The sequence below is a fragment of the Clupea harengus genome, chromosome 24, assembly GCF_900700415.2.
Source record: "Clupea harengus chromosome 24, Ch_v2.0.2, whole genome shotgun sequence".
In the NCBI taxonomy this organism is placed as follows: domain Eukaryota; kingdom Metazoa; phylum Chordata; class Actinopteri; order Clupeiformes; family Clupeidae; genus Clupea; species Clupea harengus.
In genome coordinates this window covers 12,435,038-12,497,537 of record NC_045175.1, presented here as the reverse complement: position 1 = coordinate 12,497,537, position 62,500 = coordinate 12,435,038, and the positions used below count along the sequence as shown (strand labels likewise).

The window sequence follows — 62,500 nt, the reverse complement described above, 5'->3', positions numbered from 1 at the left end:
ACAGGTTGTCCACTCTGACCAGTCTTACTGCATACCTAACCGTTCAATTTTTGATAATATAACCTTAGTAAGAGATTTGCTGGCAGTCTTTGGAAATCTGGGTACCAATGCTGGGCTGATTTCACTAGACCAGCAAAAGGCCTTTGATCGTGTGGAACATCCATATCTGTGGTACACATTGGAGTCCTTAGGATTTAGTGTGGGTTTTATATCTATGATCAGAACCATGTACTGTAACATTGAAAGTATTGTGAAGGTGAATGGTGGCCTGAGTGCTCCTTTTAAGGTACAAAGAGGGGTCAGGCAGGGATGTCCCATGTCGGGTATGTTATATTCTATTGCGATAGAACCTTTTTTGCACAAGTTACGCGCCAACTTGAAAGGTCTTTCGGTGCCATGCTGTAATGACCGTTTCTTTTTGTCTGCCTATGCAGATGATGTTATTGTTTTCATAAATGATGATGATGATATAAATGTACTTAAGAATGTTGTGCAAGAATTTAATCTGCTTTCCTCTGCAAGGGTGAACTGGGGGAAAAGCGAAGCTCTCATAATAGGGGAGTGGATTGGACAACGCCCAGGTTTACCAGGGGGCTTGTCTTGGAAGAAGGGGGGGTTGAAATATCTCGGCGTCTTTTTAGGTGATGACACTGTGACTAACAAGAACTGGGAAGGGGTTTTGGACAAGGTCAGAGGACGCTTAGATAAGTGGAGATGGCTGCTCCCCCAATTGTCGTACAGGGGACGCGCAATCATCATCAATAACTTGGTGGCCTCTGCACTATGGCACAAATTTGCTTGTGTTGAACCTCCTGTTGGGCTCATTGAAAGCATTCAGAAGGAGATGGTGAATTTTTTCTGGGACAAGTTGCATTGGGTCCCCCAAGCAGTTCTTTTTCTTTCAAAAGAGGACGGGGGACAAGGACTTATACACCTGGCCAGCAGAAGAGACACTTACAGGTTACAGTTTATTCAGAAACTGTTTACTGGACCGAGTGATCTGGCGTGGAGACCGCTAGCTTACAGCATTCTGCGTGGAGTTGGTGGTATGGGTCTAGACATTGCGCTTTTCCAAATGGAGTATAAGCAACTTGGCTATAGTGGATTACCAGCTTTCTACACAAGCCTGTTTAAGGTCTGGGGATTGTTTACCCATCGGTGGTGTGATGCTTTATCCTCCCTGCATTGGCTGTTTGAGGAGCCCATTGTGTTTGGGGCTCGGCTGGACGTGTCTGGTGTGGACATGCCTGGTCTCACGGGTTTGCTCTGCACAAAAAAAGCCGTACAACTGCGTCACATTGTCTACAAGGCGGGTGGTGATTTACAAAATGCAAAGGCAGTAGCCTCTTTCCTAGGGATAAAATCCACAAGGTATGTGGAAAGATTTCTTTGCAAACTTGCTGGGGTTCTCAATCTTCAAGAGAGAGGTCTTCTGGAGGATTATGCCAATGGCAGTGCCTTCTGCAATAACAATGATGTAATTCCAAACATCGAAATCACACCAGCTTTGCTTGAGACAGGTCACGTAAATCCCTTGCTAGAGGTTGGGGAACTTGAACAATGTGATTTTTTTTCTGTTACAGGGAAGGTTCTATATAAAAACCTAGTCAAAGTGATAAATAAGAATTCCTTGAAGGGGAGAATGGACACTGTTTGGAGAGTGAAACTTGGCATTGGATTACAAACTAAGCCAGTGTGGAGAACGATCTATAAAACTCCACTGAATAAAAGAACTGGGGACCTGCAATGGCGAATCCTACATGGGGCCATTGCAGTCAATGCTTTAACCTCGGCAATGAACCCCACAGTATGTGACAGGTGTCCATTCTGCCTGGAAAGAGAGACAATTTATCACTGTTTCATGGAATGTTTCAGACTTGGTCCTTTATTTAGCATGTTAAGTGTTATGTTTCTTTCTTTGGGGACAGTGTTCACCAAACAGGGTTTTATCTTTGGATTCACGTATAATAGGATGCAGAGGTCAAAGTGTCAGCTCATTAATTTTATTATTGGGCAAGCTAAACTTGCGGTCTACCTGAGCAGGAAAAACATGGTGCAACGGAAACCAGGGGAAATTATTCCGGTTTTCAAGAACTTAATAAAGTCTAGGATTCTTATTGATTTTCATTTTTATAAATTAATGAGTGCAATTGAGGTCTTTGAGGATCTGTGGTGTTATCATGGTGCTCTGTGTTCTGTGTTAAATGATGATTTATTTTTCGCTCCTTTGTTGGAATAATTGATTCTTGTTTTTCTTTTTTTGTTATATAATGTATAGTGTATGAGGGGTTTGATACCCCAAAACCCATTAAAAGTTTTTTATAAAATCAAAATCTCCCTCTCTCTCTCTCTCTCTCTCTCCCTCTCCCTCCCTCTCTCTCTCTCTCTCTCCCTCCCTCTCCCTCTCTCTCTCCCTCTCCCTCCCTCTCCCTCTCTCTCAATTTTTTTTTTTTCAATTTTCAATGGCTTTATTGGCATGAATGTATGGTACACTGTTGCCAAAGCACTTAAACAATAAGAACAATAATAATAACAACAATAATAACAACAATGGTAATACAGGAACAGATAAGTTAATTAAATAATAAAAAAATAAATAAAAATACATAAAATAAAAATGCTTAAATAAAAAACATTACAATTATAATAATTACGTAAAGAAAAAACATAGACAGATAAGAATAGATACAAAAAAAAAAAAAAACAAAAAAAAAAAAAACACTATGAGTTCAGGCCTATGTTTATTGGTGGTATGGCCTGCTCTCGGAGGATGTGGCAGGACTGCACATATTCGGAGGCTAAAATGTTACATGTCTCTATTACCCCCAGGAGGAATGGTAGTTTTTGTTGGTTCGTTAGGTTTATGAAACCTGGGTGGATGTATTCAAATTGTTTGTAATATGCACTTCTTATATTGTGGTATTTTGTACATTCCGTCAGAAAATGAGGCTCATTTTCGACAGCGTTAATATTGCAGTGGACGCATAGTCTCCCTTCGGGAGCCACCCAGCATTGTCTCTCTCTCTCTCTCCCTCCCTCTCCCTCTCTCTCTCTCTCTCTCTCTCCCTCTCCCTCCCTCTCCCTCTCTCTCTCTCTCTCCCTCCCTCTCGCTCTCGCTCTCTCTCTCTCTCTCTCTCTCTCTCTCTCTCTCGCTCTCTCTCTCTCTCTCTGAGAGTGGGCCCGTGCCTCTCTCTGGCCTGCCAGGATGTGGGTGAGCCCCACAAGCTTGTTGTTGTTGTTCAATACATTTACTTATATGCAACTCCAGAGTCCTGAGGTAACTTGAGTGAATTAATCACCTAACAGTAGCCCTTTATAAACAAGAACAGTCTGTCAGACAGCCTTATGTAATATATTTGCTGATAATATCAGCACACTACTAGCTTTCGCTTTTGGCAAACAATATTTGCGTGTGATGAGTTGGGTGCGCAAACTTGTGCACAAAAACAAATGTTTTGCATGTGATGTGAGATATACACGGAAGAACCTTCTGATATTCAAACTCTTGGTACAGTTGTGCACATACTATATGTACATTATTATTATTATTATTATTATCATTATTACTAATCAATGAATAACTAATAATTAATATAAACATTGTTATTATTATCACTTTATTTAGACCACCTAAACAGTTTAAAGTAAACTTTAGTACTTCAGTGGGATATGTGTGTGTGTGTGTCTGTGTGTGAACATGCAGAGTGTCATTCCCCACTTTGAACAATGGGGCCTTTTCGAGCCCCACCTGTCCCTCATCGCTACAATAAAATGGTAGGCCAAGCTTAACATTGTCAAATGTATTGAAATAACGATACGTTCTAAATCTTAATCAATGACAAATAACATCAGTTCAAAAATAGAGAAAATCAATAACAAATAATATCAGTTCAGAAATCGAGAAAATAAAAGTGCAATGGTGTCAATCCTTGCCTCAAATGTGCTGAGTTCCAAAAATAAAGAAAAAGGGCCTACTATGCAATCGTGTTATCAATGGTAGGCCAATCTAAATATTTACATTTACATTTACATTTAGTCATTTAGCAGACGCTTTTGTCCAAACCGACGTACAAGGGAGAGAACAGTCAAGCTACGAGCAATAGAACCTGGTGTAACAATAAATACTACTTTACATAAGAAATATAAAAAACTAAATAGAAAAGAAAAAGAAGTGCAGGAATGTAACTGCTGTAATTGCAAGTTAAGCACTAGTCGAAGTGCCAGTTAGGACGGGAGGTGCTCCCTGAAGAATTGGGTCTTCAAAAGCTTCTTAAAGGTAGAGAGGGACGCCCCTGCTCTGGTAGTGCTAGGCAGTTCATTCCACCAACGTGGAACTACAAATGAGAATAGTCTGGACTGCCGTACTTGCACAGACGGCAGCGCAACGACGCTCACTAGAAGAGCGCAGCATCTCCCATGTACGTCGCTTTGGTGAAAGCGTCTAATAAAAGACTGAATTTAATTCCAAAGACTCTTCTAATTTTCACCCTGAGCAGTACTGTGTGCACCTGGACAAACTGGCAGCGGAGTTCAGTCGACTTTTTGGTGAGTTAGACATCATGGAGGATATTGCTGCATTTGTTTCAAACCCATTTCTGCCTATTGATACAGAGGAGGTTGCAGCCAAATTCCAGAAAGCATTTGCTTTGCCAGGTGGAGTGGACATGGAGATGCTTGATTTGCAAAATGACATTGAGCTGAGCGCCAGGTCAAGGGACAGTGACTTTTGGGGACTTGTCAGCCGAGAGAAGTTTCCTCTCCTCAGTGCATATGCACTAAAAGTGAATGCCTGCTTTGGATCAACCTACCTCTGTGAAATGGCATTTTCACAGATGAAAATCACCAAATCCAAGTACAGGAGCCGGCTTACTGACAGACACCTCACAGACTCAGACTGACTGTCTCTACTTACAGTATGAGCCAAACTACAAGGCACTCACAGACAGTGTTCAGTCACAGCCATCACACTGACTTGTCACATGAGAAATTTGTCAGTGTTGTGTTGTAACTTCAGTTGATAAATAAAACTGTTCATATCCAGCCTGCTCATTGCAAATGTGTTTTTTCTTGTTCATATTGTTCACAAAGTGTTTGATTTCATTAAATTACACTAAGGCCAAATATAAAGTTAAGTTGTAAGTACAGTCTGGAGTCCGGACAGTCTTTTTCTCTCAACGCCTCAATAGGTAGATCTTCAGGTCACCAAAGCAGAGGTCGGTGATCTTGGGCCTAAAAAGGTTGGTGACCACTGTGCTAGGGGAATTGGCCATTAACCCCAGCTGGGGGCTAATTCACCCTGCATACAAGCACACGCCCAAGAAAGTCCACATAAGCTTATGGCTTCTTCTCTTCAGCTTGTCCCACTCGGACTATGCTAGTGTGAGCAAGCTGTATGAGTCCCTTCACCAATACAGGCCCCCAGGAAGTATTGGTTTAGTCCAGCTGTGTTAGTCCTGTGTTAGTCCAGTGCTGCCGAGTGTTCCGAGTCGGGCCACCCCAAGGTGCTCTCTCTTGCACCCAAGTTCAGGGTGTCTTTTATCACGTTTCACCAGGAACAATCACACACCCCCAACAGGTCACAGGTGTCGCACCCATCTGGAAACTGCTACAATCAATTCATTGGCGGGGGTGTAGCTGGCGCAGCCAGTAATCAGAGTTTTATCGTCTGGTACGTTTATTAATCCATTCGAACGGTCCCCCTTTGAGCTAAGGTTCTGTTAAAAGGGAGTTTGTCTTTGCCCCAGTCACCTTAGGGCTCTAAGAGGTCCTTCTATTAAACAATTGAATCATTCTTGGGTTCCTGAACCACAAATTTAATCAAAGTAGGATTAACTACTATTCATATAAAAAGGAATTACTAAATGTACAAGTAGCAGTTACAGTATGAATATAAACCAAACCGATTTCTTTCTCACAGGTAGTTTTTTTTTTAAACTAATTATACAAGATATACAATTTACAAACAAAACGTTTTTTTTCTTTAAATGTATGTTTACCCATAACGATCACGATCCTTCTGGCTTTTCGGTTTTAAGCAGGAGGTGTCAGAAAAGTTACAACTGGCATGTGGCGGCCAAGCGTTCATAGTGACGCCGCTTTTTGATCCATGATATCCGACATTTGGTTTGTGCGCTTCGCTGAGGAGCCACTGTTGTGAAGCTACCATCTGTGGGATCATGACTGAACGCCTCTAAAGCTGCTTTTATACTCGGTTTTTACACAGAAACGTAAGCACGTAAAATACATAAGCGCAGTTGTTTTGATTTTTAGTTCCTTGCTGTCTTATGGCGGCAGGTATTACCCATAACTCTCTGCGCCATTCCCTAACCAGAGAACATTTTTTAAAAAGATGGCGGATGAAATCGTCGAAGTTCCACAAAAGTATTCACCGATGTACGTTTCTTTGCTTTTTTTGGTAATTTTTTGTAAAAGTTACCGAGAAATAAACAGTGTACTATGTACTTATGTCATGCTTGATTAACAAAAATAGTCTGTTTCATTAGCGATGTATCCATTAGCCAGGTCGCTAACAGTAGCTGCTAGCTAGTGTGAGACTCCTGAAAGGATGAGCAGACCAATCACAGTCTTGCGGGCTGCAAACGGCTGGCTGTTGGATAGTTACAAATTTTAACGGACGCACTTACGTGTTATGTAAACTGCGCAAGGGGCTTACAACTGCGCTTATGTATCTTACGTGCTTACGTATCTACGTTAAAACCGAGTATAAAAGCCCCTTAAGTCAGAATCCCACTCGTAGATAGGGTTGGGTACCGAGAACCGGTACCAATATGCAACCGGTTCCAATACAACCGGTACCTACCCGGACCGAAATGCAACGCAGATTTTGGTGCTTCATTTCGGTGCCTGAGCCAATTGAACACGATCGCTAGGCAGATTCCGTGGGGCACATGTAAAACTGCCCCAGCTCCCAATGTAAACTTTGTCCTGTGTCGCTCACGCTCATTGGTGTTTTCATAGCAACAGTCTTATGACAGTGAAGAGCAGGCAAGCACAAACAAAACTAGCCATCAACCTTTTAACAGAGAAAATGCCGAAAGGTAAACGGTCAAAAGTGTGGCTGTATTTCGCACAAAAGATTCAAACATCGCGACGTGCAGCAAATGCAACAAAATAATTGTGTGAAAAAAGGGGAGAGAAGGCAAAGAGTCAACGGCAGTTCAGCAACCGAAGACTGAAAAATAAACGGAGATGACAGCTAAACTACCAACGGTAGTCTCTTAAAGGGGCAATACACATTTTCTCGTACTCAGTGTGTTCAAGTAACAAGATTAACTATAAACAAGATAGAAAAGATAGGTATAAACAAATCATAAAATGGTGAAATTTCATGAAATAAATGCAAACAAAATAATACATTTTTGACTCCAAAGGCAAATATGCTCATATTTTTGCAAAAGAAGTTTGAAGCTGTTTTTTGTATTTATTTATATTTATTTAAGTATACTATAAACTGTTGTTTACAGTTAATATAATGTTCATAGTTTGAAGTTAAAAAGTTTGAAGCTGTAGTTGGAAGCCAAGTGTTTTGTATGTATTTATATTTATAATATACTTTAAACAGTTAATATATTGTTCAATTTGAAGAAAAAAAGCCTTTCTTTAATGTCGTCAATCGTCCCTTTGTGCTTTAAAAAAAAAAGTATCGGTTCAGGCACCGTTTAGGCACCGATATCGTTTTAAAAGTATCGGTTTACCACCAGTATCGAAAAAAAAAAAACGATACCCATCCCTAATTGTCTGTACTTTCAGATACATATCTGTGTGTACAGGCCTCATCGACACCATCGAAGAGGGTTTTCTCCTGTGCAGGTCATGCGATTAGTCAGGAAAGGTGTCGCATTTTGCCGGAGAAGGCAAATATGCTGATATTTCTACAAAAGAATTGCTGAAGTATTGAAGCTGTAGTGTGTGTACAGAGTGTGTGTGTGTGTTTTGTATTTATTTAAGTATAGTCTAAACTTTTGTTAACAGTTCATATATTATTTAAGTTTTAAGTTAAAAAGTGTTTTGTATTTATTTATATATATAATCTACTTTAAACAGTTCATATATTTGGCAATAAAAAAAAGCCTTTCCTAAATGTCGTCAATCGTAATTTTTGTAATTTTTTTTGTAATTTTTTTTATAAAAGTATCGGTTCCGGCACCGTTTAGGCTCCGGTATCGTTTTAAAAGTATTGGTTATGTACCGGTATCGGATAAAAACCATACGATACCCATCCCTACTCGTAGACGACCTGATGTGGCCCATTAACCCTAAAACTGGCCGCTTCACTCCATAGAGCAACTACAAGAAAATACAGGAGTCTGGTTCCGAGCGAATAGGTCTTCCCGGAGCAGTCTATTAGTCTGTCGACTTGGTCAATCTCCGGTTAACTGTCAGTGTCAAATTCTGGTTTGTTTAGCCAACAAACCTTTTGAACACCAACTACAGCACACACAACGGGCACGGAGTCCTTGCGAGAAAGTTTTCGCCTCTCGTGTTCGCCGTCACTCACCCGCAGGTCTCTCTTTCTTTCCCCGTCCATCTCCTAATCCCCCATACACAAGCATTACACTATATGTTTGCCAACATCTCTGAAACCAGTTGGACAGGGTCCCATTGGGTGACTTGAACTTAGACATGAGCAAAAACAAACAAACTAAGAGCCAAGACAACAAGGAGTCCTTCTCATTTTCATGGCATTAGTGATCACATTTTGCCTAGATCCATACAATCCTTAATGGAATTTTGCAAGCAGACTTCAAACAGCTAAGTGACAACCTGAAATAAACTTGTTTTTCTTCAAAGTAAAAAATCCAGTAATGTCAAAATCAGTAAGAAGGGTTTTGACAAAGTGTCCAAAATGAATGTACCTAACACAGAGGAACAAGCAGTTATCATATTTGATTAAATCTTGATTTTCCCATTGACATGAATGGAATAACCTTCTCTAGTCTGCATAAAGGGGGATTCAATCTGAGAGGAAGTGGATTGTCATGAAGTACACTTATGTAAATATTTGCTGATAACATCGACACACTAATAGCTCTCGCCTCCTCGTCTCTGGCAGTAAAAACAATGTGTGCGTGTGATGTGAGCCTTCAGCTAGACCCCTTCCTGCATTACCTTAATCAACTTATGTCATCACGGAGTTACTGACTGAACATACGGCCAAACCCTGACTAAACCGCGTGCCGACAGTGCCACAGAGTATTTAACAGCACGTTCTGAGATGAAGTATGGTATATGACACATGGGCTCCCCCTACTGGTCTGAGAGTGTCATCCTGAAGTCTCCTCAGAGGTCCTCATCATGCCTGGTACAGAGGTGTCCTGCTATTGGCTCATTCCCAGAGAGGCTGAACCCATGAACCTGGCTTGGGTTGGGTTAATAGTATCTCTCTGTGTGTGTGTGTGTGTGTGTGTGTGTGTGTGTGTGTGTGTGTGTGTGTGTCTTACCCATGCACCTGGCTTGGCGTTGGATAATGGTATCTGTGTGTGTGTGTGTGTGTGCGTGCGTGCGTGCGTGCGTGCGTGCGTGCGTGCGTGCGTGCGTGCGTCTTAACCATGAACCCGGCTTGGGTTGGGTTAATGGTATCTCTGTGTGTATGTGTGTGTGTCCTACCCATGAACCTGGCTTGGGTTGGGTTAATGGTATCTGTGTGTGTGTGTGTGTGGGGGGGGGGGGTGCGTGTGTGCGTGCGTGCGTGCGTGCGTCTTAACCATGAACCTGGCTTGGGTTGGATAATGGTATCTGTGTGTGTGTGAAGGCATTTGAAGTACTTGATTGGCGGAAAATGGCTTTCAGTGGAATATTGGAACAATAATTGGCAAGACAATTGTTTAAGTCTAAAATAAACAATTTCGTCTCTGTCTGTGTGTGTGTGTGTGTGTGTGTGTGTGTGTGTGTGTGTGTGTGTGTGTGTGTGTGTGTGTGTGTGTGTGTGTCTTACACATGAAGCTTGGGTTGGTTAATGGTGCACAGACACACAACATACGGCAGCTGATAAAGGAACACAAGTGAATGAGCTCCTCATTAGTGAGAGAGATAGAGAGAGAGAGAGAGAGAGGGAGAGAGAGAGGGAGAGATATTGAGTATATTCTCTCAAGCCTCTAAATTAATCTCCTATTAATGGTAATAGACTAATAGACTTACAGATCAATCAAAAGAGCTCACTGTGGTTAGCATAGGGCTGATGATGTGGACATGTCCACTGGCCTAAAGCATAGGGCTGATGATGGGGACATGTCCACTGTGGTCTATAGCATAGGGCTGATGATGTGGACATGTCCACTGGCCTAAAGCATAGGGCTGATGATGGGGACATGTCCACTGTGGTCTATAGCATAGGGCTGATGATGTGTTCTATAGCATAGGGCTGATGATGGGGACATGTCCACTGTGGTCTATAGCATAGGGTAATGTCATACTACCGAAAACTACTCAAATTCAGCGTAAATACAACCCTGATTATATTAGATTTGGTTTTGTGAATGGAGGTGACGTCGTCGTTGAGCCCAGGGCGCAGTGTGTCGAGTGCGTTTTAAAGCTGTCTAATGAGGCGCTCAAACCTTCAAATCTGAATTGACATTTGGAGACGCGACATCCAGCCCTCACATACAGAACTGGAAAGGATGAAAGGTAGCCCGTTCTTTTTAAAACAAGTTAGACGAGTCGACGGACGTCAGTAAAGCTGCATTAGTGCTGTTTTTTGTGCGTTATCACTGAAGTGGTATTCTTAAAGAGGACATGCTTTTCTGCGCAGAGCTACCAACTCGAACTACTGCCCAGGAATGCTCGGTTCTATTTATGTTGATAATAGATTGCAGCCACAGATTTAAATCATTATTTCAATTATTTGAATCATTATATTGACCTATTTGAACCTATTTATTTGAACATTATTTTAACCTATTTGTTTGCATGTCTGAAGCATCACCTATTTTAATTAGGCCTAGCTGAGTGGTCTTGTTTGCATGTTTCATCACTTGTTTTGAGTGCATGCTATCTTTTGAGTCTATTCTGGTTTTATTTCCTTGCTTGTTTGCTGTGCACAAATAGACCTAGGCCTACTGCAATTAAGTTTCTTTATTTCAAAACTCTTTTGGATAATAAATCCCTTTTGACTGAAAATGCTCTGTCCGGTTTTATGTTGTTTTCTGGTGCACAATACAATTTTGATTGCAATATCTAGAGGAAGATTTTCTTGTATTAATTACTAGGCTCCCACCTGTAGCAGGTGCTGATGTTGCTCTTTGTGACGCATAACAATCGCTTATTAATAAGAATGGAATATAGATTAGCTAAAATAAGCGGGGTGTCTGTTGGGCCCCACCCTGTTACAAATACGAAAAGGTGGGCCTCCCTAGGGAGTAGAAAAGGTTGGGAACCCCTGGTCTATAGCATAGGGCTGATGATGTGGACATGTCCACTGTGATTAGCATAGGGCTGATGATGGTTGGGTTAATGGTATCTCTGTGTGTGTGTGTGTGTGTGTGTGTGTGTGTGTGTGTGTGTGTGTGTGTGTGTGTGGTCATGTCCACTGAGGTCTATGCACCACATCCACACATCACTGACAGTAACAGTAACACTGGAGGCTTAATACCCCCACAGAAAACAGATGTGAAGGATGGCAATCAGTAGGAGTTACTCAGTGATGTAGATCAAACAATATATACATATATAGTACATATGCTGATGCATATTACATCTCCAAAATGTTTTAATATGCACTTGTAAACATAAGAGAAGATCAGGGAATTCATAGTTAAATACAACAAAAGATCAAATAAAGTTTTTTAACAAAAGATCAAATAAAGTTTTTAAACAAATGATTGGTGGAGATGAGACAGTTTCTCTTGGTTTCTCCCGTTCCAAGCCAAAGGAGCCTAAGATGTGTGGATACAATCCGCTGTGCAGAAAAACCTCTTCCACTGGAAGCCATTTTGTATTGTTCCTTGCTGCAGCGTTTCTGATTCAGTGTCTCTCTGGCAATCTGACTGGCACCACCTCAGTCTGCCAATCATCATCACGGTCGTCGTCGTCATGGACACAGCGGATGGAATCAATCAATCACGCCTCCTCAAACTCGATGAGGTATTCGGGGTAGGTCTGGTTGCTGTCGAACACGACGAAGATCTTTGGGTGTTGCAGGTCGTCCACGCAGCTGTCGAAGACGTTCGTGAGGGTGTCGTCTTTGGAGGGGGGTCTGACGAACGAGTTGGAGCCCATGGCGTACTCGCCGACCAGGACCCGGGCCAGGAACATGCACTTGTGATGAGAGGGGGGCGCGGCAGAGAGACCGTGAGGCAGGAGACTGAGTTTATGGGTCTGTGATGACGAGTTGCAATACTTGCTGGAGTACTTGGCATCTCTGGCAAAATAGGAACCTGTGGGAGAGAGAGAGAGATTTATTATTATTATTATTATTATTATTTATTTATGTTTATTGTGCTTGTACATTTTATGTAAACATGCTTTGGCAACATTGTATTGTATGCAGTCATGCCAATAAAGCCTTTTTGAATTGAATTGAATTGAGAGAGATAACATTAAGTAGGGACCAGAGAGAGAGAGAGAGAGAGAGAGTGAGAGAGAGAGAGAGATAGACAGAGAGAGGGAGAGAGACAGAGAGTGAGAGAGAGAGAGAGAGAGAGGGAGGGAGAGAGAGAGTGAGTGAGAGAGAGAGAGAGTGCTCATAGTGTTTTTTTTTTTTTTTAAATTTAAATTTTTTTTTTTTTGTATCTATTCTTATCTGTCTATGTTTTTTCTTTACGTAATTATTATAATTGTAATGTTTTTTATTTAAGCATTTTTATTTAATGTATTTTTATTTATTTTTTTATTATTTAATTAACTTATCTGTTCCTGTATTACCATTGTTGTTATTATTATTGTTCTTATTGTTTAAGTGCTTTGGCAACAGTGTACCATACATTCATGCCAATAAAGCCATTGAAAATTGACAAAAAAAAATTGAGTGAGAGAGAGAGTGAGAGAGGGAGGGAGGGAGAGAGAGAGAGTGAGAGTGAGAGAGAGAGACAGGGAGAGAGAGAGAGAGAGAGAGAGAGAGAGAGAGAGTGAGAGAGAGAGAGAGAGAGAGATGAATTCCTTTAGTAGATGTACTTCTGAAACATGGCATACGTGAAGTCAGATGATCCTTTTTAAAGGTACACTATATTGCTTTTGTTTGAATTATTCTGAGCTGAAGATTGCCAGTGTGCTCTGAATGAATGAACTTCGAAGTTCAAAATGTAATTGATGAAAGACGCAGGGCTCTACACGTCACCACTTCTGAACGCTTCCTCACGCATTCATGAATTCACTATTCAGACATTCTCTGCCCGAAGTGAGGGCTGCAACTTACATATTTATCCTTTAAACCTTCTCTGCCCAAAGTGTGGGCTGTATCTTATATACGGCTCCTTTAAACCTTCTCTGCCCAAAGTGAGGGCTGCAACTTACATATTTCTCCTTTAAACCTTCTCTGCCCAAAGTGTGGGCTGTATCTTATATATTTCTCCTTTAAACCTTCTCTGCCCAAAGTGTGGGCTGCAACTTACATATTTCTCCTTTAAACCTTCTCTGCCCAAAGTGTGGGCTGTATCTTATATACGGCTCCTTTAAACCTTCTCTGCCCAAAGTGAGGGCTGTATCTTATATACGGCTCCTTTAAACCTTCTCTGCCCAAAGTGAGGGCTGCAACTTACATATTTCTCCTTTAAACCTTCTCTGCCCAAAGTGAGGGCTGTATCTTATATACGGCTCCTTTAAACCTTCTCTGCACAAAGTGTGGGCTGTATCTTACATATGGCTCCATTAAACGAGTGAGCGACAGTGGTACAGGAGGTAGAGAAGTCGTTTAGTAATCAGAAGGTTGCTAGTTCAATTTCCTGTCGAAGCGTCCTTGAGCAAGACACTGAACCCCTAATTGCTCCTGATGTGCAGTGTGCCATCAGTGTAAATGTGTATACATCCTTGTAAGTCGCTTTGGATAAAAGCGTCCGCTAAATTTAAATGTAAAGGCTTTACTGTGCTGCTCTGTACCTTTGCCGTAGACACATCCGTGACTCCCGGCGAGCCGCCAGTCGAAGTTAAAAGTGCAGATGGCCTGGATGTTAACGGAGGCCGTCCCGTGGAAAAGCATCCTCTCCTCGATGTCCACGCCGTTCTTAATCCTCTTCAGCTGCACTCTCTTCCTGGGGAAATGAATTAATTAACGCCGTCAATCTCCACAAATCACACCTGAAATAGCACTGTGTCTTTGGTACATAATAACTATATGGGGCGGCAGTGGTACAGGAGGTAGAGAAGTCGTTTAGTTCGATTCCCTGTCGAAGCGTCCTTGAGCAAGACACTGAACCCCTAATTGCTCCTGATGTGCAGTGTGCCATCAGTGTAAAAAAAATGTAAAAATGTGAATACATCCTTGTAAGTCGCTTTGGATAAAAGCGTCTGCTAAATGACTAAATGTAAATGTAAACTATACTTTGATGTTCAGGTATATTTACAAACAGTTATGTATAACATAAATATACATGAACATCCTAATGTAGTTAATAATACGCAGTTATATAGAACCTTACAGGCCTGATAGAACATAATCTCTGCCGCAATGTCAAGCAAGGTTGAATTCACTATTCACACATCAGTCTGGAGAGGACTGCTGTATTAAACTGAACTGATTCACTGATTCACGGATCATTCTGGAAAGAACTACTGTATTAAACTGAACTGTCTCCACTGTGGGATGCTGCTGCGGTCTCTCCACCTGATCTACAAACACACACACACACACACACACACACACACACACACACACACACACACACACACACACACACTCCTACTCTAGACTGTCTCCACTGTGGGATGCTGCTGCAGTCTCTCCACCTGATCCACACACACACACACACACACACTCTCCTAGTCTAGACTGTCTCCACTGTGGGGTCCTCATGTACTCTAGACTGTGGGGTCCTGATATAGTCTAGACTGTGGGGTCCTGATGTAGTCTAGACTGTGGGGTCCTGATGTAGTCTAGACTGTGGGGTCCTGATGTAGTCTAGACTATCTTCACTGTGGGATCCTGATGTAGTCTAGACTGTGGGGTCCTGATGTAGTCTAGACTATCTTCACTGTGGGATCCTGATGTAGTCTAGACTGTGGGGTCCTGATGTAGTCTAGACTATCTTCACTGTGGGATCCTGATGTAGTCTAGACTGTGGGGTCCTGATGTAGTCTAGACTATCTTCACTGTGGGATCCTGATGTAGTCTAGACTGTGGGGTCCTGATGTAGTCTAGACTATCTTCACTGTGGGATCCTGATGTAGTCTAGACTGTGGGGTCCTGATGTAGTCTAGACTATCTTCACTGTGGGATCCTGATGTAGTCTAGACTGTGGGGTCCTGATGTAGTCTAGACTATCTTCACTGTGGGATCCTGATGTAGTCTAGACTGTGGGGTCCTGATGTAGTCTAGACTATCTTCACTGTGGGATCCTGATGTAGTCTCTCCACCTGATCTACTCTAGACTGTCTCCACTGTGGGGTCCTGATCTACACACACACACACACACACACACACACACACACACACACACACACACCCGATCTACCTGCAGAAACCCTCTTGCTTACAGCTGCCCATTCCCACCAAACTGTTATGAACAAATTCTACTCTGCTTATAAAACATACTGTATGCCTATTTACCCCTAATATAAAACAAATGTCATCATTGACATAGTTTTCTGCTTGGCTGCTTGGCCCTGGCTCTGGGCTCTTAAAAACACTTTGAGACTATTTCAATTGTTCATGGCGCTTTATGAAGTATTCAGACATCTTTACTGGACAGGTCTGTCGTATTAAACTGAACTGATTCCATCATTGTAACAGTCCTCTTTGTCCTCTAGGTGGCGTAGTTTCTTCCTTTAGTTTTGGCTGCTTTCGTCTCTTTCTCTTTCTCTTTCCGTTTCTCCAATAGGGGGGTGGAGCCGCTTCCTTTAAATGCCGTGCTCTGATTGGCTAAGGTTTAAATGCCGTGCTCTGATTGGCTAAGGTTTAAATGCCGTGCTCTGCCTGGCTAAGGTTTAAATGCTGTGCTCTGATTGGCTAAGGTTTAAATGTCGTGCTCTGATTGGCTAAGGTTTAAATGCCGTGCTATGATTGGCTAAGGCGCTTTGTTTGCCAACACCGGATGGCCTCACGTCGTTTTTGATCGTGATGACGTTTCTACCAGAGTTTAGCCCTTTAAAATCCTTTGTTACTTTTGCCCTTTAATAAAGAAGTGAGCCCCTTTGATTCCTGGTCATCTGCTAAGTTGTAGTCAGACAAGGCTGGTTGTAACAATCAATCAGACATCTTTCTGGACAGGACAGTGGTATAGGAGGTAGAGAAGTCGTTTAGTAATCAGAAGGTTGCTAATTTGATTCCCTGTCGAAGCGTCCTTGAGCAAGACACTGAACCCCTAATTGCTCCTGATGTGCAGTGTGCCATCAGTGTAAATGAGTATACATTGTAAGTCGCTTTGGATAAAAGCGTCTGCTAAATGACTAAATGTAAATGTAGGACTGCCGTATTAAAATGAATTGACTCCAGCATTCAGACATCTTTCTGATCAGGACGGCAGTAGTGGGGGTTCAGGCAGTAGTGGGGGGTTCAGGCTGTAGTAGGGGTTCAGGCAGTAGTGGGGGTTCAGGCAGTAGTGGGGGTTCAGGCAGTAGTGGGGGTTCAGGCAGTAGTAGGGGGTTCAGGCTGTAGTAGGGGTTCAGGGTTCAGGCAGTAGTGGGGGTTCAGGCAGTAGTGGGGGTTCAGGCAGTATAGGGGTATAGGAGATCAGGCTGACCTGCAGAAGAACTCCCACAGGTCGGAGTTCTGTATCCTCCGGATGGAGCGAATGGGGCTGCTCATCGTTCGCTCGTAAAGCCCTTTGACCTCCTGGAACTCGTGTGTGTCCTGGACGAGAGGGATGAGCTGAAAAAAAACAAAAACAAAAACAAAAACAGGAAAGAATGACTGACTGACTTTTAGCTGCCCAAAAAGAAGTGAGGTGGTCGCTACTCTGGGTCGTCATGGTGGCGTCACATTACTCGTTCAGGACAGAGTACATGGAGAGTCGACCCGGAAGTTTGCAGTTTTTAGTGGGCATTTTCAACACTTCCTGGTTTCAAAGAAAATGGGCTGAATGAAAAGTTTGCCATATCGGTGGATATTAGGAGTGAACGAAACATGAAGACGAGCAGCAGCACCACTCAGTGATTTCATCTCCGTCAAAGTAACAGGATTGGTCAAAGTAACAGGATTGGTCAATGTAACAGGATTGGTCAATGTAACAGGATTGGTCAAAGTAACAGGATTGGTCAAAGTAACAGTACTGGTCAACAGTATTGGTCAAGGTTTCCTGTGGCTATTATAAGTCTATTATAGGATATTTAGGATAGGAGATATAGGATATAGGATATAGATATAAGATACAGATATAGGATATATATATATATATATATATATATATTAGGACAAAAGCTTCAGCTAAATCTAAATGCAATGTCAGTGCACATGTGAAGAGAGGTGACCGAAAGGTCAAAGGTCAAATGTCTCACCTGGTACGGCTCCTCTGAGTTCATCTTCTCCCAGTGGCAGGGCACAGGTACTGCAGGGCTGTCGCAGATGGATCTGAATGCAGCAAAAAAATAAAAAATATAAATATTTAGTATAATCCCAAGACACCCTATTGACCAAGCAGACGCTGATGCACACACACAACACACACAGGCACACACACACACACACACAGGCACACACACACACACACACACACACACACACACACACACACACACACACACAGACACACACATAGCATGGAGGGCTGTCACACTTCTCAAACCCCACTAGCACCCTGAAACAAACAAACAAACAAACAAACAAACAAACAAACAAACAAACAAACGTGTCTTTCCCACTAGCCGCCCGCACTGTATAGTCCGGTGCTTCAGCACTGCACACCTACCTCTGGGAAAATAACAAACAAACAAACAAACAAACAAACAAACAAACACACCTACCTCTGGAAATATAACAATCTCATACCAAGAAGAAGTTGGTATAATTTATATATATAAATATAAATGTTTTAAAATAAATATTATTATTTTTAGTAGTAGTAATAGAAGTGGTAATCAGTGGCAGTAGTAGTAGTATTAGTAGCATTATTGTAGCAGCAGGAGTGGATCTATTAGCAGTATCAGTAGTAGTAGGCCTGTTCACAGTATCAGCAGTAGTAGGCCTGTTAGCAGGAGTAACAGTTGTAGGCTTATTAGCAGGAGTAACAGTAATAGGCCTGTTAGCAGGAGTAACAGTAATAGGCCTGTTAGCAGGAGTAACAGTAGTAGTAGGCCTGTATCAGCAGTAGTAGTAGTAGTAGGCCTGTTAGCAGTAGTAGGCCTGTTAGCAGTAGTAGTAGTAGTAGTAGTAGTATTAGTAGTAGTAGCAGTAGTAGCAGTAGCAGTAGTAGTAGTAGTAGTAGTAGTAGTAGTAGTAGTAGTAGTAGTAGCAGTAGTAGGCATGTTAGCAGTAGTAGTAGTAGTAGTATTAGTAGTAGTAGCAGTAGTAGTAGTAGTAGTAGTAGTAGTAGTAGTAGTAGTAGGCCTGTTAGCAGTAGTAGGCCTGTATCAGCAGTAGTAGTAGTAGTAGTAGTAGTAGTAGTAGCAGTAGTAGTAGTAGTAGTAGTAGTAGTAGTAGGCCTGTTAGCAGTAGTAGGCCTGTATCAGCAGTAGTAGTAGTAGTAGCAGCAGTAGTAGTAGTAGTAGTAGTAGTAGTAGTAGTAGTAGTAATAGTAGTAGTAGTAGTAGTAGGCCTGTTAGCAGTAGTAGGCCTGTATCAGCAGTAGTAGTAGTAGTAACAGTAGTAGGCCTGTTAGCAGTAGCAGTAGTAGGCCTGTTAGCAGGAGTAACAGTAGTGGACCTGTTAGCAGTAGCAGTAGTAGTAGCGGTAGGCCTGTTAGCAGTAGTAGCAGTGGACCTGTTAGCAGTAGTAGGCCTGTTAGCAGTAGCAGTAGTAGCAGTAGTAACAGTAGTATGCCTGTTAGCAGTAGCAGTAGTAGGCCTGTTAGCAGGAGTAACAGTAGTGGACCTGTCAGCAGTAGTAGTAATAGGCCTGTTAGCAGTAGCAGTAGTAGGCCTGTTAGCAGTAGCAGTAGTGGACCTGTTAGCAGTAGTGGTAGTGGGCCTTTTAGCAGTAGCAGTAGTAGCCCTGTTAGCAGTAGCAGTAGCAGCAGTAGTCACCTGAAACTACTTCCAGATTGCAAGGCCCTCTTGACAGCTCGTTGTTTCCCCGTTGTGATGTTGGTCTGCTTCATGACTGTGTCAGAGAAGAGAAGAGAAGAGAAGAGAAGAGAAGCGAAGAGGAGAGGAGAGAAGAGAAGAGAAGAGGAGAGAAGAGAAGAGAAGCGGAGAAGAGAGGAGAGGAGAGGAGAGGAGAGGAGAGGAGAGGAGAGAAGAGAAGAGGAGAGGAGAGGAGAGGAGAGGAAAGAAGAGAAGAGAAGAGAAGAGGAGAGAAGAGAAGAGGAGAGAAGAGAAGAGAAGAGGAAAGAAGAGGAGAGGAGAGGAGAGGAGAGGAGAGAAGAGAAGAGAGGAGAGGAGAGGAGAGGAGAGGAGAGGAGAGGAGAGGAGAGAAGAGAAGAGAAGAGAAGAGAAGAGAAGAGGAGAGGAGAGGAGAGGAGAGAAGAGAAGAGAAGAGAAGAGAAGAGAAGAGAAGAGAAGAGAAGAGAAGAGAGGAGAGGAGAGGAGAGGAGAGGAGAGGAAAGAAGAGGAGAGGAGAGGAGAGGAGAGGAGAGGAGAGGAGAGAAGAGAAGAGAAGAGAAGAGGAAAGAAGAGGAGAGGAGAGGAGAGAAGAGAAGAGAAGAGAGGAGAGGAGAGGAGAGAAGAGGAGAGGAGAGGAGAGGAGAGGAGAGAAGAGAAGAGAAGAGAAGAGAGGAGAGGAGAGGAGAGGAGAGGAGAGAAGAAAAGAGAAGAGGAGAGGAGAGGAAAGAAGAGGAGAGGAGAGGAGAGGAGAGGAGAGGAGAGAAGAGAAGAGAAGAGAAGAGAAGAGAAGAGAAGAGAGGAGAGAAGAGAAGAGAAGAGAAGAGAAGAGAAGCGGAGAGGAGAGGAGAGGAAACAAGAGAAGAGGAGAGGAGAGGAGAGAAAAGAAGAGACTGGTGAAACACACACTGAAGGAACTGGGCTTAGGTCACAACTGCTCCGCTTGATAACAGCACTGTCATAGTTCATCACGGGGAGAGGGACAGAACCTAACGTCTATTCAGTTTAAGAGTATATTATCAGAACCTAACATCTATTCAGTTTAAGAGTATATTATCAGAACCTAACATCTATTCTGTTTAAGAGTATAGAATCAGAACCTAACGTCTATTCTGTTTAAGAGTATAGAAGCAGAGTGAGAGTTTGTAAGAGTATGGTATCAGAACCTAACATCTATTCTGTTTAAGAGTATATAACTTGAACCTAACATCTATTCTGTTTCAGAGTACAGAACCTAACATCTATTCTGTTTAAGAGTATATTATCAGAACCTAACATCTATTCTGTTTAAGAGTATATTATCAGAACCTAACATCTATTCTGTTTAAGAGTATATTATCAGAACCTAACATCTATTCTGTTTAAGAGTATATTATCAGAACCTAACATCTATTCTGTTTGAGTATATTATCAGAACCTAACATCTATTCTGTTTAAGAGTATATTATCAGAACCTAACATCTATTCTGTTTAAGAGTATAGTATCAGATCCTAACATCTATTCTGTTTAAGAGTATATTATCAGAACCTAACATCTATTCTGTTTCAGAGTACAGAACCTAACATCTATTCTGTTTAAGAGTATATTATCAGGACGTAACATCTATTCTGTTTAAGAGTATAGTATCAGAACGTAACATCTATTCAGTTTCAGAGTAAAGAACCTAACATCTATTCTGTTTAAGAGTAAAGAACCTAACGTCTATCCTGTTTAAGAGTATATTATCAGAACCTAACGTCTATTCAGTATCAGAGTATAGTATCAGATCCTAACATCTATTCTGTTTAAGAGTATATTATCAGAACCTAACATCTATTCTGTTTAAGAGTATATTATCAGAACCTAACACCTATTCTGTTTAAGAGTACAGTATCAGAGTGAGAGTTTGTAAGAGTATGGATGTAAACCTGCAAAATCTATCCTGTAGGCGTATTTGTTCGTGCAGAACTCCATGACGCCGCGCCGGTTGCTGTTGTAACTCTGTTCTATCACGTCACTGCTTACAGAGGAGGTCGCGAAGGGGTCAGTCTGCGAATGAAAACACAATTTTCATCATCATCAGCAGAGTCCACATTCATGACAGGCCTACTGACAGATGCACCGACGGAAGCAACAGACGTGTGGTGGTTCAGACTCACGCCAAATATGTGCCAGCGGCCGCACTCTGCCAGGTAGAACCAGGCCCAGTTGGGCTCGGACGTGTCCATATCCTCCACCACATCGTCCTTGGCCTCCGCCACGCTCACCCACGACGCCAGCATGGTGTCCCCCCCTAATCACCTGAAAGAGAGTGGTACAGGAGGTAGAGAAGTCGTTTAGTAATCAGAAGGTTGCTAGTTCGATTCCCTGTCGAAGCGTCCTTGAGCAAGACACTGAACCCCTAATTGCTCCTGATGTGCAGTGTGCCATCAGTGTAAATGTAAAATGTAAAATGTGTATACATTGTAAGTCGCACATATGTAAGTCGCTTTGGATAAAAGCGTCTGCTAAATGACTAAATGTAAATGAAAGACAACATGGACAGTCACTCTCACGGGGGAGAGACGGAAGGACGCCGTACATTTAATTTAAAGAACATCAAAGGTTTGACTATAGCACAAGACAAGTGAAATTGTATAATGCACTATGTGAAAATAGAATATTAATCTAGGTCTGATCCAATTTATAAATGATACCAACTTCTTCTTGGTATGAGATTGTTATATTCCCAGAGGTTGTTTGTTTGTTTGTTTGTTTGTTTGTTTGTTATATTCCCAGAGGTAGGTGTGTAGTGCTGAAGCACCGAACTATACAGTGCGGGCGGCTAGTGGGAAAGACAAGTGTGTTTGTTTGTTTGTTTGTTTGTTTGTCTCCCCATTGCATGACCACATAGGATAGCCTCCCATCAAGATGAATATCAGGGTGCTATAAAAGCTTGCTATTCCAACAACAACAACATCTTTCTAACCTGCATAACGTGGCTTGAAAGTTTAGACAATACAACGGCAATGGAAGCACATTTAAACCCTATACAGAACACTCAGACTCATAACGTGTCTTCAGGTTAAGACTTTAAAACGGTAGGCTACCTGTCTATGTAGGTTGTAGAGAGGTTAAGCACGAAGGCAACCTAAGCTCATGTAGACATTTGTGTTGTTATGTGAAAAGTTCTTTGCGTAGCCTACTTACCAAGTGTCCGATAGGAAGGGTTACAACCAGTCCTGTGTCCGCTACTACGTGTCTAGTGGAGAGAACATACCTGTGTCATTCACACACGGGTAGCCTATTCTGTTTTTCTTTCAGTTCCGCTGTCATTCTCGTTTTCCATGAAAACGGTCTGACATCATTTTGTAACTCCTCCCCTGTTCGTGTGCGTTGTCTTTCATATGTCTGATTATCTTCTGGATCTGTGAGTGTGTGAGAGGAGAGAAACACACAGGGAAAGAGAGAGAGAAAGAGAGAGAGAGAGAGAGAGAGAGAGAGAGAGATGATGACGGGGGTGGGTGGGTGTAAAGCCAAAAGGCAACACTCAGAACAGCGGCTAGTGGGTGTAGATTTTAATAATAACTAGTACGTATGTCTATAGAAGCGTCAGGTGTACAACGATTCAACCAAAGATTCGTTAGGCTTCACACTTACATACACAGAAATCAAAGAAAGATAAAATACCAGGGTAACCTAATAAACGGTAAACAGTCAACGTTAAAAACAGGAAATCAAAAAAGCAGGGCCGGCGAGTGCAGCCTGTGTATTAGGACAAGGCAAAAACTCACGTCAGTAAAAGGCAAGGTGTCAAGACAACAAGTCAGTGGATATTTGAAGCAAAACTACACAGGGGGAAATCACAGACACACGGAAGCAGGCAGCGGGACAAAGGTAAACAACGGGGGAGGTACATTTAAGCGACGAGGCTCGGGGGATCTTCTGAAGGGATCATACAGCGACGGGAACTCGACTCGACTAGGAACTTCGGCTATGCGTGGCTGGCGCTGGTGATTGGTGCTCCCACCTGTCAGTCAATCCAGCGTCCGGGAAACTGTAAAACACGGAAAGGAGTACAGATAGGGAGCGCACACCATAGACGCAAACAGTCAGTGAAAGAGCGAAAACAAGGACTCGGAAGAGTCGGCTCAGAGACTGTGACATTTGCAGTGATGGGTGCAACATTAGGCCCTTCCAACAGAGTAGATTAATGCCAGTTCTAAGCATGGCTTTGCCAGTAATTACTATAGCAACCATGTACAACCATTGTAAAATGCTGATGCACTGTATATCTTTGTTCAATTTTCACTGCACAAAAACTGCTGGACTACAGTATCCTACCACAGATGATAGTGTCACAGTTGATGTATTACTATAAGGGCCTACATTAGCAGTAAATAAAGGGGTTATCTCACGTGGGTGATATATCTAATGCTGAAAAAACATACGCAAGGCTTTGTTTCATATTAATAATTCACTTAATTAAATTATTATTATTATTATTATTATTATTATTATTATATTAAAGTACATGTTATGAAGCAGACCTGTTTGTCATGGTGCTTTAAACCCTCCCTGAAATAAATAAATAAATAAATAAGCCTGGTCTCGCTTTATGATGGCCTGGCCTGTAGGCTATGTGTGGGTTTAACTATAGGTTCTCAACACTACTACTAGAGTTATATATATTTCCTTTATATATTTTATATATATATATATATATATATATATATATTATTTATTATACATAATGTAACTACAGTTTACAATATATTATCCTGGTGTAAAAGAAACACGTCTAAAGAACAACAGTATAATAATCCTTGTGTATCATAGGTTCCTTCTGTTCCTATCAGCAAGAAATAGTGTAAAATGCTGATACAGTACTATCTAACTAAGAGATATGATATTATGATGTGTACTCAGCAGTGCTAATAGTAGTACCTATTGATAGCATATTACTGGTGTGCAGGAGTGCTAATAGTATTACCTATTGATAGCATACTACTGGTGTGCAGCAGTGCTAATAGTAGTAGCTATTGATAGCATACTACTGGAGTGCTAATAGTAGTACCTATTGATTGCATACTAATGGTGTGCAGGAGCGACGGGCAGACAGTGGAGTCCTCGTAAAGTAAGTGTTTACGTGTCACGCTTGCATATTACGCCGCATACTACCAGGTGGGATATACTAGTAGCATGTATTCATAGGCAAGATCAACGTCACTGGGGCCTATTCAGACAGCAGGGCAGGAAACACACACACACACACACACACACACACACACACACACACACACACACACACACACACACACACAGACACACACACACACACACACACACACACATACACACACACACACACACACACACATACACACATACACACACACACACACACACACACACACCCACACGCACACGCACACGCACACACACATACACACGCACATGCACACGCACATGCAAATGCAAACGCACACGCACACAAGGAACAAGGAACAAGAAGAGAAGGAAGAACTTTTCAGAGGAGAGATGATAGCGATACCAGTGTCATACCAGGTGAGCAGGCTGCGCACCCTGCCTGCAGTCCCTATACTGGCCATATGGAGGCAGCAGGCTGTGGACCTGCAATGGAGCATAATGAACAGTGATTATCCACACCTGGCGCCAGGTGTGGATATAAAAGCACTGCTACGCCTGATGGGAGGCCCCTTCTCAGCTTCCGCTACTCTCACACACACTTTTGGCAACGCTCCTACTCACCTACATACCCACGACACGCATCCACGCATCTTTGAGAACCCCTAGACTTTTACCTTGGATCAACCTTTGTCATTAATAAATAGTCTTACTGTTACAAGCTACACCATTGTCTGTCTCTACCGTTTTTATGTTGCGACCCACGAGCCGGTCGTAACAGAGTCTGTTTATCTTATGAGTGATATGCTTTATTTGAGTCTGTTTACCTTATGGAGTGATATGCTTTATTTGAGTCTGTTTACCTTATGGAGTGATATGCTTTATTTGAGTCTGTTTACCTTATGGAGTGATATGCTTTATTTGAGTCTGTTTACCTTAAGAGGAATATGCTTTATTTGACTACATTTCACTAAACAAAGCTACGAAACAGCAAACAGTGACTTTTGTTTCCATTATATTCTTTTTCTTAACTTAGTCTGTTAGAGGTCGTAGGTGTCTGGCATTCAAACTTTATCGCATGATATCTCAACATGAACTTCCCACTCGCTTGCAAAGTGAGTGACGTTTACACCAAGGAGGCATAAAACATTGGGAGTTGAAGCTTCCCATAGAGCAGCCCCATGTGTTTATATGCAGCCCCATGTGTGTATATGCATCCACATTGTGTGTATATGCATCCACATTGTGTTTATATGCAGCCCCATGTGTGTATGTGCATCCACATTGTGTTTATATGCATCCACATTGTGTGTATATGCAGCCCCATGTGTGTATATGCATCCACATTGTGTTTATATGCAGCCCCATGTGTGTATATGCAGCCCCATGTGTGTATATGCAGCCCCATGTGTGTATATGCAGCCCCATGTGTGTATATGCAGCCCCATGTGTGTATATGCATCCCCATGTGTGTATGTGCATCCACATTGTGTGTATATGCATCCTCATTGTGTTTATATGCATCCACATTGTGCTTATATGCATCCACATTGTGTGTATATGCATCCTCATTGTGTGTATATGCAGCCCCATTGTGCTTATATGCATCCACATTGTGTTTATATGCAGCCCCATGTGTGTATGTGCATCCACATTGTGTGTATATGCAGCCCCATGTGTGTATATGCATCCACATTGTGTTTATATGCATCCACATTGTGCTTATATGCATCCACATTGTGTTTATATGCATCCACATTGCATCCACATTGTGCTTATATGCAGCCCCATTGTGTTTATATGCATCCACATTGTGTTTATATGCATCCACATTGCATCCACATTGTGTTTATATGCATCCTCATTGTGTTTATATGCATCCACATTGTGTTTATATGCAGCCCCATTGTGTTTATATGCATCCTCATTGTGTTTATATGCATCCACATTGTGTTTATATGCATCCACATTGTGTTTATATGCATCCTCATTGTGTTTATATGCATCCACATTGTGTTTATATGCATCCACATTGTGTGTATATGCATCCACATTGTGCTTATATGCAGCCCCATGTGTGTATATGCATCCTCATTGTGTTTATATGCATCCTCATTGTGTTTTTATGCAGCCCCATGTGTGTATATGCATCCTCATTGTGTTTATATGCAGTTGCTTGAAATTGTTTTGAAATACTGATGTTTGGCTTTCATCTCATCCCATGCACCACCGTGAACCCAGATGACTGTGCATGGCGTAAACTGTGAATCATATAATGGAGAAATTGTGAGAAATTCACAGACAAGTACGTGCAATATTGCTAGTATGACTTATCTTTCCCCTTTTAGAGCAATTACAAAGTCCACAATTAACAATAGCAGATTAATGAATAAATATTAATAATATAGACATATTTCAATGCCCACAATAAGTATCACAGCAAGATCAGAAACATCCCATAATATTTGCAACTGGGTGGAATACGGTGAGTTGGTAATTATGACCTGGTCATCAGTCGTGGCACTGAAGTTCCTTGCAGCTTTAACCCTTTGATACACAAGCTATGCAAACCCCTTCTAAGACACAACATGGGTCAAAAATGACCCGTATTGACTTTTAATGTTATTTCATAAAAAAAAATATTTTTTTTTGCTATATTTTTGAAAATCAATTAATTTCATCATTTAATATTACAAGTATTCATTAAATATCTTGTTTTTGATTACCACAAATCATATTTTTGGTCATCAGTCGTGGCACCGAAGTTCCTTGCAGCTTTAATTTGTGTCAGTTATGCGCCTGCTGGCAAATGATCCATCTGTGTTTGATGGCCAAGTAAGCGGAGCAGATCTTCTGCACCTGCAGCAGAGATGGTGAGATATGGTCGTTTTTTTCTAATTCTCATGTAAAGTAGTATTTATTGTTACACCATGCTTTTTATTGCTCTTAGCTTGACTGTTCTCTCCCTTGTACGTCGCTTTGGACAAAGGCGTCTGCTAAATGACTAAATAAATAAATAAATAAAATAAAAATAAAGTTACTCAAGGGTGATCCCTATTTTGGGGGGATAAGTACATCTTCATGGCAAGTTTCAGACAGAACATCTATGCTGTATTTGATCAGTTATAGAAAGAAAATGACTATTGAATACTTGCTAGAGAGTTTGGGTACGCAAGTAAAGCACAGCGTGTTTTAGACCTGTAACCATGAAATGTGACACTATGAAACAAAGGCACAGAAAAGGATAAATAAGGCACCGAACAAGCAGGCTGCAGAAACCATATTTCAGAATATTCCTGCATCGATATCAGCTTAAGTACGAATCTGTGAATATTGATGTTATGGTGCTCTAACACATACACGTGTATTGTAACGCACGTGCCCTCTTGAGAATAGAAAGTGGGACTAGAGCTTTCATAGACAGTTTGGTGGCTCTTAAAAGAGCCTTTTGGTTTCTGAATAAAAATGTTTACTTATGCACGTTCCCCACGGATGCGACGGGCCAGCTGGATGTCCTTGGGCATGATGGTGACCCTCTTGGCGTGGATGGCGCACAGGTTGGTGTCCTCGAACAGACCGACCAGGTAAGCCTCGCTGGCCTCCTGAAGAGCCATGACGGCAGAGCTCTGGAAGCGCAGGTCGGTCTTGAAGTCCTGAGCGATCTCTCTGACCAGACGCTGGAAGGGCAGCTTGCGGATCAGCAGCTCAGTGGACTTCTGGTACCGACGGATCTCTCTCAGAGCCACGGTACCGGGCCTGTAACGATGGGGCTTCTTCACGCCACCGGTGGCTGGGGCGCTTTTGCGGGCAGCCTTGGTAGCGAGCTGCTTCCTTGGGGCTTTGCCTCCGGTGGATTTACGAGCGGTCTGCTTGGTTCTTGCCATGATGTTCAACGACTTCGAAGTACTGCGAGCAGTGTGAGTTTTGTTGACTCAAAGTGGCGATTTATACCGTCGAGCACATACTGCTCTCCAGCGATTGGGTGATAGTCATGAGCGTGCGGGACGATCATTGGTCAGAACAGGAAGGCGCCCAAGTAAACCCAACCCACAAGCTCGCGAATCTGTATGCTTTGTTTTTTCACTTCCGGTTCACTCTAACCAAAATCCCACATCATTACTAAGTGTATGTAAACTCTCTTTTGTGTAATAACTAAACGTCCTAAAACGTTTAAGTCGAATTGTAATGTGTACTAATAAACATGTGTACTTATATTTACTTATACTTACTTATATTTTTGGTTTGTGCCGCCCCGTGTAAATACCGTTCCTTCTGGAACGATGGCGTTTTGGTGCCATGACAACGAATAATAACATATTTGTGAACATAAAATGTTTTACAAAAGCCTCAAGCGATATCCAATCAGATTGCATGATTTGTGAATCCGTCTTATTGATTGGCTAGTCCCACGTGGTGTATCAAATCAAGCCACGCTTCTTTGAGGTTAGAAACAAACATGGCATCGGCGAGTAAACGACCACGCAGCGAGCAACAGCGATTTTCCCCACAAGAAGTAGTCGTTTTTATTATGAACGATGAGAGTGATGAAGAAAGTAGTGTAGATTCAGAGGTTGGTGGGATTTCTAGTGGAGAAGAGTTCGAATTGAACCAAGGATTGGAAGGAGAAAGCGCTGGAGAAAATGACTCCGACTCTGTTTCTGTCATAAGGTAAGTTTCATGGTAAATACACACACCCAAGAAGTACACTGAAATACATGCTTTCCTCATTTTTGTTTCTCGGAGTAAATAATAAACTTGATCAGTTTGTGTTCGGCTCTCAACTTGGCTAGATTGTAGCTTTATAAGACATTTTTGAGGGCGAACATTCACGTGTGTTTTTTCTTTTCCCGCGACTCGCTGTACTCACCTTGTACTATTAGCAAAGCACATTCTGTTTCCATCTTGGCGTTTGAAAGGCTTAAGCAAGCAGGGACTTACACGAAATTTAGAAGAAAAGGAGTATTTATTTTCCTTTAAACAGATTGTTCTAACCTAATTCATGAACAATTTTGACGGTTACTTATGGTTTCAGTATAGTTATGTCAATATTTCGTTGTTGATTTGAGACATAAAGGTTTTGTGTGCTTGTAATTTCACGTCTGTACAATAATATATATATATATATATATATATATATATATATATATATATATATATATATATATATACGTGTGTGTGTGTGTGTGTGTGTGTGTGTAAAAGAATAATACAAAATGAACTGGTTCTTTTTCTGATCAATTTCTGATTTTCAGCTTAGGTAATGGCGATATTAGCCACGAGGAGAGCAGCGATGAGGGTGCTCCTGAAATTCTGGCAGCCAACCCAAGACCAGCGAGAGGGAGAGGGGCAAGAGGCCGACAAGCCAGGAGAGTCGGACCAGTACAGAATCGGCACACAGGACACGGCAGCTATGATGACCCAGATCACCCAAATCAGCTTCCAGGTTTCTCACCAAGAAGACCTGCTGGCATTCATTTAGAGACACCTGTTCTTAGCGGGACTATGACACGGGCTCTCGATTTTTTCCAGTTATTTTTTTCTGCGCATATCCTTCAGGACATTTGTACTCACACTAACGCTTATGCGAGGCGTGTCATTGAGGAAAAGCCGTCTTATGCTGACAAGAGTGGGACGTGGACTGACACGAGCCCTGGAGAAATAAAGAAGATGATTGCCCTAATCCTCTACTGTGGTCTGGTGGATGTTAGCTCTTTCCATCGATACTGGAGCACGAAGACCCTGTACCACGGGCTTTGGGCCAGGTCTATTATGTCACGGGAGCGGTTCAAGGCCCTGATGGCCATGTTACATGTCGTGGACCCCAGTGCTGCTGAGGATGGAAATGATAAACTGAGAAAATTCAGAACTTTCCTCGACCATTTCAAGGAACGCTGCCAAGCTCTGTATCAGCCCTTTCAAAATGTGGCCGTGGAGGAGCGAATGGTGAAGAGTGAGCTCAGATCTGGAATTAGTCAATATATAAAAAACAAGCCAACAAAATGGGGGCTGAAGATATGGGTGCTAACCGATAGTAGCAACGGCTACACCTGTGATTTTGATGTGTACACCGGAAGAGATGCTGGACGACAACCCAGTGTTCATGGATTGGCATACGATGTTGTAATGACGTTGGTGCAGCCCCTGGTAAATCAAGGATACCACCTTTACTTTGATCATTTTTACACATCAGTTCAGCTGGTAAAGGACTTATTCCGACTCGACATCCCTTCAACCGGAACAGCGGCAGGGAACAGGAGAGGCTTTCCTGACGGAATGAAAGATGGAAAAAAGTGGGCAAAAAAGACGGAGCGAGGAAGCATGAGATGGGAAAGGGACGGAGAGTGTTTAGCGTTACAATGGGTGGATAATAGACCAGTCACCTTTTTATCCTCCATTGAAGCCGCTAATAACTTCGTCATGGTCACACGGAAACAAAAAGTTCAAGATAAGTGGACCAACGTTGAAGTGAAACAGCCGCGAGCCATACAAAATTACAATCACTACGTGAATGGAGTTGACAGATCTGACCGATTGATGTCAAGAAACAATTCTCTTCTGAAGTGTAGGAGGTGGTGGAAGGTGTTGTTTTCCCACGTGATTGACATTGCGGTTGTAAATAGTTTTATATTGTTTCAAATACACAGAGCTGCAAATCCAGACAACGATGACCTCAAGCGGCCTACAAAGTATTCGGTGGCGGAGTACAGAGAGGAGTTGGTCAGGCAGCTGGCAGAGTTCGAGGACTACGGAACACCCCCAGTCTACCGACCCCCCGCTGAACAACAACAAAAAGGGGAATATGAAACGGAGCATATCCCAAAGGTGTCTGATTTGAAGCGCAACTGCAAGGTGTGTTATGCTGCTACGGGAGTTGAGCTGAAGGTCAGGACGTACTGTGGTGCTCCTCAGTGTCAGGTTTACCTTCACCTAACAAATAAGCTCAATTGCTTCCAGATATGGCACAGCAACAAGCACAAGCACTGAGACAGGTGCGCTACCCATCCTCTCAAGCACAAGAACATTATTTATATTTTTTGCACTATCCACACCAGCAGCACAAGATCGCTTTCCTCCTGGACACAGACACTGTCAAAATCATTGCACATTACAATAGGGTCAGACCATTTTCCTGTATCTGGAAACACTCTGTGTGGAAATGTTCTCCCTATGTGTATGTGTATGTATATGTGATTTATGTATGTATGTCGGTGAGGTGTATATGTGTATAAGCTACTGGATGACCTAAATTTCCCTCGGGATTAATAAAGTATCCATCTATCATCTATCTATCTATGTGTATCGTGAGGTCATCGTTGTCTGGGTTTGCATCTCATTGTTTCCTTGTTCATCAGCCTTGCTCATTGGTATGGCAGTCAGAGTGCATGTTTGGCACCCTGTTGTAGACCCGGGTTCAAGTCCCGGTGGGGTGACTACGTTCTCCCTTCCCTATACAAACTGGAATAACATATTTTATCACACTGAATTATACTGGAACTACATATTTTGAAATGTACACAATGTGGAGGACGCCAGATATTGGGGCTGTAATATTTGAGGTTTTGCTCAGATCAAGCTGAAATTTTAGGAAGATATGGCTGATTGAGTATGTTTTAATGTATGTGCATAATTAATAAAAGATTGCATAAATATATATTTTTAATAGATTAATTCCATTGAAAAATGAAAAACGTTATGCTGTGTTGTACTCCTTACTATTAGCTTTAAAATGAGATATCACACATTAACATATGTTGCAAAGTGTTCTTACATCACGGCTTTAGTTGAAAGCACCCCTAATCGGTCATTTTGGGGGCCGCCAACAAAGGGTTAAAGCAAAATCAGGCTAATCCTTAAACTAGTGTAAGTGGTTAATCAAAACCAAATAAATTAAGCAAAATAATGAGTAATTTGATGTGGGAGCTGTATAGTTTAGAATGTGCCGTTTATAAAGGCCTTGTAATAAACTTGTAAACGGGTTATCTATATGAACTTTAATCTTTCTATAACAGACCATTGTTCTTACAGTTACACTATGCAACAATTTGAGATATGGTTTTATAGGCAACTGGTTTTGGTACCATCCTCAAATTAATTTTGATAGCATATGGCCATGTGAAGGACAGATAAACTGTGTCTTCCCCACTAGCCATCCAGGATATGCCCTATTGGTTATGTGTAACGGGCTGGTACACCCTGCAAATATGGAAGAAAAGAAAAGCTTTCACACGCATGTCATTGCCAGCTAAACTGCCAAAAGACACCAGTTAGTGTGTTGGCAAGCTTCTATCAGTGATGTGGCAGTTGGCAAGGTTTTTAAATGCCTTTTGGGTAGTTAGCTTACTAGTTTTGGAACAGAACTCCGTATTGCTGCTTTAACTGAGAATAACCGTAACCCTCGAGTTCAAGCTGCACACAATCAGGTAAAGAAACAGCTCCGACGATCGGGCAAGTACTGTTAAAGAAAGTGTGTTATCTTTACGATTAGCCAACCTTTTCTTTTTCAAATGAATTGAGGGCATTTGGTCATGTAAGGCACTTAAGCTGTTAGTGGTGATGCTTGTTTCACCGAAAACTATGAAGAAACAAATATGGAACGCTTTCAGATGATGAAGTGGGTGGCTCTTAAAAGAGCCTTTTGGTCGATGGCGAGCCGCGTTCACTTTACTTAGATTTCTCGGTCTTCTTGGGCAACAGCACTGCCTGGATGTTGGGCAGCACACCACCCTGAGCGATGGTCACTCCGCCGAGCAGTTTGTTCAACTCCTCGTCGTTGCGCACAGCCAGCTGCAGATGGCGGGGAATGATACGACTCTTCTTGTTGTCACGGGCAGCGTTGCCGGCCAACTCCAGGATTTCAGCGGTCAGATACTCGAGCACGGCAGCCATGTAGACCGGAGCTCCAGCTCCAACACGATGGGCATAGTTGCCCTTGCGGAGCAGCCTGTGAACTCGACCCACGGGGAACTGGAGTCCAGCCCTGGATGAACGTGTCTTGGCCTTTGCCCTGGCCTTTCCTCCGGTTTTACCTCTTCCACTCATGTTTCAAAGACGTGGTATGCTGACAAGTTGAGACTAGTTCTCAGATGCAAGTGAGGGGTTCTTATACTCGCCCAAGGATATTCCTTTTGCTGGCAAGCGATAGCTAAGAGCCAATCAGAAGGCGACTAGATTGCGACCATTCTACAGTCCTCTCAAAGGTCCTCTTTCCTGCTAAAAGAACCCCGAGCACGCACCAAAATCCTCACACTGATTTTCTTACTTGTGAAAAACAGAGAATGTCTGGAAGAGGAAAAGGCGGGAAAGGTCTTGGAAAAGGAGGCGCCAAGCGTCATCGCAAGGTTCTCCGTGATAACATCCAGGGAATCACAAAGCCAGCTATCCGCCGCCTGGCTCGCCGTGGTGGTGTGAAGCGTATCTCCGGCCTCATCTACGAGGAGACTCGTGGTGTGTTGAAGGTTTTCCTGGAGAACGTGATCCGTGATGCCGTCACCTATACCGAGCACGCTAAGAGAAAGACCGTCACCGCCATGGATGTGGTCTATGCTCTGAAGCGTCAGGGCCGCACGTTGTACGGCTTCGGCGGTTAAAGTGTACTCTACACTGCCCAACCAAAAGGCTCTTTTAAGAGCCACCCATTTCTTCCCTGAAAGTGGTTTTCCATGTTCTGTGAACATTTGTGTTTATAAATATTATGGAAGAAACATGTACTTAGTGTGTCAGTGCCTCCTCTACAGCAATCTCTAGTTTTGCAGATACATTGCGTACATTTGATGGATTTTAAGCGTCGTGAAGGTATTGACTTGTAGTTTGAATACAGCTTTTGTGGTAGATTAACCATGTCGCAGTTCTGTCCCTGTCATCATCACTATATTCTTGCCGACAATGAAATTCACAGGTGCAAACTAGTCACCTTTCTGCGAAATTCGCTGTCAAAATAGGTAGCGTTGGTACACTGCAAGAACGTTGCAGGCTATCTAGCGTAGGCTAACGTGCTAGCTAATGTTTCGACAGTTGGCTGACAGGTGCCTCGCAAGTCACATCAACCATTATTGCTGGTTACATTAACGGTGTTATCGGATAGTACAGTGTCTATTTCTCGATAACTTTTGAAAGATCTAGGCGAGAAAACTCCCAAAAATGTACTTTACATACAAGATACGGCCGTCAGCGTTTAGCTGCTAATAAGCTACATATAACGTTAGCATGCTGATATGAATTATATGGTGTGTCTGTAGAACATGAGTTGTCAACATAAACAATTGATTGTTGTTGAATTTGCACATGAACATATGTGGGACAAATAACCCACTGTGTATGCCTTGACGTTCATGGCTGGTGAGGCAGTAACTCTTTCAAAGTCAGATTTACAAATATATAAACCCAATAGAGTAGCTTAAATCACCATTCAATTGGCAGCTTGCACATTGACAGCACCCTGAGGGTTTCTACCTTTTCCTATATAATTGTATGAGTTAAATCGCGGAGACTATAACATCAGCTAAATAACTAGCTATCATTTCATGCAAATTGAACTCTTCCATTTAAATAGTTTAAGGTTATTAAAAGTGTCCTTTTGTATATTTGTGTGAGGAAGCTATCTGAAGAAATGCATCTCTCCCCCAAGGTAGTGAACAGGCGGGCGTCTTAAGCGGGTTGTTCCCTTTGAGGTACTTAATGAGGTATTAAATGAATGACAGATGAACACAACATTTTGAGGAAAGTGTTAATGTGCGCAAAACGACCTAAATACTTCCATGGTAAATGGAAAGGAAGCTACAAACAGACGTTGGAATGGCGTTCTGTGTAGCCCAATGAGCTGGTGCCATAGATTCGTCCACTTTCTACGAAGTAGCCAATCCCGGTTCGCTTCTGGATATGACGCAGGCGAATAGGGTCGTTTGGATGAAGGTACCACAGTGGCTCATTTGCATACGGTTTTGTATTTATAACGATGATCACTGTGTGAACATTAAACGATATCAACCATTGAAGCAACAATGCCTGAACCAGCGAAGCCAGCGCCTAAGAAGGGATCCAAGAAAGCCGTCACCAAGACGGCTGCAAAGGGAGGCAAGAAGCGCAGAAAGACAAGGAAGGAGAGCTATGCCATCTACGTGTACAAGGTGTTGAAGCAGGTCCACCCCGATACCGGTATCTCCTCTAAGGCGATGGGCATCATGAACTCTTTCGTGAACGACATCTTCGAGCGCATCGCCGGGGAGTCTTCCCGCCTGGCTCACTACAACAAGAGGTCCACCATCACCTCCAGGGAGATCCAGACCGCAGTGCGTCTGCTTCTGCCCGGTGAACTGGCCAAGCACGCCGTGTCCGAGGGAACCAAGGCCGTCACCAAGTACACCAGCTCGAAGTAAAGCTGACCCTTTATTGACACTCAACGGCTCTTTTAAGAGCCACCCACGTTCTCTGTTAAAAGCTTCCCATCTGCCAATTATATGTTTTGATCAGATGTCTTCACGGGAGTGAACATATACATCTTAAGGATTCACTACCGCAGGGTCGACTTAAGACTATAGCCTGCATGGAGAAAACCAAAAACAATTCCTAGTATCTGTATACATGGCGAAATAAAGTTGAATTGAATTGAATTCAGTGTGACCGATTGTTGGTACACTACATATATATCTTTACTGTGTGATGTCAAGCTTGGCCAAAAAAAATCTAGAGCGACGAATGTGTACTACATGATCCTCGTCACTGTTGAGCATACATGTCTCAAGACAACATGGCGTAACACTATAGTGAGAAACAACCTATTACTTATAACTATTCATCTCTGTTAAAGTGTTTGAATCTATTTTTGTGTGTGTCAGTTAACCTGCATATGTTTCCGTGAGATTAGTTCGTCTAACGTGAGCACTACATTTCCCTCGGGATAAATAAAGTGTCCATCCACTAATAGTGTGCTTAAATAGGTTTTTGTCAGATGCTTCTGTAAAACTAAATCATTTTAAGAGTAAAAACAAACCTATTATTGAACCAGTGCAGGTCGCACAGTCAACACACATAATAAAGAATAATGTAAGGAGTTAGAGAATTCTGCCTGAATAGTGTGGTTTTAAAACAATTACCTGTTGGTCTATCTGGTGTGTAGAGATGTACAGAACAAAATAATCTCAACATATACAAGCTGCATTGTTATGTCTACAAATCAGTATCATTACAATAATAAAATATACACCATCTTCACTCTCTCAGCAGGTTCACAGCCCTCTCTGACCAGGCTCCCTCTGGTGGTGATATTTATGTAGTGCAGCTGAGTTGCATTTTTAAATCCCCGTTTGGAACTCTGTTCTCTACAGACAGTCTCCCTCTTGTGGCAGCAGGGGGTATGACAGCCCGTCCGCGCCAGTAAAACGAGAAAGTGGCAGTTCACAGTGAGAAGCGACTGCACTTTTTCCCTCTAGTGGCGCAAATACCACACTTCAGCCTGGTGGCAACTTTAAAAAACAAACCTCGTCTGAAACTTCCCCTTTTCTGTGGACAGCCTCCACCTGTTACAGTTTTTTTACGATTGGATAAACACTAAAATCAAAAGTATTACACAATTATCAAAACCTTTACTCAAGGAGCAAAACAACGGCTCAGATTTACTTTACAAGGTTACTTGTTACTTGTTATATGGTATGTGTTATATGTTATTTTGGTATATGTTATTTGTGTTACCTGTTGTATGCCGTCTACTGCGTAGATGTTGGCTGCCAAGTCGTAAGAATTTCGCTGCGCTGAAGAAATTTGGTGTATGCGATAATAAACACTTTGACTTGACTTGACTTGAGATTTGCACTACTATAAGCACATGTCAACATCACACTTTTTGCAAAACAATACACACAAGTGATTTGCAAAACACTAAACACACTTGAATGCTTTAGACACAGAAGTATATCAAGAGGTCACTTCCTTGCAATTCCAAAACACTGTGTCAAATTACCACACTTATGAGCCTGTCAAATAACCACAGCCATCAAGTGCGCAAACACATGATTGCTTAACTGTAGACACACCAAACAGGTTTAAGCACTACAGAAATGCAGCAGATGAGTTAATCTGTCTTCAACCAAAATGGAAGGAGTCAGAAGAAGAAGAGTGAGGGTGAGAGGGGGAATCCACAGAGGAGGAGAAGGAGGAAGAGGAAGAGGCGGAGGCCATGCCAGAGGCTGAGGTCGAGGTGGATGTAGAGGAAGAGGAAGACCTGAAGCAGGAGGAAAACGTGCTCAAAGAAGAAGAAGACCAAATGTATCAAATAAACTTGAAAGGAGGATGGGGGCCCGTATTCACGCAAGAACAAGATCGAGAGATCATAAACATGGTTTTGGCAAATAATGCTATCAGGCTCAGAGAAATTCAAGCCAACATTATCGCGACCATGCCATTTTCAATACAGTAATGTCCATCAGGTCTCTCAGTCAACACTGGCACACATCCTAAAAAGACATCAGGGTAAAATGGAACAACTTTATTTGTACTGTATTTTTTTTTTTTTATGGAATTGTAACCTGTACTTGAAACATCATTTTACGTTTGTCTGATTTTTGCTGAGCTTACAGTGCTATGCACACTAATGATGTAGCATGAAAACTGGGACATGTTTGTTGTGATTCTCCATGTTGACATGTTGACTGATTTGGGTATATGGAGAGGATTAAATAATATTTTCATCAGTCTGCAGCATTGGTCTTGTGTAGTGTTTGTTGAATGTATTGTATATTTGCACTTTCTCTGTGTACTTCACTTACACTACTGTAATCACTAAGAAGTAGAATTGCTAAAAGTGTTTTAGGTTTATAACAGCAGTGTGTAAATGGTACAAACAGAATTCAGTCATATGCAACGTGTGTGTTTCATATGGTAACAAAATATGGTTTTGTTAGATTAGTGTATAGTTTTTACAAGAGTGTTCCATTTTGCAAAGGATCTGAGGTGTTTTGCTCATTGGGTGTGTGGTTGTGCTAATTGTGTGAGTGAAATGAAAAACAAAACAAAGCAGTCAAAATTGTGTTTAAGCAATCGAGAAAAACTGTAAGTAGGCTTATGCATTTGACATCGGTTTTGAGTCAGCTAAAATAATTTAAAGCAGATAAAAAAAATTATACTCAACATGTGCAAGCTGCATTGTTATGTCTACAAATCAGTAACATTACAATAATAAAATATACATCATCTTCACTTCTCTCTCAGCAGGTTCACAGCCCTCTCTGACAAGTCTTCCTCTGGCGGTGAAATGTATGTACTGCAGCTGAGTTGCATTTCTAAATCCCCGTTTGGAACTCTGTTCTCTACAGACAGTCTCCCTCTTGTGGCAGCAGTGGGGTAAGACAGCCCGTCAGCGCCACTTAAATGAGAGCGTGGAAGTTCACAGTGAGAATCTACTGCACTTTTGCCCTGTTATGTTCGTCCTCACTGTCTTCACTGCTTTCATCGGAGGAATGGTTGTCTTCCTCGCTCTAAAGAGCAAGTTCCTCCCGGATCTGGCTTAGAGTACCAGCAACAGAGATGGGTAGCGACATGTTGTTTCTCCTCAGTCTGTATGTACAGTTTAAGGCTATTAGCTAGCTTAGCTTAGCATAGCAACTAGACAATCACAGCAACCAGGATACACAGTCATAGCAGCTAGCACTAGCATAGCACAGTTTGCTGCTTGGCCTGAAGCAAAGTTCAATTTCTCAAAATCAGTTTACCAATAAAAGTCAACATTGGGTTTGATGCTAAGCCAGAAAAATGGCCACAATGTATTATTTAGTCTGTACTTTAACTGTTGTTAAAAGTCCAGAATGCCTCTTGAAACGGAAAAGGAGGTGGGATTTGGGGTGCAAAGACATACATACGGTAGATATTTAGATGTCTATGGTTGTGTGTGTGTGTGTCGGCTCGGTGGCTGTCACAATCACCCCACCCCTTTCCAGAATGTTAGCCAATCATGGCCAAGAAGAGCATGGCGCAATGTCGATTGTTTCATTGGGTGAAAGACAGTTGCTCATTTGCATATACTTTATTATATATATCTTTCGCACACTCCCAGTTTATCATATTCTTAACCCACATCTCGACTAACAATGCCTGAACCTGCGAAGCCAGCGCCCAAGAAGGGATCCAAGAAAGCCGTGACCAAGACGGCTGTTAAAGGAGGCAAGAAGCGCAGAAAGACCAGGAAGGAGAGCTATGCCATCTACGTGTACAAGGTGCTGAAGCAGGTCCACCCCGATACCGGTATCTCCTCTAAGGCGATGGGCATCATGAACTCTTTCGTGAACGACATCTTCGAGCGCATTGCTGGGGAGTCTTCCCGCCTGGCTCACTACAACAAGAGGTCCACCATCACCTCCAGGGAGATCCAGACCGCAGTGCGTCTGCTTCTGCCCGGTGAACTGGCCAAGCACGCCGTGTCCGAGGGAACCAAGGCCGTCACCAAGTACACCAGCTCCAAGTAAAGCGTTATCTTAACGCTCTCCAACTCAAAGGCTCTTTTAAGAGCCACCCACCTTTTCTGGGAAAAGTCATTCCAATGCCTAGAATAATCCTAACGCTAATGCCTTATACACAAGGTGTACGCACCTGCGCACTTACGGTGGGCATATTCATTATTGTGGTGTATAATCTTCAACTACCTGCTCAACGTTGTCATTCAAAAGATAGTAGCTGGTACGTACTGCCACTAATAGATAAATGTTGCATTAGGATTTGTGGAGGAACGTTGTACAAAATTGGTTTGTATTTAAACATGAAGCACATTCGCCATAAACATGTTGGTATACCTGGCATATTTTCACACATGGCTGGAAAGGTTCCCTATTCATTAAGATTAACAAAAAAAATCCGAACACTATTTGCTTTACTTGTATTAGTAAACTTTGGACATTTTTAAATAATCCCACGGGCGCATACATTTCCATTCAAACTCGGAGGACTTGAACGTGCTCCTGGGTGGCGATACTTGTTATGATTCATTGAAGCAGATACGGAATTATGTCTTCATTTTCCCTTTACAGCTAGTTGTAGGTAAGCTCATAGCGTGCAGAAGTAAAAGACATTTAACTTACTCTTAACAATTAGTTCGAAAGTCAGAATGAAGCCTTATGTGACAGTTTGGTGGCTCTTAAAAGAGCCTTTTGATTTCTAGAGGGAGAGATTAACTTAAGCACGCTCCCCACGGATGCGACGAGCCAGCTGGATGTCCTTGGGCATGATGGTGACCCTCTTGGCGTGGATGGCGCACAGGTTGGTGTCCTCGAACAGACCGACCAGGTAAGCCTCGCTGGCCTCCTGAAGAGCCATGACGGCAGAGCTCTGGAAGCGCAGGTCGGTCTTGAAGTCCTGAGCGATTTCTCTGACCAGACGCTGGAAGGGCAGCTTGCGGATCAGCAGCTCAGTGGACTTCTGGTACCGACGGATCTCTCTCAGAGCCACCGTACCGGGCCTGTAACGATGGGGCTTCTTCACGCCACCGGTGGCTGGGGCGCTTTTGCGGGCAGCCTTGGTGGCGAGCTGCTTTCTCGGGGCTTTGCCTCCGGTGGACTTGCGAGCGGTCTGCTTGGTTCTTGCCATATTGTACAGCTACTCACAAAAAATGTGTAGGTTTTCTATGTTAGATGTGACACTTTATACCTTCAAGAACTGACTACTCTCCGGCGATTGGGTGATAGTCATGAGCGTGCGGAACGATCATTGGCCAGAACGAGAAGGCGCCTAAATTTCAAACAAGTAAACCCAACCCACAAGCGCGCGAATAAATACTTTGTTTTCACTTTAACGGCCGGTTCATTTTCAACTTAAAAATACTTTTACAACATTAACGCCAGAGTAGAAGAAAATCCTTAATGTACAATAAACGAATTGTAGTAAATAAATAGTTCAATCACGTTTAGACTTGGTTTTCTATACCTTCCTGTCGAATGTAAATCTTCCTATACCATTGCACCTAACTGAAACAATGTTTAACGTTAGCCCTCGTGTTTGGGCGCTTAATAGACTAGCTAAATATATTCATGAAGTAAAGGAACAGCTCACATCAAAGGAGTATGATTTCGTTTAGGTTTGTTTTTATTTTATGTTTTTAAATGTAGCAGATGTTTTACAGTTGTGAGTAGTTGAATGGACAGGGTAGGCCTGTCAGGAACAAACACAGGAATGGGATATCTGCAGCTGTTTATCGAGCAAATAAAGTGGGTCAGTTAACACATGCACACGTCTCTTCCTCTCTCCCATTCCCCGTACAGCATCCACTTTGCAACGGTCACCTTTCAAAACATTACATACATCAATTATAAATGACGCACAGACTAATGAATATATATGGGTTAGACACAAATACGAAAGACAATATTAAGATTACAGCTATATGGAATATGCCTATAGGATATTTGTAATAAGCATAGAATGAATCATAGAAAAGACAATATATGCATGGAGTAAAATACACAAAATAAAATGAATTGTTACTCAGACTGATAATTGCGACTACTGAAGCCACAATACAAATTACTCTGATCATATATGTTTATTAATACCATCCATAACCGTCCACAACCACTTGCTCGAGCAGTACCATAGCTGGAGACAACATCACTTTCATTCCCACTGGATTGAAATGGAAGACCACTTGGAGAATCATTGGCAAATATATAATAGGTCAGGGGTCTTCATCCTTTTCAGCCCAAGGACCCCTTGGCTGAGAGGGACACTGAGCAGCGACCCCCACCGACCCACATTTACGCCTGATATTCATATATTTTATTTGGAACTAAGTGTCAAAGTCACACACACAACTTAAAACATTGATGCACAAGTGGCATATGATTATATTCTAGAAGGCCTCAGCAATGATAACATGAGAGTAAAAGGAATGTAGTAAAATACATGTTTATTTCAATCAAATGTAAAAAAACATCCTTACAAAAACCTACTTTCAGAGGAACTCAGACTTTGTACACATTGTAAAGATTTCGGAATTAGACATTTGAACCTGGTAAACATAGGTGTTAGCTATACATATGAGTTTAGCATTCAGAAAAGTGTCAGTCACACACACACACACACACACACACACACACACACACATGTTCAAACAGAATTACACATAATCTGTAACAGGGGTGCTTTACACAACTCGTTTCATTTTATTCTGTGTATTATTGACATTTTTCTCTCTTCTTACAGTTAGCCATCACTCTGTATTAAATGAGGGAGGGACAAGCATTTGAGTAGCTTGAGACGCTTAAGTATGGATGAAATACAGTACCAGTCAAAAGTTTGGATACACCTTTAATTTTTTGGGGAAGTTTTCTCTTTACTTTTATTATTTTTCTACATTGTAGATTAATACTGAAGACATTTAAACTATGAAATAACACACATATGGAATGATGTACTAAACAAAACAAGTGTTATCTACCATTTAGAAAATAATAAAAGTAAAAAATAAATTCTCAAAAAATGAGAAAGTGTGTCCAAACTTTTGACTGGTACTGTATCTCATACCTAGTGAGAGGCCTGACCCTAGTGAGAGGCCTGACCCTAGTGAGAGGCACAGAGCTGGTCTATTCTGGGGCAGATGGAGGTTTTGAGGCAGAGTGCCAAATCCGCCTCAGGCTTCAGTCTTGAACTGTATTCGCTCTTCAGGTAGACAAGAGAGGAAAATCCACTTTCACAAAGATGCGTAGTAGCGAACGGTAAAAGACTCCTCATCGCCTTTGCCGTCAATTGAGGGAAGTCTTTCTGGCAAGAAATCCAGAATTGGACGAGCGGTCTCGTTTCGTACGCATTCCTGCACGTGCTGTCGGTGGATAGGTCAATGAGCTGGTCTTCCTCCGTCACTGTTAAGTTTGAGCCATCTGCTGCACCATCTTTGAATGGGAACTGTATCCATGTCTTGTCTTTCCGCCACAACTCCGCTTCAGAGAAGTATTTCCCAAACTCATCATCGAGTGCCTCCAAATGTGAAACGATCGTGTGTGTCAGGTGAGGAGACAGCGCCGCAGATTCACATAACTCTTCCACGCTCGGAAACATGGAAAGAATGCCCTCTCTGACTCGACCCCTCCATCTTCTGATTTTTTTTAGAAAGCCCTCCATCCTGTCGTACAGCTGGTTGACGTGTGCGTCGCGTCGTCCTTGCATAGAGCTGCCGTTCAGTCTGTTCAGCTCACGGTAAAGGTCTGAAAGATACGCGAGCTTGGTAAGCCAGGCGTCGTCGCTGAAACATTCGGCCAGCTCGGCGGAGTCGTGGCACGCAAAAAAACCCCGGAGAGACGCGCGCAACTCGAACACGCGTGACAGCACGGCTCCGCGCGAAAGCCACCTGACCCCAGAATGACGGAGGAGCGCGGTGTGTTCTTCTCCTGTAGCATCACAGAGCGAGGAGAATAGATGCGTTTGTGAAGCCCTCTTCTCGACAAAATGGACCACTTTCACGACAGTGTCCATGACGTTGGACAATTCACCACTCATGTCTTTGGCCACAAGATTCTCCCGATGAAGCATGCAGTGTGTCCACATCAGTTGGGGCGCTGCATCTTTGACAAGCGCGATAAGTCCACTTTTTAAACCACACGTGGCTCTTGCACCGTCTGTGCACAGTGCGACACATTTTGGCCAAGGTATGTGATGTTCGTGGAAAAAATCGTCGATCGCTCTGAAAATCTCTGAACTTGTCGCACGTCCAGGCAGCTGCTTGCAGAATAGGAATTCCTCCTGCATCTCATCTTGGTCGACAAACCGCACAAACGCTAAAAGCTGAGCTTCGTCTGACACGTCAGTGGACTCGTCTAATTGCAGTGCAAAATAATCGGCCTTCAGGAGTTTCTCTACTAGTTGTGTCCTCACATCGGCCGCCATTTCATCAATACGGCGGGCAATGGTTGCGTCGGACAACGGGATGCTTCTCAGTTTTTCTTCGTACTCCTCATCCTTCCCCAACATTGCTTTGCACATAAGACTTACTGCAGGCAATATCAAGCTTTCCGCAATCGTGTATGGCTGTTTGGTCTGAGCGACACGTAATGCAACCTGATAAGAGGCTTTTAAAGCTGGCTCACTGACTGACTTCTGCCCCCATTTCCGCTTACGGCTATTCACAGGAGGGGTGTTGGCCTCCCCTGGTGCTTCATAATCATCGTCTTGTCCTTCATCACTGAAATAGAAAAGAGATTGTATACTCATTTATTTTCAAACACCAACAAGAACATGTTGCTCTCTTACTATCTGTTTCTATGATAATATATGATATATATATATATTTTTTTTTGCTAACTTGATCGTTTATGACTGAATATTTTAATCTGGAATGTTTCACATTCCACAACTGTAAAACATCTGGTACACTTTTACAACATTTTACTGTATTCTTTATGTAACAGAAAACAAAACAATATTATTATCCAAGTTCATTAGATACAATGTTAGATAAATAGATCCATTTATAAACAATTTACAAAGTGAAAATGTGCCTAAGATCAAGAACAACGGTATAGAATGTGAACAAGTTTGTTATGTTTCCCTCCGCTGATTGCTTCCCCCGAACCATCAAAACCTACTAATATTTTGCTTTTCTGTAATGCAGTACATTAAAAACAATTAAAAGTTGCTCTTTCATATAATGTTGAGGCACAAACATAGAAGTAAAAGCAGGTTCGGTCATTAACACCTGGCTAGTTTCAATCATTTACCCCTGACCAGTTTCGATTCACACCTATCATTCACGTTATAATATCATACATTAATGACTAACCACAGGGGTAAACTGATTTTAGTGTACGCCGTTTTGCATCACTGGCTGCACCAAGTGCCTATGTTTTACTTATCTTTGCGCCGACAACCACCTCCAAACATCGACAACAAACTTCTAAAGGCTTGTTGTTGTTCCTGGCATGTTAGATATTTAATCGTGGGCCTACTTTAACAGAATGACAGGTTTGATATAAGACAAGTGACTAGATAGCCTACTAGCTGGCTAACTGGCGCGCTAGTCTAGTCTGTTATGCTATTTCCACACGCTACGCCTAGCCAACTGCAGACAGTAGTAGCCTACAATAATTCACTCAACTCAGAGCATAATATGACGTTTTACTCCCTATAAGTTAATCAACACCATGCGTTACAAGAGCCAGTCAAGAAAATACAACTTACTCATCAGGGATATCCTCAACGGGGTCAGGACGAATAATGTCCACGCTGTCGTCACTACTTTCATCGGACGAATGGTTGTCCTCCTCGCTCTCCAGAGCAAGATCCATCGGGCATGGAGCATTAGCAGCAGAAATGGGGAGCGACATGTTGCTTCTCCTCAGTCTGTACGGAAACAAACAACCCACAATGTGGACTGGTTTATATTGGTGAAAATGACCGTTTACTCAGGGTTCCTCGCCACGTCATGCCCCCAGAGCAATCGCCGAATTACCATCTCTTACCATATGAATAGCCCTCGTTTGCTAATGGGTGGGCCATTAGGAGTTAAAACCTCGCTCAGAGACTGAAATGTGCAAGCTCTTGACAAAGTGCTAATTTCCTTTTTGTATACATTATAAAAGTCGAAGTCTTGGGGTTTTCTTTTTATGTCTCTAGGACAAAAAACTCGTGGAGCTTTAAAGGCATATTGACATCAAGAACAACATTTCCCACCAGTGAAGGGTTACAGTTTAAGGCTATTAGCTAGCTTAGCATAGCAACTAACGAATCACAACAACAAGGAAACACATTGATAGCAACTAGCATAGCACAGTTTGCTGCTTAGCCTGAAGCAAAATTTCTCAAAATCCGTTTACCATTAAAAGGCAATATTGGGTTTGATGCTAAGCCAGAGAAATGCCCACAATGTTTAATTCATTCTGTACTCTTACCGGAAACTTAATCAACTCTTGATTAAGAATGCCTCTTGAAAGGAAACGGAATAAGAGGTGGGGTTTGGGGTGCAAAGACATACATAGATATTTAGATGTCTATGGTTGGGTGTCTGTGTCGGCTCGGTTTGTTAGCCAATCATGGTCAAGAAGACCATGACGCAATGTCGATTGTTTTCATTGGGCGAAAGACAGTTGCTCATTTGCATATATTCTACTATATATAGCTTTCGCACACTCCTAGTTTATTCATCTCCCAAACCTACATCTCATCTGACAATGCCTGAACCAGCGAAGCCAGCTCCCAAGAAGGGATCCAAGAAAGCCGTCACCAAGACGGCTGCAAAGGGAGGCAAGAAGCGCAGAAAGACCAGGAAGGAGAGTTATGCCATCTACGTGTACAAGGTGCTGAAGCAGGTCCACCCCGATACCGGTATCTCCTCTAAGGCGATGGGCATCATGAACTCTTTCGTGAACGACATCTTCGAGCGCATCGCTGGGGAATCTTCCCGCCTGACTCACTACAACAAGAGGTCCACCATCACCTCCAGGGAGATCCAGACCGCAGTGCGTCTGCTTCTGCCCGGTGAACTGGCCAAGCACGCCGTGTCCGAGGGAACAAAGGCTGTCACCAAGTACACCAGCTCCAAGTAAAGCGTTATCTTAACGCTCTCCAACTCAAAGGCTCTTTTAAGAGCCACCCACCTTTTCTCGGAAAAGTCATTCCAATGTAAATTCTCCATTTATGTTAATGCGTTGTGACAATCTCCCCATACTGAAACCTACTATAAGCTAGCTATAAAAACCACTTAAAATCGAACACTATTTTAGTAACGTTTTGAAACGGCGCACACATAGGACATAGATCTGATGGCCTGTGATCACGTTTTTTACGATTAGATAAACACTCAAATCAGAAGTATTACACAATTATCAAAACCTTCACAGGAGCAAAACATCGGCCCAGATTTGCACCACTATAAGCACATGACAACATCGCACTTTTTGCAAAACAATTCACACATTGATTTGCAAAACACTAAACACACTTGTATACATTAGACACAGAAGTATATCAAGATGTTACTTCCTTGCAATTCCAAAGCACTGACTGTCAAATTACCACACCTATGAGCCAATGGTTAAACACAGCCATCAAGTGCGCACATGATTGCTTAATTGTGGACACATCAAAACAGGTTTAAGCACTATAGAAATGCAGCAGATGAGTTCATCTGTCTTCAACCGAAATGGAAGAGGAAGAGTGAGGGTGAGAGGGATTCCACGGAGGATGGAGGAGGAAGAGGCGGAGGTCATGCCAGAGGCCAAGTTGGAGAGGAAGAAGAAGACCTGAAGCAGGAGGCAAACTTGCTCAAACATGGTTTTGGCCAATAATGCTATCAGGCTCAGAGAAATTCAAGCCAACATTATCGGTGACCATGCCATTTTCAATACAGTAATGTCCATCAGGTCTCTCAGTCAACACTAGCACACATCCTAAAAAGACATCAGGGTAAAATTAAACAACTTTATTTGTACTGTATTTTACATTTGTCTGATATTTGCTGAGCTTACAGTGTTATGCACACTACTGTAGTAGCATGAAAACTGAGATTCTCCATGTTGACATGTTGACTGATTTGGGTATATGGAGAGAATTCAATTATATTTTCATCAGTCTGCCGCATTGGTCTTGAGTAGTTTTTGGTGAATTTATTGTATATTTGCACTTTCTCTGTGTACTTTACTTACACTACTCTAATCACTGAGAAGTAGAATTGCTAAAAGTGTTTTAGGTTTGCAACAGCAGTGTGTTACCAGTACAAACAGAATTCAGTCATATGCAACGTGTGTGTTTCATATGGTAACAAAATATGGTTTTGATAAATTTGTGTATAGTTTTTACAAGAGTGTTTCATTTTGCAAAGGATCTGAGGTGTTTTGCTAATTGGGTGTGTGGTTGTGTATGTAGTGTTTTGAAAAACCAAACCAAACCATCAAAATCGTGCTTAAACAATCGAGAAAAACTGTAATATCCCTTTCTGCATACTCGAGGCTATGGGTTGGTCGAATGATCGATGGCATCCCTTGGGTTATCAAGTGGGCGCCCTCCTTCTTTGATGTTTCGCTGATTGACCCACGACACCTCCGGAGGGTTGAGCAGGGAGATCCGGCGTCCTGGGCTCACTCCCTAGATGCCATCACTCATCCGAGAGCCCAAGTGCAGTATACCTGATCAAACTGATAGTTGAAAATATTATTTTGATTTTCTTTATCCACAGTGTTAGCATGGCTGCATGGTCGCAGTCATTTACGGCTAAAACGGTCATAGAGATGCTACATGAAGAAGAGGATGAGGAAGATGCTGATGACCTCTAGACCAGTGGTTCTTAGCCTGGGTTCGGTCGACACCAGGGGTTCGTTGAGTCACTCTCAGGGGTTCGGTAGGGGTCAAGACACACACAGTGTATAGCCCGGTTTACACTAGCAATGTCGGGCCGTTTTTATATATACCTATGTTTTGAACGAAGGGTTCGGTGAATGCACTGATGAAGTTTGCAGGGTTCAGTACCTCCAATAAGGTTAAGAACCATGCTCTAGACTATGTGCCACAGGGTCAAGCTGGAGTTGTGGGCGTGTCTAGGAATCCAGCTAGATGAAGAAGACTCCTTGGATGAGATAGAAGACTCGCCTGATGAGTCCCCTGAAGAGGATATTCAGACTGACTGAGTAAAAAGGGTTCTTACTGGAATGATCATCCCCCCATTCAGGGCAGAGCCAGAGGCTGAGAAGCTCCTCGAGAAGAACCTGACCAGAATCAGAATCAGAATCAAAATCAGAATCAGAATCAGGTTTTATTGGCCAAGTAAGTTTGCACAAACAAGGAATTTGTCTTGGTGGACAAAGTGGCTCTCAGTGTGCTTACACATATTACACAAAATATACAATCACAACACAAAACAATACAACAGTGCAAAACAATACAACAGTGCAATGGTCTAACAGTCCGAGAAGTCTATAAAAGTATATACAAGGAGGAATAGTGCAAAGAAGATGAGAGTCCAGAAAGTGCAGGAATAAATAAATACTATTCGGTATGAGTATGACGGTTATACAGTAAGGGTGAAATAAATAAATATGGTTGAGGGAGTAATTGTACAATAGTTATTATGATGATCCAGGGTTATTTCACAGTGCCACAATGTGTTAGCTGTTCATAGGACCATGGAGACTCTTCGCCAGAGTAACGAAGCCGTACATACCGCCTGTCATTAACCCATCCAAATTCGAGGGAGAAGCACAGCTCCGAATTTGGATTCAGTGGTAACATGACCATGGTGAGCTATGTGCCGCTAAAAAAGGGGAAGGCTGTTAATGTCCTCCTGAGCACCATGCATGACGACGGAGCAGGGGATGACAACAGTGTGAGGAAGAAACCAGAAGTCATCCAGTACTTTAACGTAACAAAATAAGGAATGGACACAATGGATCAGGGGCGTGTGTGTGTGTGAAGAAATCGTTTAGTAATCAGAAGGTTGCTAGTTCGATTCCCTGTCGAAGCGTCCTTGAGCAAGACACTGAACCCCTAATTGCTCCTGATGTGCTGTGTGTGTGTGTGTGTGTGTGTGTGTGTGTGTGTGTGTGTGTGTGTGTGTGTGTGTGTGTGTGTGTGTGTGTGTGTGTGTGTGTGTGTGTGTGTGTGTGTGTGTGTGTGTGTGTGTGTGTGTGTGTGTGTGTGTGTGTGTGTGTGTGTGTGTGTGTGTGTGTGTGTGTGTTACAGGAGGTAAAGAAGTCGTTTAGTAATCAGAAGGTTGCTAGTTCGATTCCCTGTCGAAGCGTCCTTGAGCAAGACACTGAACCCCTAATTGCTCCTGGTGTGCCATCAGTGTAAATGTAAAATGTGTATACATTGTAAGTCGCTTTGGATAAAAGCGTCTGCTAAATTACTAAATGTAAATCAGATGGTGGCCCATGGTGCTCTGGCACAATGTGCTGGATGTTGCCACCCTCAATGCCTACACCAACTTCACTGCACAACACCCTGATTACATGGGTGGTTTGACCAAAAGCACAGCTGGGCAAAGAGCTTGTCATGCCACATATAAAGGGGCGCATGGAGGGCACGCCCCACCACTAAAAGCACATTACAGATGCAATGGAAAAATGTGGGATGAAAAATAATAATAACCGCAGCCGCCACAAGAGGACATCAGACAGGAGGGCCAAGTAAAGAGGACGAGGAGCCAGATCTGCCCAGCGACCGAAAAGCCAGCATCTTGTGTTTGCAATTTGCGCTGTACCCATATCATTTTTTTTTATCAGTTTTCTTCCCTTTTATTCTTACAGTTCATCGGTTGTATGGTGTATGTATGTTATGTGTGAGTGTGACGAAGTGACAAATACACACTGAAAATATTAAATGTATTATTGTTTGGTCCAAATCACTACTTAAATAATCATTTTCAACAAAATCACTATTAAACATGTCTTTCTTTTTTTTTTGACCCATGTGTTTAAACTTGATGTAACAATACAAAAACTCATAAATTAAGAAAGGAAAAATGAAAATAATGATTTGTGGTAATCAAAAACAATACATTTAATGAATATTTTGAATATTAAATGATGAATTGATTTCCAAAAACATAGCAAAGGTACACTCAACCATGCATGAAATAACATAAGTCAATGTTGTGCCTTAGAAGGGGTTTGTGTAGCTTGTGTATCAAATGGTTGATATTTTAGTAACAAAACGATAGGGTTACATGACCACTACTATAGATTAATATTAACTTAAATGGATCCTTCCCATCCCGGTCACCACCTATTCCAATGACTCCCATCTGGCAGAAGGTTCCGGGCTATAAAGACCAAAACCTCTAGGTGGCTCTATGAAGGGCCCTTTTATGGTCGCCAAGTAACTTTAACTTTAACTAGATTTCTCAGTCTTCTTGGGCAGAGGCACAGCCTGGATATGATTAGCCAACACAGCTTTTTAAAATGAATTACGAGGTCATTTGGTCATGTAAGGGCCACTTAGGCTGTTAGCAGTGGTGTTTGTTTTAGGTGATCCATCAAAAATTATAAAGAAACAAATATGGAACGCTTTCAGATGATGAAGTGGGTGGCTCTTAAAAGAGCCTTTTGGTCGATGCCGAACAGTGGTCACTTTACTTAGATTTCTCGGTCTTCTTGGGCAACAGCACAGCCTGGATGTTGGGCAGCACACCACCCTGAGCGATGGTCACTCCGCCGAGCAGTTTGTTCAACTCCTCGTCGTTACGCACAGCCAACTGCAGATGGCGGGGAATGATACGACTCTTCTTGTTGTCACGGGCAGCGTTGCCGGCCAACTCCAGGATCTCAGCGGTCAAATACTCGAGCACGGCAGCCATGTAGACCGGAGCTCCGGCTCCAACACGATGGGCATAGTTGCCCTTGCGAAGCAGCCTGTGAACTCGACCCACGGGGAACTGGAGTCCAGCCCTGGATGAACGTGTCTTGGCCTTTGCCCTGGCCTTTCCTCCGGTTTTACCTCTTCCACTCATCGTTACGTGTATTTTTCTGTTCTACGAAATTGAAAATGGAGTCTCCTCTGAAGGTCGGAGAGTCTTTATAAAGAATGAAGGCAGTTTTTCATTCGCTGACACACTAATGCGTAGAGCCAATTACAGAGCGCTCACACGGTTCCAACGGATGGCGGAGGAGGAGTCTGGCGCATGGGGTTGTGTTGATACCAGAGACGTTATAGTGAGATTGACAGGTCAACAAACCAATCATGCCACTTGCAAGCTGTTAGTCAGTAGCAGTAGTAGCATGCTAACATTAGACAGGTGACAAAGACACCTCGCAAATCCTATCAGACGTATTTTTCAGTTACAATAAAGGGGTTTTTACATTGTACACTGTCTATTTCTCGGTAACTTTTAAAAAATCTAAGGAAAAAAAAGTCAAACAAACAACCTTTGGGTACAAATACGACCATCTACGGAGTTTGGTCCGCCATCTTTTTTTTTTGAGCTTCCCGCTTTTCAGACGTGAGCATAAACGCGATCTGATTGGCTAGCACCTGTGCTGTCAGTTATGCATGAAAGGCAATTTGATTGGCTGACGCATGTGTTGCCTCTCGAAAAGTTGAACATTTTTCAACTCTTGCTGCAAGCAACTCAACGGAACCCAACGGAGCCACAATTAAGTTCGGCAAAGAATGACGTCACCCCATTCAAAGTGAATGGGGAAGCGTCAACCTTGCCGGATCAACGCATTCCCACGCTACAGTTTGCATCCCAGTCGAGTCTGTCATTGTAACGTGTTCAACTCTTTGTTATATCTGACCGCCCTTTTTGTTGGATTATATTGCAGATATTTCTTACAATTTATAAGAGGAAAATACTTTATGTTATGGCTTCATAGGTGTCAAATTAAACGTATCTGTATGCATCCTTGATTTTTCAAGTCACACCTCACCATTTTTAGTAACATCAGGCCAACAGTTCAGGTATTATCCTTACCGCAGTAACTAACTAGCGCCGACACAATGCGTGTATGACTTTTTGTCAACATTAGAATGTGTTTTTGTGTATTTATCCAATGATGCTGGTAAGGCTTATGATTTAACTGTATCAAGTATAATTATGAACCAGCTGTACTTCATATAAATGGTGGTTGAAACAAGGGCTCACTGAAATCACTCATTCATCTACTGGTTAGTTGATTTAAACTATGAATACCAACTAATATGAACTTTCGTTATATATATATATATATACATATACACTTCAGTTGGCCAAGTTATTATTTTGTACAGTGAATAGGGAGCCTGAACATATGAAACATACTACTGAACCTACCATAAAAGCGTTCGGTCAGTGTGTTTGGAACAAGGACTTTCATGACATAAGTGGGTGGCTCTTAAAAGAGCCTTTTGATTCATGGTGAAGAATGTAGGTCTCCACTTTACTTCTTCTTGGGAGCTGCCTTTTTGGGTTTGGCGGCTTTAGGCTTAGCTGCCGCCTTGGGCTTTGCTGCCTTTGCCTTCTTAGGGCTCTTCGCTGCCTTCTTGGGTGCAGCGGGCTTCTTAGCCTTTTTGGGGCTCTTGGTGGCCTTCTTGGGGGCTGCGGGTTTCTTCGCCTTCTTCGCCGGAGACTTCTTAGCAGCAGCGGGCTTCTTAGCCACTGCCTTCTTGGGGCTCTTGGTGGCCTTCTTTGCTGCGGCGGGTTTCTTAGCAGCCGGCTTCTTCGCCTTGGGTGCAGCCTTCTTAACGGGCTTCTTCTTGACCTCTGCCTGCTTGTTCAGCTTGAAGGAGCCGGACGCCCCGGTGCCCTTGGTTTGGAGCAGAGTTCCCTTGGAAACGAGACTCTTGATGGCCAACTTCACGCGAGTATTATTCTTCTCTACGTCGTATCCGCCAGCCAAAAGCGATTTCTTCAAAGCTGCCAGAGAAACTCCTTTTTTCTCCTTCGATGCAGTCACAGCCTTCACGACCAACTCACCGACGCTGGGTCCAGCTTTCTTGGGACGAGGTGCCGCCTTCTTCTTTGGAGCCTTTACGGGGGCTGGTGCGGCCGCGGGAGCAACTTCTGCCATGGTGAGGATGTAAGTACGTACTCTGTGAGAAACAAGTGCGAGAATGACACGCGTGACACGGTTGGCCAACATTATCCTCCACATGAGAACCTTATAGACTCAACGGCATCAACTCCGAGGCTCAGCGCGTCCCTGAAATTCTCTAGGTTGTGTTTTCTCTTCTGACACACAAGGGCATTATTATCTCAAATGTGACATTAAAATGAAAAGAAAGTGCTGAATGCATGAGAGTAAATGTTCATCTTTTAAATCAGCAAACTTTATTTGATTATAAGTTTGTCACGGAGTTACAACAAACTGAAAACGGCATGCTGTAACGAGGACATGGAGCTTCCAATATTGAACTGCACACATAATTACACATATTAAAACTATAAAACGAAATATAACATGAAGTCCGGACCTCTGTGGAACAAGATATGCATCTCAGTAACTGAATATAGAAGATTAAAAGGAAGATCTACATTGTAAGTGCTGTGAAATCTAGCATGATTCGTGCGATGTAAAACACAGATCAGGATCCGCAGGACCAAAACCATACTATGAGCTGTAGCCTGCAATCGAAGTAAATCAAGAACATTTTATAATCGAAAACATATGAAAAGTTTAAAAAAGATAAATAAACATAATTCCACTATGAAAATATCAAAGATAGAGCATGAACTGTTTAATCCCATATTTTAGACGAGTTTAGAGAAGTCTTAGAGAGTCTGCCTTCCGTCTAATTTGCACTGTGTTGTAACGTTGTCATATGCATGCTCAGACCGAAGTTAATCATCTATCTTAACTAATCATGACACAAATTGAGTGTATGTACGTATGTAATGTAATTATGTATGTAATACAATGCATTTGTATAATACATATTATATCCTATTATAAATATATTGAATATAGAATTGTTTATGCTAAAGTAATTGCCATGTTCAGACGATTTGGAAAGACAAAGATTACATGCATTTAATCAATTATCTTTGTAAATCGTGCAATGATGCATAAAACAATGAAGAAATGATGTAAAACAGAAAATCCTCTCGTGCAATCTAAATCAATGCAAAATGAGTAGGTGAAAATCGCTTTGAACGATTCAAACGTTGATGTAAGTAAGATAACATCGAGAACGGTAAGAATATCATTTTTTGTTGTTGTCTTCGGGCATCTCACTTTACCACAAACAACTACACACAAATGCATTGGCGATATACATAATAATGTACCTAGCATTTAGCACATTTTAGTTAAAACATTCTGAAAGGAGCCCTTATGGGGAAATGTTGATCATTTCAACCTAGAAGTCACAGAACGCAAATCAGATAATCTGGTAAAAATTATAAATCATATGAAAAGATAAAAGTGAAAAGGGGGTTTGGACCAATATGAAACGGTTTGCACTTACTCCAACATTGATTTAATCTAGAGATGAATAAATACAATTAGATTGTATGTAATTATATATATTAGATTATACCTTGATTATATGAGTTGTAATGTACATGTTTGGGAGAAAGGATAATACAATATTAGAAGTTACAAAACTAAACGTCAGATTTTGATGTAGCACTACTATACATTAATTGTTTGAAAAACAAAAAATTGAATATAGGGTAGATTATAGGGTCTGATTTATTACTGCGTTAACACAGTACAGTATGTCCTTTTTTGCCATAAATCGTTGGCGCAGTGACCTACATTCGAAAATGGGCGTGTCATTACTGACGTAAATGTTAGACGAGAAAAGCAGTCTTCTTGTAGGTCCGCGTTGTTGGTATAAACATGGGCCTCCTAGAAATTTTGTTCACAGTGTATATCTGTAGTGCTAATAACGAGAGTTGAAGAATGTCTGGACGAGGAAAAGGCGGGAAAGGTCTTGGAAAAGGAGGCGCCAAGCGTCATCGCAAGGTTCTCCGTGATAACATCCAGGGAATCACAAAGCCCGCTATCCGTCGCCTGGCTCGCCGTGGTGGTGTAAAGCGAATCTCCGGCCTCATCTACGAGGAGACTCGTGGTGTGCTCAAGGTTTTCCTGGAGAACGTGATCCGTGATGCCGTCACCTACACCGAGCACGCCAAGAGAAAAACCGTCACCGCCATGGATGTGGTCTATGCTCTGAAGCGTCAAGGCCGCACTTTGTACGGCTTCGGCGGTTAAAGTGTACTCTACTCTACCCAACCAAAAGGCTCTTTTAAGAGCCACCCACTTCTTCCCTGAAAGCGGTTTTCCATGTTCTGTGAACATTTGTTCGTTTATAAATATTATGGAGGAAGCATGTACTTAGTGTGTCAGTGCCTTCTCGACAGCAATCTCTAGTCTTGCAGATACATTGCGTACATTTGATGGATTTTGTAGTCTACATTAATACATATAGTATTTAAATAGCGTTTGTGGTAGATGAACCATGTCGCAGTTATGTCCCGTCATTATCACTAGTCTTGCCCACAATAAAATTCACAGGTGCAAACTCGTCACCTCGGCGAAATTCATGTACGGTAATGTGTGACGTTTGTACACTGCAATAACGTTAGGCTATTTAGCGTAGGCTAACGTGCTAATGTTAGACCGTTGGCTAACAGACACCTCGCGCAAATCACATCAACCATTATTGCTGGTTACAATAACGGCGTTATTGGATAGTAAATTGTCTATTTCTCGGTAACTTTTGAAAGATCTAAGCGAGAAAACGCCGAAAAATGTACATTACATACAAGACAGCGGAGTTAAGCTGCTAATAAATTACATAGCATATAACGTTAGCATGCTGATATGAATTATGTGTTGTGCCTGGAAAACATGAGTTGTTGTCAACATAAACAATTGATTGTTGTTTATTTTGCACATGAACATATTTGGGGCAAATAACCCACTGTGTATGCAGTGATTCTTTCAAAGTCAGATTTACAAATATATAAACCCAATAGAGTAGCTTAAATCACCATTCAATTGGCAGCTTGCACATTGACAGCATCCTGAGGGTTTCTACCTTTTCCAATTATAATGTTATGAGATAAATCGCGGAGACTATAACATCAGCTAGATAACTAGCTATCATTTCATGCAAATTGTACTCTTCCATTTATATTTTTTAAGGTTATTAAAAGTGTCCTTTTGTATATTTGTGTGAGGAAGCTATCTGAAGAAATGCATCTCTCCCCCAAGGTAGTGAACAACAGCAACGGGAACAGGCGGGCGTCTTAAGCGGGTTGTTCCCTTTGAGGTACTTAATTAGGTATTAAATGAATGACAAATGAACACAATATTTTGAGGAAAGAGTTAATGTGCGCAAAACGACATAAAGACGTGCATGGTAAATGTAAAGGAAGCTAGTAACAGACGTGGGAATGGCGTTCTGTGTAGCCCAATGAGCTGATGCCATAGAGTCGTCCACTTTCTACGAAGTAGCCAATCCCGGTTCGCTTTTGGATATGACGCAGGCGAATAGGCTCGTTTGGATGAAGGTACCACAGTTGCTCATTTGCATACGGTTTTGTATTTACACCGATGATTACTTTCTGCGTAGTATTCGATATCAACCGTTGAAGCAACAATGCCTGAACCAGCGAAGCCAGCACCCAAGAAGGGATCCAAGAAAGCCGTCACCAAGACGGCTGTTAAGGGCGGCAAGAAGCGCAGAAAGACCAGGAAGGAGAGCTATGCCATCTACGTGTACAAGGTACTGAAGCAGGTCCACCCCGATACCGGTATCTCCTCTAAGGCGATGGGCATCATGAACTCTTTCGTGAACGACATCTTCGAGCGCATCGCCGGGGAGTCTTCCCGCCTGGCTCACTACAACAAGAGGTCCACCATCACCTCCAGGGAGATCCAGACCGCAGTGCGTCTGCTTCTGCCCGGTGAACTGGCCAAGCACGCCGTGTCCGAGGGAACAAAGGCCGTCACCAAGTACACCAGCTCCAAGTAAAGTTGACCCTTAATTGACACCCAACGGCTCTTTTAAGAGCCACCCACGTTCTCTGTTAAAAGCTTTCCATCTGCCAATGATGTGTTACGTATACATGCATTGTAAGGATTCACTCCCACAGAATCGACTTCGTTCGCTGTGAGCAGTGGTGAAGGTTTAGTTCACTAAATATATCCAGCTTAGCAAAAAAGAAAATCTACAACGACGAATGTGTACTACATGATCCTCGTCTCGAAACAACATAACACTATAGTGAGAGACAACCTCTTACTTATAACGATTCAGCTCTGTTAAAATGTTTGAATCTATTTTTGTGTGTCAGTTAACCTGCATATGTTTCCATGAGATTACTTTGTCTACGGTGAAGCACTACATTTCCCTCGGGATATATCAAGTATCCATCCACTAATAGTGTATGTTATTGTGAGATGCTTCTGTAAAACTAAGACATTTTAAAAGTAAAAGCGAACCTACCGGTATTATTGAACCAGTGCAGGTCGCACAGTAAACACACATAATAAACATTAATGTAAGGAGTTACAGAGAATTCTACAAATCAGTATCATTACAATAATAAAATATACACCATCTTCACTCAATCAGCAGGTTCACAGCCCTCTCTGACAAGGCTCCCTCTGGCGGTGAAATGTATGTACTGCAGCTGAGTTGCATTTTTAAATCCCCGTTTGGAACTCTTTTCTCTACAGACAGTCTCCCTCTTGTGGCAGCAGCGGGGTAAGACAGCCCGTCCGCGCCACTTAAATGAGAGCGGGGAAGTTCACAGTGAGAATCTACTGCACTTTTGCCCTCTAGTGGCGCAAATATCACACTTCAGCCTGGTGGCAACTTTAAAAAACAAACCTCTTCATAAACTTCACCTTTTCTGTGGACAGTCTCCCCCTGCTGGTGGTATGGAGTCATGGCAGCCTGCACACACCTCTAAAAGCAAGTCAGGGCGAGAGCAGTTATCCACCTAAAAAAAACTGGTAAGGGGAACAGGAAATAGTGACTCAGACAATAAACAAACCAACATCATCAGATGCTTCTGTAAAGCTTAATCACCTAAATGCTCTTGTAAGGGCAAATGTTACACCCAGGATGCTGCGCTCGTCTAGTGAGCGTCGTTTGGCACTGCCGTCTGTGCAAATACGGCAGTCCAGACTATTCTCATTTGTAGTTCCACGTTGGTGGAATGAACTACCTAGCACTACCAGAGCAGGGGCGTCCCTCTCTACCTTTAAGAAGCTTTTGAAGACCCAACTCTTCAGAGAGCACTTCCCGTCCTAACTGGCACTTCGACTAGTGCGGAACTTGCAATTACAGCAGTTACACTTCTGCACTTCTTTTTCTTTTTTTATTTCATTTTGTTATATTTCTTATGTAAAGTAGTATTTATTGTTACACCAGGTTCTATTGCTCGTAGCTTGACTATTCTCTCCCTTGTACGTCGCTTTGGACAAAAGCTAAATGACTAAATGTAAATGCAAATTTAATCATTATAAAAGCTTAAAAAACATAGGCAGGTTGCACTGTTAATTTACAAACTAAATGTATGGCGTTAAAGAGATAATGACCTGTTTGTCTCTCTAGTGTATAGAGATGTACATTAGATATCAACACACAGAACAGAAGAATCTCAAAGCCTGCATCCACCACATGCTGCATGAAGGTTCCGCCCACGGCCGCCACTAGCTGCTGGTAACAGGAAGGGATCAACGTGTGGGAGACAGCAGATCGTAAACAAACTCTTCAAAGGGGCACTAGGGCTTAACGGCTCTGCTTTTCTCATCTCACATACTTGTCCAATTCAGCAAACAGCTCCTGCCAGTCCTTCAGCTGTCTGGTCAGGGTTTCCAGGCTCAGACGAATCCGAATCGAGCCATAAACACACCCAGCCAATCAGAATTGAGCCATAAACACACCCAGCCAATCCGAATCGAGCCATAAACACACCCAGCCAATCAGAATCGAGCCATAAACACACCCAGCCAATGGCTGGTTGCCAACAGAAGGCCATGCACAGGGAGGAGTTTGTTCAGGCCGGCGTTGTGATGACAAGCTCAGGCCCGCACCGATAACGCATGACCACACGAACACTCACCATGGTAAAGTACGGACATGCGCACACACACATACACACACACACATGCGCACACACACACACACACACACACACTCTTACCTACACACACACACACACACTCACACATATACACATATACACACACGCACACACACACACACACACACACACATACATACACACACACACACACTCACACATACTCACACTCACACACACACACACACACACACACACATGTATATGTATACTGTACAGGTGCATCTCAAAATATTTGAATATTGTGGAAAAGTAAATTTTTTCCCGTAATTTAATTCAAAAAGTAACACTTTCATATATTTTAGAATCGTTACACATAAAATTGCATGTTTCAAGCCTTTTTTTTTTTATCTCGATGATTACGGGATACAGTTCATGGAAAATCAAAAATCCAGTAACTCAAAATATTAGAATAAAGAATTTAAAATACAGAAATGTCGACCTGAGAAGAGCTCTAATCAGCTTAATAACTCAAAATACCTGCAAAGGTTTCCTGAGCCTTCAATGTCTCAGTCTTGCTCAGTACAGACAACCACAATCATGGGGAAGACTGCTGACTTGACAGTTGTCCAGAAGACACTCATTGACCCCCTCCATGAGGAGGGTAAGCCACAGAAAGTCATTGCTGAAAGGGCCGGCTGTTCACAGAGTGCTGTATCAAAGCATATTCAATGAAAACCACAATGGAAAGTTGACTGGAAGGGAAAAGTGTGGTAGGAAAAGGTGCACAAGCAACAGGGATGGCCGCAGCCTTGAGAGGATTGTCAAGTAAAGCCAATTCAAGAACTTGGGGGAGCTTCACAAGGAGTGGACTGAGGCTGGAATCAGTGCATCAAGAGCCACCACGCACAGACGTGTCCAGGAAGTGGGCTACAAGTGTTGCATTCTCAGTGTAAAAGCCCTTCCTGAACCAGAGACAACGTCAGAAGTGTCTTACCTGAGCCAAGAAGAAAAATAACTGGTCAGTTGCTCAGTGGATATTCAAGGTCAAGGTCCCAGAGTCTGGATGAAGAGTGGAGAGGCACAGAATCCCAGTTGCTTGAAGTTTCCACAGTCAGTGATGATACGGGGTGCCATGTCATCTGTTGGTGGTCCACTGTGTTTTACAAGTCCAGAGTCAATGCATCCGTCTACCAGGAGATTTTAGAGCACTTCATGCTTCCATCTGCTGACAAGCTTAATGGAGATGCCGATTTCCTTTTCCAATAGGACTTGGCACCTGCCCACAGTGCCAAAACGACTGGTAACTGGTTTGCTGCCCAGTGCCAAAACGACTGGTAACTGGTTTGCTGCCGATGGTATTACTGTGCTTGATTGGGCAGCCAACTGGCCTGACCTGAACCCCATAGAGAATCTATGAGGTATTGTCAAGAGGAAAATGAGATCCACCAGACCCAACAATACAGACGGGCTGAAGGCCGCTATCAAAGCAACCTGTGCTTCCATCAGACCTCAGCAGTGCCACAGGCTGATTGCCTCCCTGTCACGCCGCATTGATGCAGTAATTTGTGCAAAGGTACCAAGTATTGAGTGCATAAATGAACATGCTTTTTTGTGTTTTGAGTTAATTAACTGATTAGAGCCCTTCTCAGGTTGACATTTCTGTATTGTAAATGTTTTATTGTAATATTTTGAGATACTAGATTTTTGATTTCCATGAGCTGTAAGCTGTAATCAACATCATTAAAACAAAAAAAGCTTGAAACATGCTACTTTATGTGTAAGGATTCTAGAATATATGAAGGTGTCAACTTTTTAATTTTGTTATTTTTAGATGCCCCTGTATGTATATATACGTATATATATATATATATATATATATATATATATATATATACACACACACACAAATCTAATTTAATGCTGAAAACCTTTTTCAAGCCTGGCTTAATTTCCATCTGCAGCCAGTGCACTAGCATTAATGTTTAGTCCTTATACAGATTGTTGATGTTACACACACACACACACACACACACACACACACACACACATATATATATATATATATATATATAGTATAGTATATATTCACATATTGCTAATGTTACTTTGTGGATACCATTCTAAATTCATATTTTTTGTGACTTCCTAACCAAACAATTGTACTCTGAACTATGACAGCCCATCCACGCCATTTTAAAGTAAACACTCATTAAATAGGCTTATGCTTTGACATCGGTTTTGAGTCAGTTAAAATACTTTAAAGCAGATAAAAAAAATCATACTGAACATATGCAAGCTGCATTTGTGTGTAATAATAATAAAATATACACCGTCTTCACTTCTCTCTCAGCAGGTTCACAGCCCTCTTTGACAAGGCTCCCTCTGGCGGTTAAATGTATGTACTGCAGCTGAGTTGCATTTTTAAATCCCCGTTTGGAACTCTGTTCTCTACAGACAGTCTCCCTCTTGTGGCAGCAGCGGGGTAAGACAGCCCGTCCGCGCCAGTAAAACGAGAGAGTGGCAGTTCCCAGTGAGAAGCGACTGCACTTTTGCCCTCTAGTGGCGCAAATACCACACTTCAGCCTGGTGGCAACTTTAAAAAACAAACCTCGTCTGAAACTTCACCTTTTCTGTGGACAGCCTCTGTAGATAGATAGATAGATAGATAGATAGAT

The 62,500-nt window shown here is 42.3% G+C and overlaps 14 protein-coding genes across 16 annotated transcripts; 7 read left to right on the top strand and 7 right to left on the bottom strand.

Moving 5' to 3' along the window:
- Window positions 1-11,689: 11,689 nt before the first annotated feature.
- Window positions 11,690-23,256, bottom strand: LOC105891693 (protein mono-ADP-ribosyltransferase PARP11). 3 transcript variants are annotated; one of them, XM_031562427.2, is made up of 9 exons: window positions 23,176-23,256; window positions 22,469-22,686; window positions 21,439-21,580; window positions 21,208-21,328; window positions 19,285-19,360; window positions 17,602-17,674; window positions 16,848-16,975; window positions 14,050-14,201; window positions 11,690-12,392 (listed from the first exon to the last, which is right to left on the bottom strand). In XM_031562427.2, the coding sequence occupies exons 3-9, from the start codon at window positions 21,559-21,561 to the stop codon at window positions 12,076-12,078; spliced, it is 990 nt and encodes a 329-aa protein (XP_031418287.1). In that variant the 5' UTR covers window positions 21,562-21,580; window positions 22,469-22,686; window positions 23,176-23,256; the 3' UTR covers window positions 11,690-12,075. The 3 variants fall into 3 exon arrangements, with proteins under 3 accessions (XP_031418287.1, XP_031418288.1, XP_031418286.1); XM_031562428.2 differs by having other exon boundaries at window positions 22,539-22,686; window positions 23,053-23,227; XM_031562426.2 differs by having other exon boundaries at window positions 23,053-23,226.
- Window positions 23,257-27,825: 4,569 nt separating this feature from the next.
- Window positions 27,826-28,333, bottom strand: LOC116219262 (histone H3). The gene has a single exon (XM_031562453.2). The coding sequence runs from the start codon at window positions 28,288-28,290 to the stop codon at window positions 27,880-27,882; it is 411 nt and encodes a 136-aa protein (XP_031418313.1). The 5' UTR covers window positions 28,291-28,333; the 3' UTR covers window positions 27,826-27,879.
- A 462-nt stretch (window positions 28,334-28,795) lies between these two features.
- Window positions 28,796-31,390, top strand: LOC122128746 (piggyBac transposable element-derived protein 4-like). Its single transcript, XM_042703478.1, has 2 exons — window positions 28,796-29,074; window positions 29,659-31,390. The coding sequence occupies exons 1-2, from the start codon at window positions 28,863-28,865 to the stop codon at window positions 31,388-31,390; spliced, it is 1,944 nt and encodes a 647-aa protein (XP_042559412.1). The 5' UTR covers window positions 28,796-28,862.
- Window positions 31,391-33,016: 1,626 nt separating this feature from the next.
- On the bottom strand, window positions 33,017-33,445 carry LOC105891696 (histone H2A-like). Its single transcript, XM_012817876.3, has one exon. The coding sequence runs from the start codon at window positions 33,443-33,445 to the stop codon at window positions 33,068-33,070; it is 378 nt and encodes a 125-aa protein (XP_012673330.1). The 3' UTR covers window positions 33,017-33,067.
- Window positions 33,446-33,668: 223 nt separating this feature from the next.
- LOC122128802 (histone H4) lies at window positions 33,669-34,258 on the top strand. The gene has a single exon (XM_042703620.1). The coding sequence runs from the start codon at window positions 33,682-33,684 to the stop codon at window positions 33,991-33,993; it is 312 nt and encodes a 103-aa protein (XP_042559554.1). The 5' UTR covers window positions 33,669-33,681; the 3' UTR covers window positions 33,994-34,258.
- A 1,125-nt stretch (window positions 34,259-35,383) lies between these two features.
- LOC122128801 (histone H2B 1/2-like) lies at window positions 35,384-36,616 on the top strand. Its single transcript, XM_042703619.1, has one exon. The coding sequence runs from the start codon at window positions 35,404-35,406 to the stop codon at window positions 35,776-35,778; it is 375 nt and encodes a 124-aa protein (XP_042559553.1). The 5' UTR covers window positions 35,384-35,403; the 3' UTR covers window positions 35,779-36,616.
- A 2,821-nt stretch (window positions 36,617-39,437) lies between these two features.
- Window positions 39,438-39,948, top strand: LOC105910559 (histone H2B 1/2-like). Its single transcript, XM_012839286.3, has one exon. The coding sequence runs from the start codon at window positions 39,481-39,483 to the stop codon at window positions 39,853-39,855; it is 375 nt and encodes a 124-aa protein (XP_012694740.1). The 5' UTR covers window positions 39,438-39,480; the 3' UTR covers window positions 39,856-39,948.
- Window positions 39,949-40,118: 170 nt separating this feature from the next.
- LOC105910560 (histone H3) lies at window positions 40,119-40,972 on the bottom strand. Its single transcript, XM_012839288.3, has one exon. It carries the CDS (start codon window positions 40,967-40,969, stop codon window positions 40,559-40,561), a length of 411 nt encoding a protein of 136 aa, XP_012694742.1. The 5' UTR covers window positions 40,970-40,972; the 3' UTR covers window positions 40,119-40,558.
- A 1,965-nt stretch (window positions 40,973-42,937) lies between these two features.
- LOC122128745 (zinc finger BED domain-containing protein 5-like) lies at window positions 42,938-46,121 on the bottom strand. The gene is made up of 2 exons (XM_042703477.1): window positions 45,548-46,121; window positions 42,938-44,552 (listed from the first exon to the last, which is right to left on the bottom strand). The coding sequence occupies exons 1-2, from the start codon at window positions 45,691-45,693 to the stop codon at window positions 42,938-42,940; spliced, it is 1,761 nt and encodes a 586-aa protein (XP_042559411.1). The 5' UTR covers window positions 45,694-46,121.
- A 400-nt stretch (window positions 46,122-46,521) lies between these two features.
- Window positions 46,522-46,934, top strand: LOC105910555 (histone H2B 1/2-like). The gene has a single exon (XM_012839283.3). It carries the CDS (start codon window positions 46,537-46,539, stop codon window positions 46,909-46,911), a length of 375 nt encoding a protein of 124 aa, XP_012694737.2. The 5' UTR covers window positions 46,522-46,536; the 3' UTR covers window positions 46,912-46,934.
- Window positions 46,935-51,408: 4,474 nt separating this feature from the next.
- On the bottom strand, window positions 51,409-51,849 carry LOC105910553 (histone H2A-like). The gene has a single exon (XM_012839281.3). It carries the CDS (start codon window positions 51,804-51,806, stop codon window positions 51,429-51,431), a length of 378 nt encoding a protein of 125 aa, XP_012694735.1. The 5' UTR covers window positions 51,807-51,849; the 3' UTR covers window positions 51,409-51,428.
- A 1,319-nt stretch (window positions 51,850-53,168) lies between these two features.
- LOC105910552 (histone H1-like) lies at window positions 53,169-53,882 on the bottom strand. The gene has a single exon (XM_012839280.3). It carries the CDS (start codon window positions 53,842-53,844, stop codon window positions 53,215-53,217), a length of 630 nt encoding a protein of 209 aa, XP_012694734.2. The 5' UTR covers window positions 53,845-53,882; the 3' UTR covers window positions 53,169-53,214.
- A 1,782-nt stretch (window positions 53,883-55,664) lies between these two features.
- Window positions 55,665-56,004, top strand: LOC105910558 (histone H4). The gene has a single exon (XM_012839285.3). It carries the CDS (start codon window positions 55,681-55,683, stop codon window positions 55,990-55,992), a length of 312 nt encoding a protein of 103 aa, XP_012694739.1. The 5' UTR covers window positions 55,665-55,680; the 3' UTR covers window positions 55,993-56,004.
- Window positions 56,005-57,368: 1,364 nt separating this feature from the next.
- On the top strand, window positions 57,369-57,779 carry LOC116219271 (histone H2B 1/2-like). The gene has a single exon (XM_031562468.2). It carries the CDS (start codon window positions 57,386-57,388, stop codon window positions 57,758-57,760), a length of 375 nt encoding a protein of 124 aa, XP_031418328.1. The 5' UTR covers window positions 57,369-57,385; the 3' UTR covers window positions 57,761-57,779.
- The last annotated feature ends 4,721 nt before the right edge of the window (window positions 57,780-62,500 follow it).

What these genes read in the sequence shown, in the direction of transcription:
- LOC105910560 (XM_012839288.3), bottom strand. Translation starts at nt 40,969, where the DNA reads ATGGCAAGAACCAAGCAGACCGCTCGCAAGTCCACCGGAGGCAAAGCC.
- LOC122128746 (XM_042703478.1), top strand. Translation starts at nt 28,863, where the DNA reads ATGGCATCGGCGAGTAAACGACCACGCAGCGAGCAACAGCGATTTTCC. An exon ending in GACTCTGTTTCTGTCATAAG is followed by an intron (nt 29,075 to 29,658) that starts GTAAGTTTCATG and finishes TCTGATTTTCAG; the next exon opens with CTTAGGTAATGGCGATATTA.
- LOC105910555 (XM_012839283.3), top strand. Translation starts at nt 46,537, where the DNA reads ATGCCTGAACCAGCGAAGCCAGCTCCCAAGAAGGGATCCAAGAAAGCC.
- LOC105910552 (XM_012839280.3), bottom strand. Translation starts at nt 53,844, where the DNA reads ATGGCAGAAGTTGCTCCCGCGGCCGCACCAGCCCCCGTAAAGGCTCCA.
- LOC105891693 (XM_031562427.2), bottom strand. Translation starts at nt 21,561, where the DNA reads ATGCTGGCGTCGTGGGTGAGCGTGGCGGAGGCCAAGGACGATGTGGTG. An exon ending in ACTCAGAGGAGCCGTACCAG is followed by an intron (nt 16,976 to 17,601) that starts GTGAGACATTTG and finishes GTTTTTTTTCAG; the next exon opens with CTCATCCCTCTCGTCCAGGA. An exon ending in CTGTGGGAGTTCTTCTGCAG is followed by an intron (nt 14,202 to 16,847) that starts GTCAGCCTGATC and finishes TCATTTCCCCAG; the next exon opens with GAAGAGAGTGCAGCTGAAGA.
- LOC105910553 (XM_012839281.3), bottom strand. Translation starts at nt 51,806, where the DNA reads ATGAGTGGAAGAGGTAAAACCGGAGGAAAGGCCAGGGCAAAGGCCAAG.
- LOC122128802 (XM_042703620.1), top strand. Translation starts at nt 33,682, where the DNA reads ATGTCTGGAAGAGGAAAAGGCGGGAAAGGTCTTGGAAAAGGAGGCGCC.
- LOC122128801 (XM_042703619.1), top strand. Translation starts at nt 35,404, where the DNA reads ATGCCTGAACCAGCGAAGCCAGCGCCTAAGAAGGGATCCAAGAAAGCC.
- LOC105910558 (XM_012839285.3), top strand. Translation starts at nt 55,681, where the DNA reads ATGTCTGGACGAGGAAAAGGCGGGAAAGGTCTTGGAAAAGGAGGCGCC.
- LOC116219262 (XM_031562453.2), bottom strand. Translation starts at nt 28,290, where the DNA reads ATGGCAAGAACCAAGCAGACCGCTCGTAAATCCACCGGAGGCAAAGCC.
- LOC122128745 (XM_042703477.1), bottom strand. Translation starts at nt 45,693, where the DNA reads ATGTCGCTCCCCATTTCTGCTGCTAATGCTCCATGCCCGATGGATCTT. An exon ending in GTTGAGGATATCCCTGATGA is followed by an intron (nt 44,553 to 45,547) that starts GTAAGTTGTATT and finishes TTTCTATTTCAG; the next exon opens with TGATGAAGGACAAGACGATG.
- LOC105891696 (XM_012817876.3), bottom strand. Translation starts at nt 33,445, where the DNA reads ATGAGTGGAAGAGGTAAAACCGGAGGAAAGGCCAGGGCAAAGGCCAAG.
- LOC116219271 (XM_031562468.2), top strand. Translation starts at nt 57,386, where the DNA reads ATGCCTGAACCAGCGAAGCCAGCACCCAAGAAGGGATCCAAGAAAGCC.
- LOC105910559 (XM_012839286.3), top strand. Translation starts at nt 39,481, where the DNA reads ATGCCTGAACCTGCGAAGCCAGCGCCCAAGAAGGGATCCAAGAAAGCC.